The 65,989-nt window shown below is 38.0% G+C and overlaps 2 protein-coding genes across 3 annotated transcripts; both read right to left on the bottom strand.

Annotated features, from left to right (window-relative positions):
* Nucleotides 1–21,639: 21,639 nt before the first annotated feature.
* STEAP1 (STEAP family member 1) lies at nucleotides 21,640–31,602 on the bottom strand. Of its 2 annotated transcripts, none has more exons than XM_049641409.1 (5): nucleotides 31,521–31,602; nucleotides 27,638–27,749; nucleotides 24,873–25,385; nucleotides 24,123–24,287; nucleotides 21,640–22,001 (listed from the first exon to the last, which is right to left on the bottom strand). In XM_049641409.1, the coding sequence occupies exons 2-5, from the start codon at nucleotides 27,716–27,718 to the stop codon at nucleotides 21,744–21,746; spliced, it is 1,017 nt and encodes a 338-aa protein (XP_049497366.1). In that variant the 5' UTR covers nucleotides 27,719–27,749; nucleotides 31,521–31,602; the 3' UTR covers nucleotides 21,640–21,743. The 2 variants fall into 2 exon arrangements, with proteins under 2 accessions (XP_049497366.1, XP_049497365.1); XM_049641408.1 differs by having other exon boundaries at nucleotides 27,638–27,723; nucleotides 31,521–31,594.
* A 10,144-nt stretch (nucleotides 31,603–41,746) lies between these two features.
* On the bottom strand, nucleotides 41,747–42,082 carry LOC125930989 (60S ribosomal protein L30-like). Its single transcript, XM_049643140.1, has one exon. The coding sequence runs from the start codon at nucleotides 42,080–42,082 to the stop codon at nucleotides 41,747–41,749; it is 336 nt and encodes a 111-aa protein (XP_049499097.1).
* Between the last annotated feature and the right edge of the window lie 23,907 nt (nucleotides 42,083–65,989).

Genomic DNA, 65,989 nt, shown 5'->3' with positions numbered 1-65,989 from the left:
TTTTAAAAGTAGTTTTGTACAGGGATTTATACATAGGAGCTAAAATGATAAAGGAAAGCAAGGGAATGATTAACCAAAAATTCAGGTTGCTGTCTATCTCTGGGGGTGGGAGTGAGGAGCAAGCTACAATAAGGAGGGGCACTTGGGGCCTTCTGAGACACTAATATTTTATTTCTTAAGCTGGATGTCTGTCACATGAGTGTTAATTTCATTATTATTTTAACTGTGCATTCATGTACATATTTCATACACACATACAAATATATAATTAAAAACATTTTTATAATGTGACAAAAATCTATTCAAAATGACTACAACAATAAAAGAAATATACTGACTTTCATAATTGAAAATCCAATAGGAGAGAGTTTCAGGTATGGTTTGATCCAGAGTGCACTCCTGTAGCTTGGGGAACAGGTCATGTTCCTTCAGAGCCAAAGAGCTTTGGGAAAGGCTGAATGCCAGAATGATGAAATTACTGAAAGAGGAAAAATGTAGGCAGGAAAAATTAGTAAATGTTCAGAGCCACAAAACATAAAATAGGTATGATAGGTATTTCAGTTAGCACTTCTTATCTTATACCCAACTATTAAAATCCTTGTTTTTCCTGTTTGACTTTTGCTAACCTGAATTTCTAGCTATAATGAACCTATTAAGAGGCATAATGATTTTATTAAATCCTTCTATTAGTCTATAACCATAACATTCCAACTTTGTGCTTTAAATTTAAAGAATTCCAAATTTATGCTTTAAATTTTTGCTAGAAAGAGATTTTGATTCAATAAGAAAAGCTCCTTTTAAGTGTGTTGGCATTTGGACCAAGAAATAGTGTTAAAAACTTGTTGAAATAGTGACTTCTATGCCTGTGTCCTTGTGTTCCAGATGTTTCTATAGGTCATTCTTAGAGTCATATTGACTTTTGATATAATTGCAACTTTCATTCTCTTCTTATTTATTTATTTATTTATTTTTTAATGCTTATTTATTTTTGACAGAGAGAGAGACAGAGCATGAGCGGGGGAGGAGCAGAGAGAGAGGGAGACACAGAATCCGAAGCAGGCTCCAGGCTCTGGGCTGTCAGCACAGAGCCCGACGCGGGGCTCGAAATCACAGACAGTGAGATCATGACCTGAGCTGAAGTCGGACACTCAACCGACTGAGCCACCCAGGCTCCCCTCTTCTTCTTTAAAATTTTAATATTATTCTAATTGTTAAAATGTTGTAATAGACAACTTTCCCAAACTCTTATTGTCACAGCTTATTATTTTGAATAATTATGAAATTATTTAAATAATTGAAAATTTCTCTTTGAAGTCTGAAGGTTTTTTTAAAAATGTTTATTTTGTTTTATTTTTAAGAGAGAGAGAGAGAGAGAGAGCGCACAGGCAGAGGAAGGGCAGAGAGAGAGGGGGAGACACAGAATCTGAAGCAGGCTCCAGGCTCCAAGCTGTCAGCACAGAGCCCCACGCGGGTCTTAAATTCATGAACCGTTAGATCATGACCTGATCCAAAGTCCTACGCTAAACCGACTGAGCCACCCAGGTGCCCCTTAAGTCTGAAAACTTTTTAAAAAAATATTATTGATAGTAATCTCTCAAGCCATACTAGACATATTAAATGCTATGTAATTTTATGTTTTCTTTATGATGCAAGGTCATTAGGAATGTAAATTACTTTGTTATAATTACAATGATTTTAGATGCAAGTAGCTGTTTGTTTTATATGTAAGGGGATGACTCTAACAACGAGTGTACATTTTTCATACTTTTTAGGACTGTTCTCACCATGAGCTTTAACTTTCTGATATTAATATGCCAGCACCTAGCAGTAAAACTCCTCTAAGTCCTTGTATCCAAAGTGCAATAAACTGATAAACTAGATAAAAGTTTGATATAACCACGTCAAAAGTATCTGTAAATGGGTTTTGAATGACATTCTCCCTAAAAACAATGTAATTTTAGAGCAAAGATTTTTGATACATTCCTTTTATATCACAAGAGTTTTTACATTTTTATTTATAAATTTTCCTTCTTACCAAGTTCCCAGTTATATTTTACACATTTAAATTTCTAAGAGATTTTTCTAGGCAATGAATATGCATTGTTTTATAATCAGGAAAATGCACTAAATGTGAATAAAAGTGCTAAATTATTTCAGTTATATAATATTATTACTTTTTATGGTCTAACCACTATACTGTTAGAATCTATGCTTTCTCCTCATCATGCTGACTCTGACCTTTATTACTTCCTTTCTAAGCTATCTGTGATTTTGTTTAAAAAGATTATTTTTAATTGTCTCTTTTTCTCCAAAAATTAGTTTAGTGACTTAATTATTTCTCATTTTGATATGAAAACACTATTTCACAGATGCTCCAAATTTTAAAAAAAATCTCCATTGTCTATAGGATAAAACACAGACTATTAGAACTCTTCTCTAGTGTACTTCCAAATTACTTAGCTTCTTTCACTTACTATGCCCTTGTGTAATCTCTTTTTACATCTTTTTGGCCTACAATATGTCATTTGCAGTCCTATCCCCTGATGAGACTCGACCCACCTCTACTAATGATCTACTGTTTTGATCTCTTTCCTTTAGGAAGCCTCTCTTGTGTTTTCCCAGCCCACACAAAACTCTCTCTCTAATTACGTATGGCACTTATTATCCTATTATTGATGTAGAGCATGCTTATTATTTTGTATTGCTTCTCTTTCTAGAATAACCTTTGGATGATTTTGTATATCTGCAACACCTCGTACAGTGTTTATCATAATACCTAGAACAGTGTTGTGTTTTATTAGACACTTGGTAAGAAGAATGAAATGATGGCTGGGTTGATTTCATTTAGAGTACATGCCAGTTGTCTATCTGTTATCATCCTTTCATGATGAAGAAGTGTGGGTTTTCTTTTGGCGAGGCATCCTTGCAGTGAGTATAATGTGAGTAGATGTTTCCATCAGGAAAGCAAAATAGAGACTGTAAGCCAAACTCAAATCATTCTGGCCAAAGACATAAACAGCCAAATTCTTTCAGAAATGGTTTCCTGGAAGCAATTTGCATTGACTGTGCTTTTGTCCAAAGAGCCTCCTTTAAAAGTGACATAGCAGTATTGGGACGCCTGGGTGGCTCAGTCGGTTAAGCATCCAACTTTGGTTCAGGTCATGATCTCACAGTTTGTGAGTTCGAGCCCTGTGCCAGGCTCTGTGCTGACAGATCAGAGCCTGGAGCTTGCTTTGCATTCTGTGTCTCCCTCTCTCTACCCCTCCCCTGCTCACACTCTGTCTCTCTATCTCTCTGTCTCTGTCTCTCTCTCAAAAATGAATAAACATTTAAAAAAGTGACATAGCAGTATGTAGTAAATCTAATCATTGTAGATAACTAGATTGGAGTAGCAGTATTTATCTCTTGGTTAAAATCATCTAGATTATTGTGTCAACAATTCACTTCATTTTAGAAAGTTGCAATTCATTTTATGCAGATATGTAAGAGAAATTATACATATTTTTTAAAGTTTATTTATTTTGAGAGAGAGAGAGACAGAGAGAAAGAGAGAGAGAGTATTAGTGGGGTTGGGGCAGAGAGAGAGGGAGAGAGAGAGAATCTCAACCAGGCTCCACACTGGCAGCACAGAGCCCAGTGTGGGGCTTGAACTCACCAACTGTGAGATCATAACCTGAACTGAAACCAAGAGTTGGATGTCTAACCGACTGAGCCTCACAGGCACCCCAAAAGTACACAGATTTTTAGAACTGCAGTACTTTCCTAATTACTGAACAGCTCTTTCTCTGGTTGAAGCAAATGTGTTGAATGGATTAAAAAAAATACATGTGAGTGTCATTGTACAGTGACTAAAGACTCAATAGAAACTTGGTATTTTTTTCCTTATAGTACATTGATCAGAGTCAGATTCCCAAACTGGGTTAAAGACATTCATACCTATACATATACAGGGTTGTATGATCAAAATCAAATAAACACCTGTTTATTAATTGTAAGCTAAGCCTTACTTGCACTGAAAAGAAATACAAGCCATGATCCTTGCCTTTAAGAAGTTTGCAATCTGGATAGGTAGATATAGGTAGATAGTATGTGTTATTTATTGAAATATGAATTCATGATAGAATAAAGCAATGCATCATATTGGTCATATAATAATACAACAAAAATGTTATTCTGAGGAAGAAGGGGAGAGGAGTTCCTTTGGGATGAATAGGATGACTTTAGAAAATTAAATGGAAGTAGACTTTGAGTTGTACTTTAGGATGAGTGGATTTTGAATAATGAAAGAAAGGTGAGAAAGACTTTCTTGGAGAATAAAGGATGTGAACAGTGTGAGCAAGACCATGGAGACAAAGACATTTTTGGAGGAGAGTGAGTAAATCAGTTTTTCAGAAACGTGAAAAATTGCAGATTAGGCTAGAAAAGCATTTTGGGCAAGATTGTTGAAGAATGTGAATGCCAGATTAAGGACTAAGTATTTTGTAAGCAGTGAGGAGGTATTTGGGGAAGATCTTGATAAAAGAAAAAGCTTGATCCAAGTTGGGTTTCAGAAAGAGTAGTTTGTCAGCTATGTGCCACTTGAAAAGGAGGGCAAAATTTGCAGCAACGTGGATGGAACTGAAGGGTATTATGCTAAGTGAAGTAAGTCAGTCAGAGAAAGACAGATCATGTTTTCACTCATATGTGGAACTTGAGAAACTTAACAGAAGACCATGGGGGAAGAGAAGGGGAGAAATAGTTACAAACAGAGAGGGAGGGAGGCAAACCATAAGGACTCTTAAATACAAAGAACAAACTGAGGGTTGATAGGGGAGTGGGGGAGAGGGGAAAATGGGTGATGGGCATTGAGGAGGGCACCTGTTGGGATGAGCACTGGGTGTTGTATGTAAGCGATGAATCATGGGAATCTACCCCCCAAACCAAGAGCACACTGTATACACTGCATGTTAGCCAACTTGACAATAAATTATATTTAAAAAAATAAAGCAAGCATAATTCCTTTGATAATTAGAATATGCAGAAAATAAACTGAACTTCAGTTATTAAAAAAAAGAAAAGAAAAGGAGGGCTAAGAGACAGGGTAATATGAGGCTGTTCGAGAGAAGCAGTTGAAGTGCGAGGTAGAGCAGCAAACATAATGATATTTTTCTGTTTGGTATTCCTTCCTTTCTGATTCAGTGGTTCAGCTGGAGAGGGCACAATTTCCCCTCAAGAGCCACTGGTAGGCACATGACCCTGATCTACTCAACTAGGAGAGTCCATTCCTAGGTTATAATTGTTGGTTCACAGATGGGCACATGATCTAAATTGAGCCAATTAGTTTTAACTCTAGAATTTTTTTCTGCTAGACCTATTAGGAAAGATACCTTCTTCCTCGGGGACCCTAACATCGTCAGTGCTCATCTTTCCTGTCACATTGTTTGCTAGCTAGACCCCAGCATTGTCCTAAAGTTCCCTCCTGACATTCACATGCTTGTATAGTCTCCTTCGTGTTGTATTAGGGTTGGTCTTTATGATACATGAGTATACAGCAGAAGTGGTGGTATTTTATATGTGAAACTGGAAGCTACAGATTCCAAAATGGAATCAACAACACTTGGTAATTGATTGGATTTTTAGACGTAGGAAAATGCAAAGTTTTCAACTTTGACAAAATGGTTATATCATTAGCAGATGTAACAATGTCTGGAAGGAGGATTTGTTATATTGTGCTAGATGAATAGGAGGTAAGAAATTTATCATCAGGTTGAGGCTCTAGGTAGCAGTTTTAGGAACAATGGCTGGTATTTAGAAAAACGAGGTAGACTCACAAAATAGTGAGTTCTCTGTCACTGTTCGATTCCTTATTGCGGATGTTGGAGACGACTTATTATAATAATACAGCATCTAAAATCACTTCTGAGTGAGTGATTTGATTGCTACTAGTTGTTACACACACACACACTCACACTCACACTAAAGGTAAAGGTAAATGGAGGCAATAGCCATAATCTCTCCAATCATAGAGCTCTTAGCAGTTTTCTCCTTGTTTCTCACTGTTGCTTCAGGTGAATTATAATCTCTGTTGGAGCACCTACCCCAGTTTACTAGACAGGCTGGAACCAGGATCAGGGGACTCCTGGTCACATCCATCCCTTAACTTTGCAAACTACTTTAGCTCCATTCCTACTTGATTCCATGCTGTATAAAATTGGCATTCTCACAAAATACTCAGAAAAACAGGGGAAACCAACAGGCACTCCAGCAAACGGACAAACTGTGTTGTTTATATGTGTTTTTACCACTATGAGTTTATGACCTGTAAACATTTTTCTGATAGTGCCCAATACACTTCAATTCCCTTCTCCTTGAAGCTTCTTTTCCCTTAAAAAAATGTTATCCTCTGGGCCATTTTTCTAAAAACATTTCTCCTTTTCTCTAACATGATCCTGAAGCAAACACAATACATGGCTTGGGGAAAATAAAACAGAAATGTAAAACAAGGAAGTTAGACTAGATAATTGCTAAGATTCCTCTTAGCTCATAAATTTAAATAGCAAGTCCTAAGGATTTTGTATGTAGCATCACTGAACCCCTTTAGTAATAGTTTCAAGTACTTGTAGTGATACAATTATGCAAGCTATATTTTTAAATGCTTTTTCATCAAATTGTTGTAAAATTCTGTGAACACTTAAAAGGCATTTATGGGCTTGAAAGGGCTAACATGGTTCTTTATTAAGTGTCTTATTCATGGGAAGCCAAATCTTGATATTCAATAGCGTTTGTGCAACACAGAAAACAAGGAAGTGCAACAATGCAAAGAAAGCAGGTCCATCAGAGTCTTGCCTCATTCTCTTGTCTCCCTTAATCCATGCCTTGGATTCACTGAATGCTTTTTTCTTTCAATTCTGGAAAAATCTCTTCCACTTGCAAGATTTGGTAGATGCCTGCCTTAGAGATTTATTATGTACTTTCCCTACATCCACTTGAATATTTTAATGAAAAATAGAGGCTATCTTTAAAAATATTTGTTTTGGCAAGTGTAAAAGGATTAGCAAAAGCAGTGATACTTTTAATGATTTGTAAAATCACACAAGAGACTTGTTCATCGTTGGTGATACACTTAGCATTTTAAGGTTTTCTTATGCCACCTAGGAACGTTCAAAACACCAGGCTGATGCAATAGTCACTCATCAGTTGTTTAAAGAAAGTAGGGAGTTTCCCAATCAGCCGTTTCTAACTACACGGTACCTGGCTAACAGGGCTATTTGACTTTTTAATTCTGTTTGTATAAATAAAATGCAAACCAAGAGAGTATTGTGACTCAGTTGACTTCATAATTTTCCTTTCCCTCTGCCTCTCCAGCCTCCCTCCTTTTTGTTGACAGTTTGTTTTACCATAAGCTATTATAACATAAAGATATTATCTTTCAGGATAAAGGCAGAATGCCAAATTTGGAGGCAGAATTTTGGCAGCATTCTGGATGTTCTTAAAGACGATGTGCATTCTTCTTTCTTTATCCCCTTAGAGGTGAGAAATAAATCTCACCAGCTCTTGTGGAACAAATTTAGCTGAGCCCTCAACAGACAAAATGTTCCTTTGTCTATAGTTACCTCAGGGAGAAGATTCCTAAGCGTTCATTGTATAAGACTGTTTTGGAAATATTTTGCTGTTTCTTTTGGTATGATTTGTGCAGTATACTTGTGTAATTTAATAATAAAATTCCAGTTTTCATGTTGCAAATCTGGTTGCCCTAGTTTAAAATTATATGTTGAATTATGAAAATCAAGCCTTTGGTTTCCAGGGAGAAAAGTGATTTCTATCTTGGAATTGTTTAACTATACAGGCCTGGTGTATTTCCCACTCATATTTTCCTTCCAGAAAGTTGTCTGGAAAGCCATTCCTTCCCTACTGGTGACATTGCACAAATGTAGTGAAAACTTGAAATGATTTTGGTTTTCACTGACTTCTTATGCATTAGTCACACTTTCTGTGTTAGTCTCTGAAAAGAACAAAATGATAGATGTTTTTCAAAGGACTATTATGAAGAAAGAAACGTGGTTTGGGTTGACTAACAGAGATAGGAAAAGTGGGTAGTGTGCTGGTCTATATTAAAACAATTGCCCTCAAAGAAAATTCAGAAAAACTAAATTTGCCTTATTTAGGTAAAGACAATATTTCATTTTATAATCACTGTAATATAGATTTAGGAAACTCCAGTAAGTATTGAAAAGTTAGACATTAATAGGTTATTTTGCATTTGAATTTCAGGTTTTTAAAACAATATTTAATAAATTTCACATTATATTTGCTTTTTAGAAGATTTAAATTTTTTAAAAACTTTTTTATTTATTAAAAAAATTTTTTTAGTGTTTATTTTTGAGAGAGAGAGAGAGAGAGAGAGAGAGAGAGAGAGAGAGTGGCAGGGTGAGAGTGAGGGAAAGGCAAAGAGAGAGGGAGACACAGAATCTGAAGCAGGGTCCAGGCTCTGAGCTGTCAGCACAGAATGACCCAAACCGAACTTGCACATTTACCTAACTGAGCCACCCAGGAGTCCACCCAAAATATTTTCTTTAAAGGAAGACATGGTACCGTTTGTTTATTATTTTTTTTTAATTTTTTAATTTTATTTAAATCCAAGTTAGTTAACATATAGTGTAATAATGGTTTCAGGAGTTGAATTTAGTGACTCATCACTTATGTATAATATCCAGTGTTCATCCCAACAAGTGCCCTCCTCAATGCCCTTCACCCATTTAGCCTATCCCCCCACCCAACACCCCACCAGCAGCTCTCCGTTTGTTCTCTGTGTTTAAGATTCTCTTATGGTTTGCCTCTCTCTCAAAACGCAGTGCCTTTTAATTTAAAAGCATACCTCACTATTTTGACGAGTCCACGGGATTTTGCTGATTATTCTAGGGTTGCTCTGAGGAGGAACGATTGCTAGAGTTACTGTTTAAATTTTACCTATGAGGCCCAGGGATCTGAAAACCAAGATGAATCAGGAAATCATGGTGGTGATTAATGGGGGTGTGAAACTGCTTCTAGCCTTCTGTCCCAACAGAAAGAAGAATTTTGCCACAAAGTATTTATTAGTAGTCATTGAATAATTCCTGGCCCTGGGTTTTCAGGTAGCCCTTTTCCCGGCACTATTATGCCCCTCACCCATCTGAAGCAAATTCAGATTTCCTGCCTCTGAGTGGTAAGCTTTGGTGAGGATTTCTGCAAAATACAGGGAAATGTGCTTGTTTTAAGTCTCTGGACTCTTTGCTGACACTTGCAATGACACAAATGCCCATCCTTCATCACAGAGGAGACCAAACACAAGCACGTAGAAGGATCAGTGCTAAGCTCTCAGCATGGCACAGTGGCTACAAAGTCAGGGGCCCTGGGTCTCAGGCCTCTTTCTGACACCTGCAACTGTGTGATTCCGGAAGAGTCTCCTCTTTTTGGCCTCTGTGTCATTTGTAAAACGGGACTTCATGGAGGATTTACGATACAAAATTATGCTACTTATTAGAATTTACAGAAATTATTTTGGATTACAGATATGTAGACATTAGGAGGTGATTTTATAAACTCTGCTTCTTATGTGAGATGGATGTTAGACTGATCTTATATGAAAAGTTGGGCAACAGTGCATTGATATTTTAGCACCGGTTCATTTACAGCAGAGACCAGAATTATGATGGCCTCATTCCTGTCAGAACATGAAGCTTTAAGAGGAAAGTAATAATTTTAGAATCCTTAGCTCATTATTAATGACACCCCTTCGAGTTATACCATCTACTACCCAGCTTTTTTCTAAAGCCAAATTTTAGCACTGCATAACCACCTACTCTCTGCTCAATTGCTTGAACCTTAGATACTTTTTTCTCTAAAGTAAATAATCTGTTTTTTCCCTATAGAAGTTTTTGGTTTTTCTCCCCCTTATCCTTGGTGGCCTGAGAGGTGGCAGGAATCCACACCTATACAGTCTCTAGCTTCAGAAAATTTCTTTTATTATTTATTTTCTCTTTTTATTTTTTTCATTCCATCCTGCTAAAGCTTACATGAGAGGTATTTGAAATCACCCAGATGCTTTTCCATGTCTCTTAAATTTTCTTTAACATTTTCCATTTCATGAATTTTTTCTTTTGCACTGCCTTCTGGAAACCTGTAAATTAATCTTCAACTATATCTATTCTGGAATTCCATTCTTCCATTAATATTTAATTTTTTTTCCTTTTTGAATCCCGAGTATAAAGAGTTGGCTTAATTGTAACACCTCAGTTCACAGCACAATGTTGTTATCATTTGTCTGTGTAAGAGTCTTATTTCATTCTCTTGTTTTTCAAACCTTCCTCCCTGATTTGCATTCCCATTCTTCCTACCATTGTTTTTATTTAAGATGTTTGATGTATGTTCTTAAATGTGCATGTAATTCTGCATGCCAAAATATGTTGTGTTGTCTTCTCTGCATGCTTTTTTCCTGAACTGATAGACAGTATTGTGCTATGCAGCATGGCTTTAAAAAAATTTTGCAGTGAAGATCTAATTCCAAAGAACTCCAATTGCTTCTTTTTCTTTTCTTTCTTTTTGCTTTAGAGAGAGAGAGAGAGAGAGAGAGAGAGAGAAAGCACAAAGCAGGTGAGTGGGGAAGAGAGGGAGAAGGGCAGAGGGAGAGAGAGAGAGAATCTTAAGCCGGCTCCATGCTCAGCACGGAGCCTAATGTGGGGCTTGATCCTATGACTGTGGGATCATGACCTGAGCCAAAATCAAAAGTCAACCAATTGAGCTCAACCAACTGAACCACCCAGGCACCCAATTGTTTCTGTTTTTTATAGCAATCCTGTTTTTGCTAATGAATGTAGTATCTTCTAAGATCTCTCCAAATAAATTACTTATACTTATTTACATAAGTCTTATTCTGTTGCCTCCATTATTTTCTGTAGGGTTTAGTTGTTCTGTTATTTGAATAAGATGATCCTTTCTTTCTTTCTTGTTTTTAATGTTTATTTATTTTTGAGAGAGAGAGAGAGAGAGACAGAAGAGTGCGAGCTGGTCAGGGGCAGAGAGAGAGGGAGACAGAATTCTAAGCAGGCTTTAGGCTCTGAGCAGGCAGCACAGAGCCTGGCGTGAGGTTCGAACTCACAAGCCATGAAATCATGCCCTGAGCCGACAATGGATGACTAACTAAGCCACCCAGGCACCTTTCTAATGGTGTTAATTTTCCTCAAATATTAGGTGATGCTTGACTGTTCTTATTGTTGGTGTGGATCTATTTCCTTGGCCACATGAGAATCTCTGTTTACTTGTCTATGAAGGCAGGTTCCACTTTTGGTGATAAAGGGGAACACAGTGGAATATGTGGTCCAGAGGGCTGGTGTACTAGTTTTCTAAGCCTGCCCTAACAAAATACCCCAAATTGAGTGGCTTTAAAAAAGTAGAAATTTATCCTCCCACAGCTTTGGAGACTAAACATCTAAAATCAAGGTGTTGGCAAGGCCATGCAACCTCCAGAGCCCCTAGGAGGGCATCCTTCTTTACCTCTTCCATCTTCTGGTAGCAGCATCAGGAGTGTTTTGGCTTATAGCAAAGTAACCCCACCTCTGCCTCTGTCTTCACTGTGATGGTCTGTGTGTCTCTTTGTCTTCATGTGGCCTTCTCATTTCTGTGTCTCTCTCCTTTTCTTAAAAGGACACTAATCATATTGGATTAAGGGCCCATTATACTCCAGTATAACTTCATCTTCACTAATTATATCTGCCATCATCTATCTCCAAATAAGGTCACATTCCGAGCTACCAGGGTTTAGGACTTTAACATATCTTTTTGAGGCACACAATTTTACCTACAACAGCGGGTAAGTAGCTTGTCCACTTAGTAAAAGTGGGCTTCCCATCCCTTTCCTTGTGACATAGTCCTGCTTCTGCAGTACCAGAAACTACTCTGGGAGTCTCTAATTCCGGAACTCAGTTTGGAGACCTGTGCATGCCAGTTTATCATGGTGCAAATGTTTGAGTCAGGATGACCTTCTATTTCTGTCCTCTGCTGCCATTGTGGAAGTCTTGCTGGACTCTGCTTCTCAGGCCCCAGCACTGAAGCCAGGAGCCTTTCCCAAAGTTTTTTAGCTTTGTTTATAAATGAGGTTTATGGCCAGCTGTTCAGATCTTTGGAAGAAAGGGTCACTGGCCAGATTCTCTGATTGGTCCTTTAATGACTCATCCAATGATTTCTCCAGGACTGCTTTGGTTTGGTTAGCTTAGAGCATAAAACTCATTCAGGGTTTTCTTAAGAACTTTTGCTTCCTTTTGCAATAGCTTGTATTTGAATCTTGTGTTGCAGCTTCTCCCACTTGTTTCTCTGTTAATCTGATCTCATCTGTTTCCCCTTACCTCCCCAAAATGTTTTTTTTTTTTTGTATTAGAAATTTCTAAAGTTTTCTGGTCCACTGAGACCACCCTTTCTTGTTTTCTGTTATGTATCCTTCTTTAACCACAGGTTTTCTTTAATTTCAGTGGCATTTAGTGGGGAAGGAGATAGATGTATGAGTTTATGCTACCATCATGACACAGCGTAAGGTGCTGATCTAAACTAGAAGTCATCGAAGGGCCAGATAGTAAATATTATAGGCGTTTGGAGCTATGAGGGCTCTGTTGCAATTTTTGACAATGCTGTTTTAGTGCAAAAATATATAGACAAGATGTAAATGTATGCAAGTGACTGTGTTTCAATAAAACTTTACTTAGAAAAACAGGCAGTGGGCCAGGTTTGGCCTATCCCTGAAATCAGTGGTTCTCAAAGTTATCTTGCAACAGAATCTATGGAAAGACTTGATAAAATACAGACTGCCTCCTCACCTCCAGTTTTTGACTCAGTGGGTCAGGGGTTAGAGGGGGTGTCCCAGAATTTGCAATTTTAATAAGCTCTCAAGTGATGTGATACTATTGGTCTATGGACCATACTTTGAGAACCACTCATCTAAATAATTTTTATTTCCTAAACACCACCATCTCAACCATTTTTTGACAATACAACTGTGTTCCTTATTCAACCATTCATTTGTTGGTTCATTCAAGTATTTATTCATTTATTTTTAAGTGTTTATTTCTTTTTGAGAGAGAGAGAGAGAAAGAGAGAGAGAGAGCACAAATGGGGGAGGTGCAGAGACAGAGGGAGACACAGAATCCGAAGCAGGCTCCAGGCTCTCAGCTGTCAGCACAGAGTCTGATGGGAGGTTTGAACTCACAAACCACGAGATCATGACCTGAGCCAAAGTCGGATGCTTAACCAACAGAGCCACCCAAGTGCCCCTCAACTAGTATTTATTGAGCTTTTAATATGTGCCAGGCTCTGTTCTAGGTCACGAGAACCTTGTCATGAACTAGACACAGTGTCTGTTCCCATGAGTGGGGGAACCAGATGACCAGACAAACACAAGTTATATCTAAACAAGATACAATATTGGATAGTAATAAGAACTACACAAATGAAACCAAGGAAAAGGAGACAGTGATACAGAAGAGAACGATGTTAGACAGGACAGTCAGGGAAGGTCATTATGAAGAGATGACATCTTAACATAGATGTAATGATGTAAAAGAGTTAATCATGGGAAAGGTAGAGATTTCCAGGAAGAGGGAATAGCAAGTATGACTACAGTGGCTTGGACTGATATGGGTTTTAGTAATGAGACACAGCTGGATACAAATTATATTGTGATGGTCGAGCCAGCAGAATTTGCTGATAAATTGGATGTGGAATGTGAGGGAAGAGCAGTATTAAAGAAACTCCTGAGTGTCCATCTTGGATAACTGGGTGGAGATGGGAAGGAGCTTAAGATTTTATTTTTAGCACTTTATGCTTGAGATGCATTTTAGACATTCAAATAAAGTTGTCAAGAAGGTAGTTAGATGTAATATGCTGGAGATCAGGTGAAAGGTCAAGGCTAGAAATAAAATAGAAATTTGGGACACATCAATATGCTTCCAGTGTTTTATATTTAAAGGCACAAGTCTAAAGGAGATCACCCACATTGTGGGTGTAGATAGAGAAGGGGGCCAAGGAGTTGACCTTGCTAACTGAGATGATGGGAAGACGAGGAACCAGCAAAAGACACAGAGAAAGCATGGAGGAGAGAGTATGATTTCTCAGACGCCAAGTAATGAAAATGTTTCCAGAAAGAGAGAGTCTCCAATTTGTCAAATGGTACTTGGTGAGCAAATGAGATGAGGGCTGACACTTGATCACTTGGTGATCTTGACAAAAGAGCATACAGTGGAACAGTGAGAGAGAAAGCTGTTCAGAATAGAAGCCAGAAAATGGAAGAAGAGGACCGATGACAATAAACAGTCAATTCTCTCCAGTGACTTCTGCTTCTGGTAATGCTTGCTGAGTTATATGTACCAATACTGAGAACCACTAGAAAAACAAGCCTAATTATAAAAACTATTTGCCTGAAGGTATTGGATAGCTAACAAAAGGGTGAAGGATAATAAGTTTTGGAAGAAGAAAGAGACCCGGAGAGACAAACCCAGCACCAAAGTCTATTTTTTAATTAGATGAGGTAGCTGAGACGTTGAGAAACTCAACAGGATTTTTAACAGCCTCAAGAGACTGTTAGGACAAAATATGTAATCCAGAGTATGCCAGGGGAGAGAGCTAGGTAGTCACCTTCTACCAGGTTTTGCATTTGAATCCCAAGGAACTGACTCTAAGTAATAAATATAAATCAAAAGTAGTTCAAGTCTGGCAGCGACTGTAGCCCAGCTTCGAATAATCTCAATTCTTAAAATGAAATTAAGGAAATCTTACATTGCTAGTGCTCTTAACTACCTGCCAGAAGAAAACATAACTTTGTTATGGAGTAAGACAACGTAATTTAAAGCCTCAAATTATTTTTACAATGTTGTAATATACAGTGTCTGGCAATCAGTAAAATAACATGTCGTATGAGGAGATAAAATGACAGGAGTGAAAACCAAGGGTGGGGGAAACTCCTAATAGTAGAAATAGACTCATAGGAGCATCATGAACTTATCTTTAGGATTCTTAATTCATTCAAGGAGATTAAGGACAGATTAGGGAATTTGACAGGAAATTGTAAACCATGAAAACAAACAAACTGAAATTCTAAAACTGAATTTACGTGGTTATGGAAATTAAAAACGCAATGGATGGGGGGCACCCGGCTGGCTCAGTCAGAAGAGCATGTGACTCTCAATGTCGGGATCATAAGTTTGAGCCCCACACTGAGTGTAGAGATTACTTAAAATAAATAAATAAACCTAAAAAACCCCTCAGTGAATGGATTTAATAACTGATTAGACAGATTAGTGAATTATGAGATTGGCAAAAGTGATTGCCAGAATAAAGTATAGAGATGAAAGGTATGGAAAATACAAAAAGAATGTCATAAAATAGGAGCTATAGTGAGAATATTGGCGTGAATAATTAGGGACCTGGAAGAAGCAGAGGAGAGAGAAAATGGGACATAAGCAGTATTTGAAAAGACAATGAGAGTTTTCCAAGTCTGTTGATGAATATCAAACCACAGATGCAAGAAGCACTAAAAACCTCAACTAGGATAAGTAGAATGAAAACCACACTTAGCCCAATTATAGTAAAATTACCTAAAACTAAGACAAAAAGAAAAAAAAATCATAAAATAGCTGTAGGAAACGCATGAAGCAACAGAATGAGATTTCTCTTCTTTCATGACAACAGTGGAACTTTCTACAAAGTTCTAAAAAAAATAACTCCCAGACTAGATTTCTTTCTTTCTTTCTTTCTTTCTTTCTTGCTTTCTTGCTTTCTTTCTTTCCTTTTAGTATTTTATTTATTTATTTATTTATTTATTTATTTTGAGAAAGAGAGAGAGAGAGAGGGAGTGGCAGGGAGAGAGGGAGAGAGAGAACATCCCAAGCAGGGATTCTGGCAGCATGGAGCCCAGTGTGAGGACTGATCTCACCAATCATGAGATCATGACCTGAGCCCAAATCAAGAGTTGGACACTTAACTGACTGAGCCACCCAGGCACCCCTAAATGCTATCATTAAAAGCAAAGGTTACCAGATTGGATAAAAAATAATAACTGTGTGTTGCTCTCAAGAGACACACCTAAAAATATGGGAAAACAGAAAAGGTAGAAATAATAGGATGAGAAAATATATGACATACAAATATTAATCAAAAGAAAGCTGAATAGATTATTAATATCAAAGTAGGCAAGTCTTTGGAGGAATTTTAAGTTTTCTGAGGAATGGGTCAAGAACTAGAGGGGGTTCAAACTATTTTATTTATTTATTTTGTAATGCTCGCATACTGACGGGAAGACTACAGCAGAGATGTGGAGACTGATGACACAGGAAAGATGTGTATAAGCTGTTCGAGTAGAAAAAGGGATGAGATTGGTGCTGAAACAGAAGAGTTGGCCTTAGAGACAGGGACAATGTTTTACCAAGCAGGTGCCAGGTACCAGGTGCAGGTACATTGGTAGACAGATCTTTTTAGAAGATGAGACAGTTCTCTTTTGAGTACATCTATTTCCTAACAAAACAAAACAAAACAAACAAACAAACAAACAAAAGTACCAGTTAAGTGTAGGAGGAGAGGTTATTAGGTTATTATTGTCGGAGCAGAGAGAGAGCATGATACAGTTTTAACAAGAGGAAAAACAAACTGACTATGGAAATACACAAAGGCTGTAGGCTGAGGGTTGAGAGTTCATGTATCATTTGTTATCATCAATTTAAAGCAAAGCTTGTCAGTGTGGTAGTTGTATGTGTTTTCCAGACAAGCCCATCTGGAGTGAGGATGAAGAGTAGGTGAAGAGTTTAATCTGTGCTCAGGTAAAGTGAGGTAAGACGTCTGCATAGTTTCTTTTTATAAACCTACATCTTCCAGACCAAAGGAGGCCTTCGCCCCTCCCTCTGTCCTCTTACAGGTATTGGCAGTGTTGAGAAGTTTTAGTGTTGGTTCTGCTGAAAAGCACCTCTCGGCAAACCCCATCTGATCCACAGCTGCTTGTTCTCTGAAATTAGAAGGAGGACTACTTAGCGCTTTTGGTTCTCAGCTGTGGGCCTAGTTGCCAAACTTGAGAAAAGGGGAAGAACCCATTTTGAACTTCACATCATGGTTACATCTGTCTGCAGAGATGGAACAAGCAGATGCACTTAGATCCTGTCTTGTGGGATCCAGCCCTAGGGCCTGGAAGGATAAATCATTCCCTTTACCTGTGGGTCCTATCAGCGTTTCCCTTTTATTTATTTTTTTAAGTTTATTTTTTGTGGGGGAGATAGGGCAGAGAGAGAGACAGAGAGAGAGAGAGAGAGAGAGAGAGAGAGAGAGAGAGAGAATCCCAAGCAGGCTCTGCATTGTCAGTGCAGAGCCTGATGCAGGGCTCAAACTCATGAACCTCAAGATCATGAGTTGAGCTGAAGTCAGAGGCTTCACTGACTGAGCCACCCAGGTGCCCCTCAGTGCCCCGTTTATGTTATCAAGATTTCCCTCCCTTACCTGAGAGACTTTGAGTAGGTTTCTGTGTTTGCGAATAAGTCATCTTTGACAAAAAGGTTAGTTTCCTCTTCTGTGTAAAAAGAAGTGGTTTTCAAACTGTGGGCCTGCAGCCCGAGTTGTCACAGGGGCTTGGGAACAGGATGCAAGAAGTAACAAGGCACTTCTGGTTCTACAAGCCCACTCCAACACTGACCTCTCTTACACGCTGGGCTTTTGTTAGGGATTTTGCTTAAAAAGGTTGTATTAACAAAATGAAATAGAACCTACTCTTCCAACTCTTACACTATATAATTCCACGGTGTAAGTCCATTTATATTTATCTTTTGTGGTAATAGCTTCAAGTTACAAGACAGGGGAGGTCTGAAATCATTTCCCAGGTCATGGGCCAAGGCATCAGTAATCCCTGAGCTTAGCTTCCTGTTTCTCTGACTCTCAGATCTTGTCCAACCAGCCACTCCCTGATCTGGCTGATGTGCAGGGGAGTATGGGTTCTGGAAGATCAGCAGCTTCCTCACATTACAATACCGGCACTTGTGTTTTCTTTTCCTTTTTCTCTCTCTTTAGTATTGTCCAGAAATACAAACATTTTGCTGAGGGAGCCTCATTTCAGTGAGGTCATGCCTCCGGGCAAGGGATTAGCAGCTCAGGTGATCTCATTGGTCTCTTCCAGGTCAATAACTTTACAGCTGCATGAACTGGCAACTTGTTCTTGGCACAGTTAAAGTGGGCATCCATTAATAGTTCTGGGAATGTCACATACTCACTAACAATAAACGTGAGGACCCCCTGACCAGCTGAAGAAGTAGAATTAGCTGAGAAGGGACTGAACTTTAGCCTCGGGTCATGTGTAATGGTCACAAATCAGTGATTCATTAATTTACTCAAGCACAGGATTATTTTCCACAAATGGATCAAATAATTTATTACCTCTTCAAAGGGCATCTTGAAAACACCTGGAAAAATTGGCATGAAGAAAGAGGACTTCTAATTAACCGAGTAAAATTTAACATTAAGTCCAAACTGGAAAATTTCTAACACTTGTGCTTTGAAGACCAGTTTTAGAAAAAGGAGCTACTAAAACGTGTTCATTTTCTTGGAAGACAATTCCAGAGTTAATGTTACCAATGAAAACCACATATTTTTGTTACTAATTTATATGTTTAATTTTACAGATCCTGTGCTTAATAGGCCATAATTCTTTACAGGCTTCCTCAGACATGTGGTCTATGGTCTGAAAATCAGATCAGAATCATAAATTTCTTTCGTATTATCTTAAAACAGCATTAAATGAATTTATTATTAAAATAATAAAAATACATCATTTTAACAGTTTTTTTTTTTAATGAAAGACTGTAAAATTCCTAAAGAAAAAATGCTCACAGAAAATAAACCCTAGGTAGACTTCATTTTAAGTAGAAAGGAGAGCTGTGAGGAGAAAGACTTTGGGCTCCTGGCCTGCAGCTTTTCTAGGTACTGTTCTTTGTGCTTTGGCGAGACCCTGTATAACTATGCTCCACAACCATATTAATTGTATCAGAAGTTTCAAAAAAGAAAATCAGCTTATCAAAGGAACAGGGAAATACCTTCGTTTCCCCCCTCCCCCATTGTCCAAAACGGTATGCCTTTCATAGTTACATGTGTATATGCTGAAACTGAAACACCACACCGCATGCCTTGGCAACTGAGATGATTGTAAACAGCATACAACATACGGAACACACTCACAGTTTTTGTTTTGTTTAAAAAATCTTCTCTTGTAGAATTCCCTGTTCTGTTTCATGGCATCATCCATCCATCCATTCATTCATTTATATTTATTTTTAAAATTCTAGTATAACATACAGTGTTATGTTAGTTTCAGGTGTACAATATAGTGATTCAATTCTATACATTACTCAGGGCTCATCACGCTAAGTGTACACTTAATTCCCTTCACCTATTTCACCCAACTCCCCTTTGGCAACCACGTTTGTTCTCCATATTTAAGAGTCTGTTTTTATGTATGACTCTTTTTCTTTGTTCATTTGCTTTCTTAATTTCCACATGTGAGTGAAATTATATGGTATTTCTCTTTGACTTATTTCACTTAGCAGTATACCCTCCAGATTGCATCCACTGCAAATTGTTTTAAGTGGCAAGATTTCATTCTTTTTTATGGCTGAGTAATATGTCCTTGTATATATGTATGCCACATCTTTATTTATCATCTGTGGATGGACACTTGGGTTGCTTCTACACCTTGGCTATTGTAAATAATACCATGGCATCATTCTTTTTTTTTTTTTTTAAATGTTTTATTTATTTTTGAGACAGAGAGAGACAGAGCATGAACGGGGGAGGGTCAGAGAGAGGGAGACACAGAATCTGAAACAGGCTCCAGGCTCTGAGCTGTCAGCACAGAGCCCGACGCGGGGCTCGAACTCACGGACCGCGAGATCATGACCCGAGCTGAAGTCGGCTGCTTAACCGACTGAGCCACCCAGGCGCCCCGCATGGCATCATTCTTTAAGTCATCCATGCTAACCAAATCCTAGAATTCCCATTCTAAATACCTTCTCCTCCCTCGCTCCTCATATTCTATTGGTAATAAATTCCTGCAAATTCTGTCTTCCTATCATATGTCATTAACTCTCCTATCTATCCTCTCAGTAACAATCTTCATTTAAAAAAATTACTATCTTTGTAATATTGTGGATTGTTTCCTAAGCTGCAGCCGCCATGATGTCTTGTTGCTCAAGTTCTTCCTCTCAGTCCTGGAGATGCTGCCACTATGCCATCACGAAATGCAGATGAGAGGGCAAGCACTTGATTGCTGCATCCCAGGGCTGCTTGGTAAGGGTATGACATGTATCACATGCTTAGTTAAGTGGACCATTGTTATATCCCCCTGAAGGATCTGCTTTGCAATTCTAGAGCCCTAAATTCCTTCTTCTCTAATGGTGAATTATTTCTCAAGGGCACTACTTTCTGCTGTTTCCAATTGTGCCACTCTGAAGTCTTCTTCACTATCTGCAGACATAGATCTGTTTCTGTAAGTCTGAATCTCAATAGTGCATAGAACTCAAATTTATATTCCAGAAGCCTCCTTGGTCCCCATGTAATAATACAGAATAGTCCTTTGTAACAGAATCAAAATTTTTTTTAAAATGAACACTCAGTGAATGTACTATTTTTCCTAATTTGTATCTTTAGCATTAGTTCTATTGTTTTTAATCATAACAAATCGTTTACCTACATAAAAGATATGGTTGGTGGTTAGTTTTGCTAATTTTAAAAAACCTGTGAAGTACAGTCAATTGGGTTGCAGAGTCCTGACAGCAGATGTCTACGTTGCTCTCTGAGGAACAGGTTCAAGGTTTTACCAGTGTATTATGTTCAACTGAGTTCTACATAACTCATATAGAGAAGAGTGAATTTACTTTTTCTCCTGGAGAGCCTGAGCTTTATTTTGCCTGGACATATATCTGATATTATTCTGTTTCTTTACTTGTATAGACAGAATCTGTGTTTTTTTGTGTTTGTTGTTTCATGAATAACACCCAGTTACAGGAAAAGAAACTTCTTTTTGAATTTTTTTTTACTTTTGAGAGAAAGAGGAGAGAGAAAGCATGCACATGAGTGGGGTGGGAAAGGGGAGAGAGAGGGAGAGGGAGAGGGAGAGGGAGAGGGAGAGGGAGAGAGGGAGAGAGGGAGAGAGGGAGAGAGGGAGAGAGAGAGAGAGAGAGAGAGAGAGAGAGAATCTCAAGCAGGTTCCATGTTCAGTGCAGAGCCCCACATGGGACTTGATTCCATGACCCTGGGATCATGACCTGAGCTGCATTCAAGAGTCACATACTTAACTGATGAGCCACTCAGACACTACAGGAAAATGAAACTTCTTTAACAACAGTCATAAATACTAGATATACTTGCATGGTAGATTCAGATAATACATTTTTTAATGGCTCATGATATCTTTTAGTGAGTAGTAAGGACTTGTACTTCATGGCCTTTTGTTATTTATAAATATGCTATACATTCTGACAAATCAGATGCGATTGTTTTATTATGGTTAGTTCTACTGAACATAGAGAATGTGCTGAAGATTATTTTATTTATTGCTTTGAATCAAACTACAAAGAACTACACATATTTCAAACTCATGACTCATAACCAAAGAGATACATGAAGACCCTCAAGTGGTCATTTTATTAAACAAACACAAATTTGAAATGTTTATGGTAAAATACATCAGTATCGAACAAAAATGTTTGTAAACAGTAGTTCTACAACTGGGAAGACATCTTCGTTTTATTAATTTTGGTGACATCTTCCCAACCATGTCTAATCTTTAGTATCTTCTTCCTCAAGCATGGCAGGAATAGTATGGCTTTACAAATCAGGACAACGATTGGAAGGAAAACAGCGATCATAAAAGTTGGAGGTGTATACCATATAAATTGTTTTATATCTACCCATTTATTCCAGGCGAAAATCAATGCATGTATAGTGCCCAGCAGAAGGCAAACAATTCCTAGCTTGCTCTGCAAAAGAAAAAAAAAGATTATGTTGGTGGGATTGGTTCAGTAAGAGTTTATTTTTTCTGACCTTTTCTGGATATATTCTGCTGCTTGGCAATTCTTTCATTCACCTGTGTTTATTTCCCTATCATATTTCTCAATAATGTCCACTCACATCTTTCCATTCTTTTCACATATCCCCGCCTTACTTTGGGTAATGTCTTTGTCCCCAGGTTATTTAAGAGAATCCACAATCAATCTCCTCTCAGTCTCAGCCAATCAATAACACTGTCTTCCTTTTCTCCACATTTTGTTCATTTGTCTTATGACATTTATTTGATGGCGCTTTGTCTCTTGAGCATTTGCCTTCATTCTATCAAGAGACATCTACGATCAGGGACTCTTACTCATCACAGGGTCCCTGCAGAATCAACACAATGATTTGTGCATTTTGGGTGCTCAGTAAATACTAATGGGTTGACTGAAGATTAGTGCAAAAATCAATTTGGTATTAGTGATCTTTACCAATTATGAAAGCAACTAAAGTAAGTGACTCTGATTTTGGTACATGGATACTAAAGTGAATAAACTTGGCCCATGTTAAAAATCAAACATCCTGATAAAGTAGAAAAACACCAACAATTATTTCCACTGTTTGAACAGCACATAGAGACATGAAGATGTGAAGAAAATTTTCAACTTGCACTGGGATACCCGGCACTATCCAGAAAAAGTTGCTTAAAAACAGTTGTTCACCTACGTAATTTTATGGCATTCTGACAATAGCTTTTCCAGATAAGTTTTGACTTTGATTCATTTTACTGGAAATGGTCATTAGCCTGCCAGAATGAATCCAACTCACAATTATTCAGCAGTAAGCACTCTTAAGCCCCAACGAATACAATCAAATAGCTAAGTTTATATTTTCAAATATAAATCTCCAAGGTAAATCATGCAGTAACTAGTTCTTGAATTGTAAGTGAAAAGTTTCTAGGTTATTAATTGAAAAATACATGTGATTGGCTGAAGATCAAGTTAACCAAGTGTGTACTGTATTCTTATTATGGGTTAGGTATTGTGTACATAGTGGGAATGGGCTGGAATGTCAAGATGCAGTGTGTGAATTCCTAATTAAATCTGAGAAGCGATGCTCAGCATATGTGTGACAGGCAGAGCAAATGTAAGAAGAAAGTTATTTAATGAGGAATGGAGAACTCTAATGCCTATCATGCTGAGCCTACAAAATCAGCAAATACTGTGCTTGGAAAATGTGGTGCCATTTCTAAGCTCCACTGGAAAAATTCAGATGGAGACATATTTTCCAACCTCATCAGATGTCCTGATAAAGTGTCTGTAGAAGTATATGTATAGACCTGTAGAAGAGATAGTGGGGAATGTCTGACTTTGTGGGAATTTCCAAAAATGCCCACCCATAAAAGCTAAAGCAATATACTTTAAAAAATCTTGGCAATGCCTGTGACTAAATTAAATGTAGTCCCTTGACTCTGGTCAGACATGAATCCCCCATGTGAATTCTGGCACATTGCTCTTCTTAGGGTGTAATCTACCACTAGCAGATTAACCTCAGTAAATCTGAGACAGTTTTGAATTCCAAGAATACAGCAACTTCCAGTGAGAGAGCTACATGAAATGGAAGTTGGAAAAAGCAGCCTTTAAAATTAGATATTAGAATATCTTCGGTAGATAAAACTCCGTATTTCAAGGAGAGATGCTTTTTTATGGATAGTACCAAGCTGTGTAACTTAAAAGGCATAAATAAAATCAGGGGACAGGCAAAAGAATATTTTCATTTTGGGGGAACTTAAAAACTGTGGATATTAAATTCCTAAAATATCACCTTTGTAGTTAGTAGGTGAATAGAAAATTGTCTAACAAGTTTCAAGTGTTAGAATATTTTTCTTCGAGTAATGCCTTTTTATTTATGTCTAGAAGACACTTCTATTTAGAAGCAACAGGGAAAAATGATTGGAGAGCACGTTATTGATTGGAACAAGTGTGGGATTTTTGCTATTGGAAAACCATCTGTCATTTCTTTATGGTGTAAAGTCAATATACTTGATGATATTATAAGTACAAAAAGATTTGCCTCTCTGAGGGGCCAGAGTTCTTTTGTATATAATTTACCTGGATATAGTGAAATTCTCTCCACGTCAGAGAGTCGCTCACAGATGGAATAGATGTCACAGCTAACAGAGCCAGTATTGCGAGTGCCACAATTCCCAGAGACACATAAATTTCCATTCTCCAAACATCATGCTCAATCCAGGCATCTTCTTTATTTTGTTGGACCTACCAGAGGGTAAAAAGAGGAAAGGCATGCAAACAACATTGGTTTCTGGCAGATGAGCCTCCTTCTTTCTACATTCCGTCTATGACGGGAGGGCCTACTAACTTGGAGCTTCCACAAATCTGTGACTTTTTTTTGCATTCCTCTAAGCCAAGTGACATAGGAGACATCAGTCTCTTTCCTTGAATGCAACATTTACATATCTGTTTTATTAATTTATGTAATAGTTATTTGATGCTTAGAATTGTAATGTGCATGCTTGTGTGGTAAAGAACAATTAGAGTTACAAAGTAATCTCATGAGGGTGGCAGAAGGTTGCTGTGTGGCTCTGTCCATGAACAAAACACGTATTTATGTTGTTCAAATTGTAGTTTACTATTTTCAACTGAAAAAAAAAATCCTCAGCGTAAAACTATTTATAACAAGCCCCAATGAAGAGTTACACTAAAACATTTAAAAATGCAGATTACATTCCCAGCACAGCATTTCAAGACAGGTTTGGGGTATTGATATTAAAATAAGATAGAGTTAATCTGTAGATGACTTAGACTTTTTAGTTTAGTGATATTATCAATATTGTCACCTACCTGTTGATATGCCCAGTTTAGCAACTTGTATCTGTAGGATCGCCTCATTGGATAGGATAAACTATAGATTGCATGCAGTACAGCAAAAAAGAAACTGAGAAGCCCAAATTGTTTTCTTGTTAACATCCATCTATCCAACCAATGTGGAAATTTCTTATATTTGGTTCCATTATGAAGCTGTACAATTGCCGCTATCACACCTGGCAAATAAACCAGTGCCAAGAGGGTGATGGAAACCATTGGCAAGACTTTGTTGATGACCAGGATTGGAATTTTATAAAAATAATGTTGATGGGAAGTTACAAAAGGGTGAATTATTTCCCTCAGAAGAGTGTAAAGAAAAGTCAGAGATGATACGATAGCAGCAATTTTAATTGGCAAGCGCCACTTTGGAAAGAGTTCCTGTTTGTGTTGAAGCTCCGCGGGGCAATCAAATTCATCAAAATGGGTTGTTTGGTGCGTGTGCAAAGGCACAGGTCTTTTTAGCATGCTGGTCTCGCCTGAGTCCTTATTCTACAATGGAAAGAAAATAAACACTTAAAAATTAAACAAAATAATGGGATTTCTCTTCAACTAATTACTTATTTTGCTCATTGTGCTTATTAGTAAAAAAGGACATTCAGAACCTTGCTTTTGGATACTGGTTAGCTGAAGATGTCATAGTCCTATGTAGCACTGATCAAAGGTAGACTTAGCTATGTTAGGATTCTCCGTTATAAATTTTTAAAAAATTTTTATTTATTTATTTTTTGAAAGAAAGAGAGAGAGAGAGAGAGAGTGAGCATAAGTGGGGAAGGGCAGAGAGGGGGGGAGAGAATCCCAAGCAGGCTCTGCACTGCCAGCATAGAACCCAACACGGGGCTCGATCTCACGAACTGTGAGGTCATGACCCAAGGCGAAACCAAGAGTTGGATTCTTAACCTACTGAGCCACCCACATGCCTCTAGGATTCTCCATTAGTTTCTGTTACTCATTTTTCTGTAAGACAGAAGGATACATGCTTTGTTAAGACCGAAGATATCTCCATTAAAGCTCACACCATTGTGTTTCTATGTTGAAGGCACCAAAGAATAGAATAATGTAAGTGGGAAACTAAAATTGAAAAACTTAAAAAAAAATTCAGGAATCCTCGGTAAAAATAATACTTGTAGGTTACATAGATAGTTGTATTTGTTTTATAATATTTTTATTGGTTACTGGGCAACTCTCCACAAAGAATTAAAGAGTGAATTCTTCATTAAGTCAAGTACAAAGGATCAAGAAGAATATAGTCATTACAATTATGAAAATATCTAATTTCCATCATGATATACTTTGATTTTATATTTCTAAAATATCTCATTTGTGTAATTAGTGATTGACAACTACTCTATCAGAAGGTGCAAAGTTTATATAAGTAGTTAAATCCCATAGGGATGATCTATTTCCTAAGAAAGTTATACTTCTTTACCCAGTTGCATTTCTAAGCAGTCAACAACTCAAAAGAAGAATGCTTTGAATATTTGGTCATTTCCCCAACTGACTGATATACCAGCAAGGTAAAACAAAACAAAACAAAACAAAACAAAACAAAACAAAACAAAACAACACTTCTAAATAAGAACTTAGAATGTTTCATATTGTATTGCTTTAATTAATAAATTTGCTTTTTCACCCAGTATGTTATTTCTCATTTCTTAGAGCTCTATATGTAGAACCATAAAATTTTAGTGCTCAAAATATTAGTCATGATCTTGTTCATTTCCTCATTTTATGCAGAATAACCTTAATTCACATAGTTCTCTATCATTTTTAGTGTTTAAAAGTAGCCTCTTGCCATTTCACTTTTACTTTCAGTGATAAATCACTGTTACATCCAATGCTTTTTCCAGGTGCTCCATTTAGAAGGGAGTTGAGCATGATACAGCTTCTGTCATCTCTGCATGTTAAAACAATCTAAGTACAATCGACTGAGATCAATTTTCTGGTTAATGATGAAGATTTATAGAACAGCAGGTAAGATGGTTAACTTGAAAAATGAAGATGATTTTATTTTATGCACACTTATTTTATAGAATGTGTGCTAGTACTATCTTATTATTCCCATTAAAATAATTAACAAAAATAATATAAATAAGTAACACTAATATAATTATTATATATACTATTTTTCCTATTAAAATAATTAAGGTAAAATAATTTCTGTAACAACTGCAGGCAATACCATTTAGAAAGGTGAAAAGGGTTTGGAACAAAAAATTTCCAACACTTTTTCAGTCGAGTAATGTAAGGTGGCACAAAAGTGGGACAAATGATTCTTATTCCAAAATGGAATTTATTTGTTTAAATGGTGAATCATCAATTAACTTGATGATCTCTTGGTAAGCTGCCATAATACCTATGGAAAAAAAAATGCATGCTCACAAAATTACTGTTATATGGGCACTGGTGACTCTTTCTACAAATTTAGACCCACAGTATGTTAGAAGGAATTGGAAGGGCCTTGGAGATGAACTAGTCCAACTCTCTCATTTTATTGAAAAACCAAGACCCAGGATTTTCAGTGACTTATTTGAGGTTATTCAACTAAGTCCATGACAAGTCAATCAAGGTAGACTTTCTCTTACATACCACACTATACCTTCACCCATCACAATATCAGTGACAGGAATCAGAGTCAAGATATCAGGCAGCTAGGGTGAAAATCACTTTTACAACCCTAGGAGATGGAGGACAGCATTAAAATCATGTTTCTAGATTTTAATTAATTATTATTATTATATTACCAAATAATCATCTTCTTCTAGATTTCTCCTAGGTTTCATTGTCCAAGGTTCTTGGTTTGTAATGTCTTGTCTGTTCTCCATTAATTCTGTAAAATAGAATTGCTTCAGCCACCTATGAAAACACAATTATCTTCTTTAAGTCTAACGTTGGATAGATAGGGCAATATGAAAAATTTACTCACATTAGGACGTGAGTGGCCTAGAAAGTATAATTAAAATACAGATAGTGACTGATTTACTATTTAACCTCACATAATCTGTAAGAATCTCAAACTAGTGCCCTTGTGTCAACAGTAACTGCTTTTCTTTGTTGACTATTGGTGCAATGAGTGACAAACATGTCTATAGGGAATTCAAAGAGTCAGATGTCACCTTTTATTTTAGAAGAAGTTGACTCCTGGTGCTCATTTAGAGGAAAGCCAACTCTGCTCAAAGGTAAATAGAATTAGGAATGTTTTTTTTTTTTTTTTTGTTTTTTTTGTTTTGTTTTTTTTGAGGCACAATGCTATCAGTAGAGGTTGGAATTGGCTGATGTAAGATTATCCTTTAGGAAGTTGTGTTGAATAGACTTTTGGGGTTGATACTGGAATCTGAAATAATTAAATGACTTTATGGGGACAATGTATTCTGAGGTTCAGACAGTAAACAGAACAGACACTTTTGGAAAGGTGGACCCTGATAGTGGCATAAAGGACCAAAAGCTGTATGTTCAGAGTGTCATTTTCTCATTGGAGTAACAGGTTGGTTTTTGTAGGTAAGACATGAACTGTTAGTATATTTCCACAGGGGTTGTTGAATCGTGTTCAATCATTGACATGCCAATTCTCCAAACTTCCTGCCTGACAAAAGAATCTCTTTCTTAACACCCTTCACAGGTCCTCCTCAGGCTTGGGGTGGCATTATTATTATTTTTTTTTTTTAAGGAAGAGAAACATTACAATATTATTCACTGTTTTTTATTAGTTCTAAATTTATTTCTGAGGATTACCTCACCAATTTGCACTTCAATGAGAAAAACAGATTAGATATACAACAACTTGACTGACAGAAACATTCCAAGTGTTCCTGAATTTTAGACCACCTATAATACTTTATTAAGTGCAAAGTTGTTTCCAGGAGTAGCTTAAAATACTTTAAACATTCTCCAACTTTTATTTATTAAAAAAAATTTCTTTTAATGTTTTTATTTATTTTTGAAGGAGAGAGAGACAGAGCATGAGCGGGGGAGGAGCAGGAAGAGAGGGAGACATAGAATTTGAAGCAGGCTCCAGGCTCTAAGCTGTCAGCACAGAGCCTGAAGTGGGGCTCAAACTCACGAACTGTGAGATCATGACCTGAGCTGAAGTCAGATGCTTAACCGACTGAGCCACCCAGGCGCCCACATTCTCCAACTTTTAAAGGTTTGCTTTTCTCAAAAAATAAAGAGGAGCCATCTTTATATAATGCCAACCATTTGCCTTTGTTGAAGTGCTCTGAGAACATTTTCCATATATTATCTATCTTGAAAATTTGCAGTGTTCATGCTGAGGATATTTGTTTTGTTCTGCCCACATTTTCTCCATTTGGAGAAATGGCCCTCCTTTGGCATATGACTCAGTCTTGGCTAATCACAGTTCTCTGTTTCCTTGATGGCACTGATTGGCTTACAGATGGCATACAACCGTAGTTGAATTATTAGAGTCCCTCTCTGATATTTATATATGGAAGTGGAAGATAAAGAGATGTCTTTAACATGTTTTTAAGTTGGGATGATTGGAGCCTTCTATGCTTTCTTCTACATGCCATAAGGAGGAAGATATCTTCAACAGAACAGGAGAAAGCCAACACACGAAAGTACAAGCAAGAAATGGGGAAAGACACAGAAGAGTCCTGGTGATATATTTTAAGTATTTAGAGTTCTGGAGACCAGATAATGAATTTTTCAGTCACACAAGCCAATACATTTCCTTTTTTGCTTTAGTTTCAATAGGGTATCTATCACTGGCATTTTAAAGACTCCTGAGTAAAGCATATGCCAATCATCAGATATTTATGGAACTCAACTTTATAATAGACACTGAGGAAAAAGAAATGAGACTTTATGTCTGTTCTGGAGGAGCTCACGGTTTATTTCCTTAATAAATATTATTCCAAATCATTTAGTGATTTAACCAACATTATAGAGTACTCTGGGAGGTGGGTGTGTGTCTACGAATAAGAATAGAAGTTTTATCTACTGTAATCGAACAAAATATAATGCACTACGTTTAGATGTTTTAACTCTGAGTTGTAGGATGGCAAAGATGTTAACACACAAATCTACACTCATTCAATATAAACTCATTAATTCTATTGTGAACAATAATATTAGGCAGTGGGAATGTGAAGTTAAATGAGATGGAGCCTCTGCTCTCAAAACCTCAAAGTCTAGGGGAGAGGGCAGAAATTTCAACAACTAACCGCATGGTAATGCAATGAATTCTAAAGGAAGGCAGTTTTATAGACAGATTGTGGCACGGAAAGGGTGAGGGCTCTCTTGCAGACCTGGTCCTGGGGCGTCAAGCAAGTTGGCAGCATTTGCTGAGTGAGGGCCACTTCATACAGAATCTGGGTGAAAAGGCAAAGTGGCCTTGGAGAAGTATCCACCCATTCATCTGCACTGTAGGAAGACCATACTGAAGAGCAAGGCCAAGGAAAAGTCCAGGGCAGTGAGGGAGCCTGTTGGCTCTGTGGTCCACAGTTAGATTTGTGCCAGAAACCAAGAAAATAAAATACCAGTCAAATCAAATATGTTGGTTTCCATCAGACATTAACCAAATGTATAATTTAAATTCTACAGTAAAATCTTTTCATGAAAGAAAAAAAAAACCAGGAAACTACATAGTGTTCAGATGTTTGGAACTCCAGATTTGACCCAAAGTTCTCTAACTTTCATCCCATTTAAAAAGCAAAACATATTTTTGATGCGACTGTTCTGTTTTGCTGTACCAGGATGGCTGCTGACCTGACGTTCCTGCTAAATATTGACACAGCCCAACTGACTCATGTTTTTGTCAAAGAGTTTAGAATATGAAGAAACTGGATGACTAGAATACAATATGAATTGCTTTGCATTTCCAAACCTTCTAAACTTTCAAGCATATACTTGTTTCACCACATTTAACTATGTAAAGAGATGTTTTTTTTCACTGGGCTGTTTTTTTTTCTTTTTTTTTTAAAGCATTGCTTAATATCTGTGTTAAATAAATCTTAGTCAATGTCAGGATATTGTGGGATTTTTTTTTTTTTAATACAGGGAAAGAAATTTAGAAGTGTTTGTAAATGTTTATGTCTATAAATCCCTTCTGGTGGGTTTGACCCATGACATATATAAAGCCTTGATCCACTATTTGGAGAGAACTTGAATCTCAAACCAGATCCTGAAAGAGTAGGACTAATGTTCCCAGAACTTAAAATGAAAACTTCCTGTTACTAGGAAACCTGAAGTCAAGTCACACGATTTTAAGCACCATGTACCATTCATCAATGCTATGCAAACCCGCCGCGATTTTGCCAAGCTGGAAAACTTGCCATCAGAACCCAACCGAAGGACAAACTTAATAACCCATCATACTCCCCAAGCCCCTAGCGAAAAGACTTCTTGTGAGTCCCTGGCTCCCAGCCCCTGGACCGGCCACAACGGAGCAGTGTGCTCCGGGGAGAGCTAGGCAGGAGGGCAGCGCGTCCTGGAGCCGCGCATAAGGGGAGAATTGAGCTACACTCGCCCCGGAGCGCCTCCGCCCCAGGGCTGGGAGACTTGCAACCCGCTACACCCTTCCCGAGACTTGAGAGCCCGCGCCCGCCCTCCCAGGGGCACCCGGAGACGGGGAGCAAGCGGCGAGCTGGGACGATTCTAGGGACTCACCCGCTTCTAGGCGCAACCGTCCGGACGGTAAGTTGCGGCGCAACTGCTGCGGGGAAGTGCCAGCCCCACGCGGCGTCCGAGCCCTGGGAGTCCAAAGCCTGCACTCTGGCTGCAGACCCCGCCTCCGTGTCAGTGGCCCGTCCAGCGCCACCTGCAGGTGCCTGGAGTCCGCGCGGCTCCTTGGAGTGGCATTCCTTGGAGGTCCCAGAGACCCAATCAAGGGTATCCCCACATTGCAACCTGGCTGCTCCCAATTTTCTTTCAAATGGCCCTGTCTCCTGCCTCAGGTCTGCTCCTCGGCCTCCCACTTTGGTTAATCTAAGTAACGAACACTGGTGTAATTCTTTGGAGCAGTGGTGTTCAAACTTTAATGCGTATCACCTGCAGGCCTTGCTAACACACTGATTGGGGCCTCCCTCAGGGTTTCCTGATCCTCAAGCCTGGGATGGGACCCGAGTTTCCTCATTTCTAACAAGTTCCCAGGTGATGCTGGAGCACTCTCAGATCACACTATGACATGGACTGCTTTAGAGCTTAGCTAGTCCATTTAAAACTTCGCAGCAAGTGACTGCTATTTACAGTTGAGGAATCCGAATCTGAATCTCTGAGAGTGACTTGCCCACTAAATTGTGCAAATCTTGCACGCTAAACTGCACAAACTCTGTCATAAGCCCTTCAACTCCATGCTAGCTCCTCTTCCTCGCCTCTGATATATTAAAGCCAACTTCCCATACCTAACCCAATCAGGTACTCCAAACTGAAATTAAAGCTACTGTCACTATTTAAAAGTGTTGGGGTGTTTTTAAAAAAAATGAGGGTTGTGGAGAAAGAGAATGTGTGCGGGGGATTTAACTCTGAGTTGGAACCAGCCTCAGGGTTAGCGTGTCTGAAACCTGAATTGCAACATTTGGGGAGTTAGTGCACAACATCCCCAGAGCTAACCTGATTAGAAAAACAAAGGAAGATAAACTCTCAACTGCGATTTCATGATTGTAATCAACTAAGGGCTGTGCCTGTTTTAATATGTATTTTTTTTGTACTCATTGACTTTCCACAGGGTAATATTAAAGCCCTTTGAAGATTAAATTACCATGGACTGACGCCTTGTGGTAGAAATAGAATCTTACACTTTATTTCTAGTGAAACTAGAAAATAATCACTTAAAAAAGTTTTGGAAAAAAAAAATCTCTCTGTATTTATTGCACAAACCACAAAGAATTAAGAATGAGTTTAAGCATTGTTGAATTTTTCAAATGATCTTGGGTTTTAAATGATTGAGCAAAGCAATATTGCTTTCATTTTTTAAGCTTTGGTAGAACAAAGGTCATTCTCTTTTTAATAATATGTTTTGCACATGAAGAGAATAAGGAAGTTATTATTATATTAATATAAGTTGGCTAATTATAGAAAATTCCAACTAAAACTGTTTTTCTTCTTCTAATTAAAACCTGTAAAATCAAGCCCAAATGTTTTGTTTTATACTTAAACTAAAATTTTTAAAATTAAATTAAGCTTAATTTAATTTAGTTTAAATTCAAGTTAGCTAACATATAGTGTAGTATTGGTTTCAGGAGTAGAATTTAGTGATTCATCACTTACATATAACACCCATGTATACATGGTGTACATATAACACCCATATAAGTGCCCCTCTTAATGCCCATCACCCATCTAGCCCATCTGCCCCACCCACCTCCTCTCCAGCAACCCTATGTTTCAAAGTGAAAAGATTGAAAATATGAGGTTGTTTACAAATTAGTTTGTAGATATTATAAAGGCAACACAATGTTGGATTAAAAAACCATGGTATTAAAGAACTTCTACTGAGTCATCAGGGGTTAATATTACAAATGAAATTTCTGCAATTTTTGCATACAAATGACCTGTGATTTGGGTATGAGATAAAGAAAAAGTGTTTTGTTTTTGTTTTGTTTTTTTTTGAGAAACACAAAGCCAAAGCATGTAAAATGTTCTGAGTCAACCTCTATATAGCACAAACTTTTTAAAACCAGTATGATTTGTGGAAAACAGTATTACCGGTTTGAATTTTGAAAATTTTGAAAATCAGACTACCGGTTTTGGCATGACACATAAGCACTAGAGAATTTTAAAATAGGAATTCAACTGTGAGCTACAATCGAATATGGATGATTCAGAATATTTTGTGATGAACTTAAACTATAGCAAGAGAGTATACTAACAAAACAGTTCTTCAGTGTTATTTGAACTAAACTAGTGATTTCACACGAACATGTCATGGGGAAAGTAACAATAATTTAGTATCTATGAATACTTCTCTCTGACCAATAAGCAACTTAATCTTAGAACTTGATGGGATGACTGCCATTTAAGAAGAATGGAGTATGATGGTGTAAAAGATAAAATAAAAATGATCGCACCATTAAAAATAATCACAAGAGCAATACACAGTAAATTGTAAGTTGATGATAAGAACTTTATTTAGTTTATCTCCTTGGGAAATCAAACTAACTCCTAAGGGCACAGTAATTCAAATTATGATCAACATACTTCCAAGTCTACTTACTAAGAATGGTCAGATATATCTTAAGACAAGGCAAAAATTACCTGAAATTCATGAAGAAATATTTTGTCAAAATGATCATTTTAATGCACACATGGTAAAGGTCTACTGGCCTAATTTTCTAATTCTGCTACCCTTCTATGATAAATTCTCTTCACTCTCTCAAGATTTCCTGTTAATGATCAAAGTACTGTGTGTGATTAGTTTGTCCCCAAGTCTGTTTGTGAAGGTGGTTGGGAGTAGACAGAAGTTCTACTGTTGGGTTTGGGATTAAAAAATTCTTCCACGTAATTTACCCCAACCCAATTTATTGTTCTTTTACCAACACTGTTAACATTCAACATCTATTCTGGATAGATTTTAAGAATAGCTGGTTTATTTTGGTGCTCACAGATCTATCTCTGCCCAAATACTGTTTAATGATGCTCAGAATTCCATGACGAAATATATTCTATTCTCTTTGGATCTTTTTTAAAAAATTTATTTTGAGAGAGAGAGAGAGAGAGAGAGAGAGAGAGAGAGAGAGAATCCCAAGCAGGCTCCACACCATCGTGTAGAGCCTGAGAATCTGATGCAGGGCTCAATCCCACCAACCAAGAGATTATGACCTGAGCTGACATCAAGAGTCAGATGCTTAGCCGACTGAGCCACCCAGGCACCCCTATTGTCTTTGTATCTGTTGTAATTCATCAAAGGGCTAAAGTCCCTGGAAATGGTACCATATTAAGCCTCACCAGTTATTTACATCCTACTATAAATAAATATTTCAGTGCTTTTTTTGAAAATATGTTCTAGTATAGGGAGTGAAATGTCAGTAACTTGAAGATTTACACTGGGGAGCTGTAAAAGGGTTGTATCTTAGAAGAAAAAGAAGCACTAGGACCAAGGGGATAGATTTCACAATTTCCATAATATTACTTAAACTAGGCAATTTCTCCTTTCACCACATGTGTATATCAGACGTTATGTGATAGTGAAATACACTCTTGTTTAAACCATGCCATCTGGGTCCTCTTTGTTATAGTAGCTAAGCCCATACCCTAGCTTGTTTGATATAGCACTTTTTAGAGTCTGTCTATATTAAAGATTTTTATATGTGTTTCTGTTATCCTCATTAAAATGTGAACTTTAAGCGAGTAGAGACCTTGCCAACTTTAATCCTTGTATCTCTTGTAACATAGGGATTGATGGAATAGACTCATTGTAAATGTTTGTGGACGGTGATTTTAGCCCTTGGTCTCAGAAAAGTTGTATTGGGCACATATATATGGAGCCTATGAATGTCTAGACATCATTTAGAGAAAAACTATGGCAAATATCCATTGTTACTTATTTCTTTCACACAGGACACACTCTTACCCACCTTCCTTAGTCTGTATCCTTCTTGTTTTCTACTATAGGAACATGTAGGTCCAGAGTTGTCATTGTCACAGAAATCACAGCCTTACCTGTTTTGGGTTGCAGGAAATGGGGAGCTGGAGAGTGTTGGATAGGGGGAGCTGGTTCAATAGATAGTTCAAGAACGCTGATTGGTAGAGTTAGACCTAAAGTCTCTTGTAATGGACTCTGGCTTATAAAAAGTCCTTGGCATAAAGAACCATGCCTACTGATTCCTGGATTTGAGCTTCCAGAAGAAAGGACGCTCTCAGTTCTGAAATTCCTACTCTTTCCCAGGACTGTGTTTGGTTCTCTCAGTATCCCCACTGTATTGCTATAATCCTCTGTTTACAGGTGAACTGAAGCTTGGAAAGTTCAAGTAACTCAATCAAAGTTGTATAGTTTTTAGAGGTCAAGCTGGGACTTCAGCCAAAGTCTGCTTGATGCCAGTTCTCTTGTTTAACACTACCTCTATAACCACAAATACGCAGCCAAAGTTTCCTCAGGCTGTACTTGGTTGGGGTGGGGGGAGGGTGGATTCAAGAGAGTAACAGTTAACAGAAACCATCCAGTAATCCATTCAGTTTCCCCTCGGTATCCGTTAGAGTGTTGGCTAAGCTACTCTGACAAAGAAGACCAAATAGGGCATTTAAACAAGTGGTTTCACTGTCCTGTAATAGTCCTGCAGCGGGTATTCCATGTTGGTGAGGTTGTTCTGCTCCACGACGTCATTTAGGCACACCATACTGACCCCTTCCATCTGGCAGCTCTGCCGTCTCCTAGGGCACTGTTCTTGGCATCATGGTTGAAGCGTGGCATAGGCAGATCCATGGTCTAGCTGGCAGGAAAAGGAGAGAGTACAAGTCCAAAGCAATTATCGAGGCAGAAATTGCACTTTCTCTCACATTCTATTGGTGATAATTTAGTCATGTGTCAAGGTAGGCAGAGAAATGTAGTCTCTGGCCCAGTGGCCAGCTTTTAAGGTCTGTTAGCGTGGAAATGGGTAGCAAATTTTGGCAAACAGCTAGAAGTCTCCGCCACATTCTCCATTCACCTCCAACTCTGATCCTTGTGTTCATACCAAGCTTGGGAACTTTGATTTCTTCCTTCATTGGGCTTAATGTCTTCCTCATTCTGAAGCCTGTTTGAAGGTTCAGGGTAAACTTGTGACTCACAGCTTAGTCTTACACTGGAGGGTGTTAGAACCAAAGCAAGCCCTTATATGTCTTGACCATGAGCATCCTTGTGTGGAGGATCTCTCACACGGTCTTCCTGCTGGCTTGCCAGGTACGGCTGGACGTGGTGAATACTCAGTGGGAACACTGCTTGGTTCCACTATGAAGCTCCTTGCTACCATAGGATTAATTTTTCCTTTTAATTAGAAAAAATAGCCAGATGCCATAACTGAAAAGCAATACTAGGGGTACCAAGAAGGTAAATCTATATGACATGTTATTTATATTCCCGAGAGAGGAGTATTTATGCAAAGTGACCCAGAGCCCCTTCTTAGCAGCTTTTCCAGTTTCAGCACCTTGGGTTTCTAAAGTCTTCCTAAGGACCCGAAACATATTTTTTTCTTAGCACAGAAAATACCAAAGCCCTAATGCATATTACTTTGTTAATAAATACTCATTAAGTGCAGTGTGTGTGTGTGTGTGTGTGTGTGTGTGTGTATCTATCATTATGCTGAATTCTATAAGTCAACTTAAACAGTCATTTAAAAGACTCTTGCAAAGAAATTGCAGTTTGAAGATAAATATCTATAATGAAAGCATAAGCCAACAAAAAGAAGGTGAAAGAACTGGCATGTTTTGTTGCTGCTGTCTTTTGTTTTTATTTTTTGTCAGCTTCATTGAGATATAATTGACATGTAACATGTGGTTAGTTAACAAATTCATGACCTTACATTGTTAACAATTTTCTTTTTGTGGTGAGGACTTTTAAGCACTACTCCCTTAGCAATTTTCAAATATACAATGCAGTATTAAGTATGGTCACCATGCTATACATTCCATCACCAGGACTTACTCACCTTATAACTGGAAGTTTGTATTTTCACCACTTTCGCCCATTCCACACCTCCCCACCCCTGCCCTGGCTTCTGGAATCCACCAGTCTGTTCTGTTTCTATGAGTTCATTTTTTAGGTTCCACATGTAAGTGATATCTTTCTCTGTGTTTGTCTTTCTCTTCCTTATTTCACTTAGCATAATGTGCTCAAGTTTCATATATGTTGTCACAAATGGCAGAATTTTCTTCTTTTTTATGTCTGAACAATATTCCAATGTGTGTGTATGTGTTTGCATTTGAGTATATATAATATATCAAATGCATAATATATATCTCCTCAAGAGATCTCTTCAATATGGTGATTTTATTTCCTTCATATATATATATATATATATACACACACATATATATACATATATATGTGTGTGTGTGTGTATGTGTGTGTGTGTGTATATATATATATATATATATATATATATATATATATATATGTATATATCCAGAAGTGGGCTTGCTGGATGATATGGTAGTTCTATTTTTAATTTGTTTAGGAACTTGCCATACTGTTTTTTTTTCTTTTTCTTTTTTATAGTGGCTGTACCGGTTAAAATTCCCACCAACAGTGTATAAATATCCTTGAGCTGGCATTTTTTCTTACTTCAAGTTAAACCTCTTTGTCAGTTTCATTACAAAGTAATTTTTGGGAAAGCCATCCAGAAGACCATTTGAAATGTGGATTTATATCTAACATAGATAGTGACAAATCTTACCTTATTATGTTCAGATTTTAGCCTATGATTGTATATATGTGCTTATATTTATAAGTATATTAGGGATGTATACATAGATAGGGTATATGATAAAAAAATTGAAGAGACCTTTGTTGTAGGGAAAGGGGAACATGGAAAAGTTCAGTAGGAGAACCAGAAGACTCAGAGACTTCTGCACTTTCCTTTCTTTGTACTCAGTGTTCTCTGCTAAACTGTCAACTGTTCAGAGGCAGGGGCCATTTCTTTTCATTTGATTTCTCAGGCTTAGTAAAGAACATAGTATATCGCAAAGAGCTGATAAATTGCTTCTTCTTGGGGAGAATTTAAGGAGCAAGTGGTCGACAGTGTGAAGTGTTATGAAAAGTCAAATAAGGTAAGAAGTAAAAAAGACTGTTGGATTCAACCTTTGAGATGACTCAGTTAACTGTATGCAAACATTGAGGGAGGAAGCCATACTGAGTGCAGCAATGGAGAAGTGGGGAACAGACCCCGATAGGTTGGATACAAAAGGAAGGAGAGCTGGAGCAGCAGCTAGAGAACATTCTTTCAAGGTTGAGAGAGATTAGATTCTTCTTATAGGCTGAGAAGAAGAGAGCTCCATGTAGAGAGAGATTGAAGATCTATGAAAAAAAGAGATTAGTTGATGGAATTAGGTACTGGAGAAAAGTGAACAGAGAGGAGAAGCAGAACATGGCAGAAAAATTATCTTTGGGCAGAAGCAGGGGCCCCCTTTTTCTCAGAGATTAGGAGAAAGAAGAGAAATGTGAGATGCCCACAGTCTTGTGGGGAGGGGTGAAGGACAGTGAGTGAGCCTTGGTCTGATGGGAGTCAAGACCAGCTGAACGGGATGGAGGGTATGACTCTGAAACTGCAAAAATTGATGAGGCGCCTGGGTCGCTTAGCCAGTTAAGCGTCCAACTCTTGACTTCGGCTCAGGTCGTGATCTCACAGTTCATGGGATCAAGCCCCGTGTGGGACTCTGCACTGACAGTGCTGAGCCTGCTTGGAATTCTCTGTCTCCTCTCTCTCTCTGCCCCTCCCCTGCTCACATGCTCTCTCTCTCTCTAAATAAATAAAAAAAAAAACTGCAAAAATTGATGAATTGTTCTTTGTCTTCAGAATGTATGCCCTTTGAGTAAAATGGGATGATAAGATATATGAATAACTGAGTTCACTAGTGAAAAAATTGCAGAAGCACTTAGAACCAAGAACTGGGTAATAAAATACAGACAGAGGTGCCTAAAATTCATGGAAGTGATGGAGCAATAATTTGGCATTTAGTTTGTTATGGAAAATATAGTGGAGAAGTGGATGTTTCTTGAACTTGGCCTCTGAAGAGTGAAAGTTTTTTCATGGGGAAAAAGAAAGATTTTGTTTTCTCTCCAAAACCAGAAGTGGCATATATCGATTGAAGTTTACTCTTGTCTAGCAACATGTTTATGTCTAGAAATTAGCTTTATAAACTTGGTAGGGTTCTTCCCCCAAAGCACTGCTTCGTTGGGTTAACCAGAGGTTTTCTAAGTGTATTGGTTTTGATTCCTTAGGACTTCCTGAAGATTTCTCGTTCCTCAGTGAGCTTGTTAAAGTGTTAGCTTTTTTCATATCTCTAGCCCTGAGCAGAGAGCATGACTCATAGTAACTGCAGCTAAAAAAAAAAAAAAAAAAAAAAAAAAAAAAAAAAAAAAATTGAGTTGAATTCTCTCACTCAGCCCTTGCTGTCGGCCTGTCTTTAGTTCTGCTTTTGTATTCAAGTTAGCCTCCCCCAACGCCCTCATTTTTGTCTACACACCTCTATTATAGCTCTTTCCTGATCATGTTCTAGTCCATCATGCAACATGCTTATCTCTCCTGATAAGGGCAGCTACAGAATCCTTAAGAACATCATGAACTTCACAGGGAGAGTGGTCAGTTGGGATAATTCAACACAAAACACAGAAATAAGTTGGTGGACAATTAAAGCGAACTTTATGCACTGTTACCGTCTGAGGCGGGATAGGGTTCTTACCAAGGAAACCATATTCATTTTCTCAGTGTGGAAAGGGGGCCTTTGCAAAGTCCAGACTTCACAGCTTCTGCAGAGTTGATTCAGTGGTGGGCTGCTGTGCTATGTGGACACACGGTGGCGCCAGAGCCCTTTGTGGTGAACATGAAGAGCCCAGGGCATCTGCCTCTGCTGCTTTCTGCATACATTGTTTCACCAGATTTTTTCAAACTCACTGTAAGAGAGAAGGATGGCATTTTTTGTGATTGTGTTGGTATTATGATAGCTGCGCATATTCCAAGGTCTAAAGAATTTCCATGAGGCTTAGCCCCTGGATGGCTCAGTTAAGCGACCGACTTAGGGTCAGGTCATGATCTCATGGTGTCTGAGTTCGAGCCCTGTGCCCCGCTCTGCGCGGACAGCTCAGAGCCTGGAGCCTGCTTCAGATTCTGTGTCTCCCTCTCTTTCTGTCCCTCCCTGGCTCTCTCTCTCTCTCTCTCTCTCTCTCTCAAGAATACATAGAGATTAAAAAAATTTTTAAGAATTTCCATGAGGCTTATAGTAGGCATCAGATTCGGTATGTTCATTCCTGTGTGTGTCTGAACATCATCTATGTTTGCTTATGTGTATATACATATACATATATATGCGTATCGTTACATACTATCCTTTACTATCTACATGTAATATTCACTGATTTTATTGGTACCAAATTCTTACCATTTCAAGCATTTCCATAAGTTATTATTTTTTATTGAGGTATAATTGGCCTATAAAATTATGCTACGTTCAGGTGTACAACATAATGTTTCGATATTCGGATATATTGAAAAATGATCAGCATAGTCAGTGTAGTTAACATCTGTCACCATACATAGTTACAAAAAGTGTTTTTTCTTGTGATGAGAACTTTTAAAATCTATTAACAACTTTCGAGTATGCAATGCAGTATTATTAACTATAGTAACCACACTACACACTACATCCTGTGGCTTATGTATTTTATAACTGGAAATTTGTACCTTTTGTCCCTCTTCACCTGTTCTCCATCCCTTCCTCCCACCTGTGGCAACCACCAATCTGTTCCCTATATCTATGAGCTCAGTTTTTAAATTTTTTTTCAGATTCCACATATAAGTGAGCTTATACAGTATTTGTCTTTTTCTGTCTAACTTACTTCACTTAGCATAATGCCGTCAAGATCCATTCATGTTGTTGTAAATGGCAGGATTTCATTCCTTTTCTTTTTCTTTCTTTTCTCTTCTTTTTTTTTTACATTTTATTTATTTTTGATAGAGAGAGACAGAGTGTGAGTAGGGGAGGGGCAGAGAGAGAGGGAGACACAGAATCCGAAGCAGGCTCCAGGCTCTGAGCTGTCAGCACAGAGCCCAATGCGGGCCCAAACTCACAAACCGTGAGATCATGACCTGAGCCAAAGTCGGACGCTCAACCCATTGAGCCACCCAGGTGCCCCACTTTTTTTTTTTTTAAACAAGCTCTGGCTAGTTTTATTAAAGAAAAATTTTGCATGATTTACTTTTCACCAGTCAGTTATGACATGCTTCTAATGAGATGTCAGAATCATATGGATCAGTGATACCTGGAGTGCACACTCTGTAGTATTTCCCACGTGCTGTTCCCGATTCAGTGTTATTGCCCCTGTAGTGATGGACACTAGTTTTGGCCAACATGGCATAGTATTCTGTTTCAAATTTCCTCAAGGATGGGCAGTAGTTGGCAAGGGTGACCAGTTTCACTTTGCCATGTCTGATCATTTTCAGAGTCTGCTTGAATCCCAGCATGTGCTTTCCACTTTTTGTAATGAGTGGCTGCCTAGAGTTGATCAACTCCAGTGACTTTTTTGTCTTCCTAGCAGCCACCATCTTCCTGCCTTAGGTGCGGGATGGACCCAGCCAAGAGCAGCTGCCAAGATGGCTGGAGCAAGAAAGGAACAATTCCCACCAAGATTTCATTCCTTTTCATGGCTGAATAATTTTCCATTGTGCGCGAGTGTGCACACACACATGCATGTGCACACATACATTCCACACTCTAGTTATTGAGTCATCCTTCAGCAGACACTTAGGTTGTTTCCATGTCTTGACTGTTGTAAATAATGCTGCAATAAGCAGGGGGGTTGTATATCTTTTTGAATGAGTATTTTTGTTTTCTTCAAACGCACACCCAGAAGTGGAATTACTGCATCCTATGGTACTTCTTTTTTTAAAGTTTTGAGGATCCTCCATATTGTTTTCCACAGTGGCTGCACCAATTTACATTCCCACCAACAGTGCACAAGGGTTCCTTTTTCCTCCACATCTTTACCAGCACTTGCTATTTCTTGACTTTTTGGTGATAGCCATTCTAACAGCTAAGAGGTGATAGAAGTTATTTTATTTAATGTGCATAAAACTCTTTGAAAATAGGTACTTTTTTCATTTTATAAATCAGGAAATTGATGCTTAGAGAGGATAATGTGCTCAAGCGCACAAAGCTTTTCTTTGCAACAACAATGTGATGCATCTGATAGTTCCCCTTAACTTTCATAACATCTTAGTGAGTCTAAAATATATGCATAGAAAAATTGGAGCAGTTTATAGTCAATTGGTTAAAAAGGGAACAAAGTCTTCGTGACCAAAGTGTTTTTCTCTGGTTCCTAACCTGTTGAATATTAGCTTCTGTGAGTATGGGGATCTTGTCCTTGGTCAAAGTAGACACATCACACCCAAGCTTCTGCTACAGCTGAAGCACAACCGTGATCTATGCAGGTTACTGTAGGAGGGAAGAAATCACCCCATTCCCCAAGCAGCTTTCACAACCCCACTTTAACCTCAGGCATTACTTAAAAGATTTGTTTAAGAATCATGAACAGCAGCTGTGAGCTGAGACATTGCTAAACTGATATATGTACAAACTCATAATATGGCTATTTTAATTTTAATTTTTTTTCTCTAATTACCTGCAAGTTCTGCAAGTTCAAGTATATCTTCATAGATCACAGGTTATTTCTTCACTGATTTTGTTAGAGCATCTTTTGCCCACATAACAATTTGTTTCTATAAAGTCAAGTAAATCTACCTTCTTAAAAAAATCTTACTTATAGTTATTTTCCTAAATTTTCAATCCCTTATTATATATTTAAGTCTTTAATGTGTCTTAGGGTTATTTTTATATGTTGTGGTAAGTAAGGGTATGATTTTATTTTCTTTCAGATGAGTGGTGGTTTGTGCCAAGCTATGCTTTCCCTACAGAATATCACCTTTTTCATAATTAAGTTACTATGTATAGCAGGACCTATTTGGGTTTAGCTTTTTTGTGTGTTTTACTAACTATTCACCCTTCACCATGTGATCCTTTTATTCTGGTCACTGTGGCCAAGGACTTCATACCAGGTGTTTAATAATTGCTTCATTACTTTATTGTATATACTGGAATGTGGCGATCAGAGGTAGAGTGAAGGAAAAACCATCTTTCTAAGACTCAGATTCATGGTCTATATGAGAAAATAATTTACCCTATTTCATGAGGTAGTTTTCAGGATTAAATGAGAAAATGAATGTGAACTGTGTGGTGCATAGAAAGTATTCAATGAATGTTACCATTATTACTGGAGAATAATGGAGGGCAGTGTTGAATGAAGGCAGGGAATTGGCAGTAGGAGGAAGGAAAGGGCAGTGTAAAGCAAGAAAGATCAGATACATGAGGGAATGAAGGGCAGAGGAAGGGCGGCCCTCAGTTGCATTTGGAGGCTGAAGAAGCTGTTAAGTTCCTCAGTCCTGATTACAACCTGCCCCAAAGTTGTAGACTTTCTGGCAGGAGACTTAGAGATCATCTAATTTAACCACGTTGCATGAAAGAAAAATGAATTCTGGGACTTACTCAAGGTCAGTCTGTGAGAGCTCCCAGCCTGGAATCCAGGACTCCTGACTCTGCTTCTTGTGTTGTTTTACCACTGCTCACATCGCTTGATGTTAATTGGGATATTTGCAAGCATGAGATTGAGGTAGATTTTGCCTGTATTATATGAGCTCACTTCAGAGCCTTGAGTTGCTGAAATATAATGCCATATGGAATTGAGGGAGGGCAAGGTATTATAACTTTAAATCAAAAGGACAACTTACATGGAGGCTTTGTTCTCCTTGGCATAGTATCCTCAAGTTCATGGTGCATTCAATACATCTCTTCCTACAAAGGCTACCTGTAATGTGATTGTTCCCTATTATGAGAGAATTATGGCTTCTTTTGTGTGTGACCTCTTCAAGATGCTTTCTATTATCTTTACTTATGATATAACCTTATAGAGACTTATTTCTCAGTAAGATCCCAAATATGAATAGCAGTAACTTGATTTTATGGGCTAATATATTTTTGATAGAGTTATGCTTTCTGAGTATTCCTTAGAGAAAAATCTTACTTATGTAGGTATATTAGCATCTATCTTTTATATACATGGCTACTGGACAAAGGCAAGTGGGGAGTTGTTCTTTGAATGGTTTCTGAAGTTTTAGAGACTGTTAAAATGGAAGGACCATTTCCTTTAAAATTTCATTGCAAAATTTTATTTGTGGGCCCAGACAGAGTCACTGTACCCTTTTATAGGTCATTTTTATATGTTGCTAATGAGATTTTTCATTTCACTATTCCAGTAAGTATCTTTTAGAAACAATTATGCCTTTCTTCCCACTCTCAGATATATACATCAATATGGGTGAAGACAAAAGTTGGAACTGTGATAACATTATGTTTATTGTGGTTGCTGCTGACAAAAGTACGTATTTATTGAATGAAATGTGGAAGTGGTAGAACAGAAAGAAGGAAGTAAGAATGAGTGGTACTTTCATGAAGCAAGTGGAGTTATTCTTCTGTTGAGAATTTGGTGGTGCCTTTCTAGAGAAAGACAATATTTTCACATGTGAGTAGGACTACACCAGATACGGATGCTTTTTAGCCATATAATCATTACTCAGTTTCCTGGACTCTCAAAGCAATATATTATTAAAGGAGGCATGGTCTAAAGGGAAACAGTGGTTAGTGCAGAAAACAGAAATGGAGTGGTTGCTTTCTGATGAAAAGCTTTGGGCATGTGACCGTTTTTGTGGGTTCCAGGGATTTTGCTGACATGGGGTCCAGAGATTTGAAAGTGTGTGAATGATTGAAACCAAGAGACAGGGTGTAAAAAAGGAAATACTAGCTTTCTTGATAAGTCAGAGATGGTGTTTAAATGGAACTGAGTCTGTTGATTCAGTTTTTGTGGTTTAACCTATTGAAACAGCTGTTTTCATCAGTGGTGCCATTAAAAAACCCTGTAAGAGGTTGACAGTTTTTGCCTCTTCAAACAATGCTACAATAAACATCTTTGTACTGATATTCTTACTCACTGGCACTTTATTTCTATGTGGTAGCTATCCATGCAGGAGATTTCTGAGTCTGAGGCTACATGAATTTTAAGTGTATCTGGTAATGGCAGATTGTTTCTTAAAAACACTCTTATAATGACTCACATTTCTGCTAGCAGTGCCTTCTCCTGGCAATGCCATCAAAGTAGGCTTCACTAAAGAAAATGGCTAATCTGGTATATGTACAGACTCATAATATGGCTACTTTAATGTGTTTTTCTTGGGGCGCCTGGGTGGCTCAGTCGGTTAAGCATCCAACTTCATCTCAGGTCATGATCCCATGGTTCGTGGGTTCGACCCCCACATTAGGCTCTGTGCTGACAGCTCAGAGCCTGGAGCCAGCTTCCGATTCTGTGTCTCCCTCTCTGTCTGCCCCTCTCCTGCTCATGCTCTGTCTCTCTGTCTCTCTCCATCTCTCAAAAATAAATAAATGTTAAAAAAAATTAATTTGCTTTTCTCTAATTGCCTGCAAGTTCAAGCATATATTCATAGATCACATGTTATTTCTTCACTGATTTTGTTATAGTGTCTTTTGCCCACATAACAATTTGTTTTTGTAAAGTCAAATGAATCTTACCTTCTTTAAAAAACCTTACTTACAGTTATTTTTCCTAAAAATTTAAATCCCTTATTGTATATTTAAGTCTTTAAGGTGTCTTAAGGTTGTTTTTATATGTTGTGGTAGGTAGGGGTATGATTTTATTTTCTTTCAGACGAGTGGTGGTTTGTGCCAAGCTATGTTTTCCCTATAGAATTCAAATATCACCTTTTTCATAATTAAGTTACCATATATAGTGGAATCTAGTTGGGTTTAGCTTTTTTGTGTTTTATTAACTATTCATCCTTTACCATGCCAGCAACAAATTGATTTGACTACAATGGCTTAATAGCATGCTTTACTCTCTGGTGAGGAAAATACTCTCTTACTCTTTTATTCTGTTTTATTTATTCTATTTTTGTTTTGGATTTATCAAACTATACATGCTTACAGTTTAAAAGTATAATAATTTCGGGGCGCCTGGGTGTCTCAGTCGGTTAAGCGGCCGACTTCGGCTCAGGTCATGATCTCGCGGTCCGTGAGTTCGAGCCCTGCGTCGGGCTCTGTGCTGACAGCTCGGAGCCTGGAGCCTGTTTCAGATTCTGTGTCTCCCTCTCTCTGACCCTCCCCTGTTCATGCTCTGTGTCTCCCTGTCTCAAAAATAAATACAACGTTAAAAAAAATTTTTTTAAATAAAAGTATAATAATTTCATAAGACTTTTGTCTCTTCGAAAACCAGCTGTCCATTGTTGGCTCTGTTGTCCCCTTTCCCTCTGTTAGAGGCAATAATTAAATAACTTACAGATTCCTACTTTACATTGAATTTCATGTTGATATCCCATTATGTTAGATGAGGACTTAGCTCTCTTATGTTCCCCATCCCTGCAGCACATGGACCCTGCCTATCTCCTCATCCACTCAATGTACATGTATATTGTACTTTTGGTTAGAGAAATATTCACTGATTATATTATTATAACTCTATAACTGTATTCACAATGGAAATATTTAGTGTACTGTGATAACTTTTCTTTTCTTATACAACTTTTTAGTCTTCCAAGGGTTAACAGTGATTTTTGTGACTTGCTCAGTTTTTAATATATTCACTATCAATTCATTTCCAAATTGGCACCAATTGCCTAAATCTCCTCCGAGAGGTTCTTTTTTTTTTAATGTTTATTTATTTTTGAGAGAGAAAGAGCGTCAGTGGGCGGGGGGGGACAGCTCTGAGCTGTCAGCACAGAGCCTGATGCGGGGCTTCAATACGTTGAATGTGAGATCATGACCTGAGCAGAAGTCTGATGCTCGGCTGACTCAGCCACCCAGGTGCCCCTCCTCCCAAGATGTTCTGATGCATCAGATATTCTATTCAGTGTTTTCTGATTGCTTCACTCTGGAATGGTGGCCCCCTCAGCCTGAGGCATGCTTCTTTTCTGGAGATCTCCTTTCACTAGCACCTAGAGATTCTTTTTTTCTTTCTCTCTTTTCTATGCAATCTCCTCTTTTCTCCTCTTTTCTCCTCTGTTCCTTCTTTTTTGGTTAACTATTTCACTGACATTGAACTATAGATCCTCAGGGAGAAGGCATGAGAAACAAATCGACACTTTGTATGAAAGTCTTAATTCTACCCTTACACTTGCTTGATGGCTTGGCTCTGTATGGAAGTCTAGGTTGGATGTTATTTCCCCTCAGAAATTTGAAAGCATTGCTCCATTGTTTTCTAGCTTCTAGCATTACTTTGAGAAATTCAAAGTCATCTGTGTTTCTGTTTTGTATGTGACCTGCTTTTTCTCTGTAGGAACTTGTTGATCTTTGATTACTCTCACTATTCTGAAATTTCACAATCACATGCCTTCTTGTGGGTCTGTTTTCATCCACTGTCCTAAGACTTTGTTGGACATTTGCAATAAGGACTTCATGCTCCTCTCAGCTTGACTAAACTTTAGTTAGACAGACTTCTTCCTCCAGGCCTCTTCCCTCCTTTTCTTAGGTAATTTAGTTTAGAAAACTTGGAATTGTAAATTCTTTTGATGTCCTTTGAGTCTCAGTGTAAAATTTTAAAAAGGCCTCTTGCCAGTTTTACATCCCTGATTGTCTTTCTCAAGGACCTGGGAACCCTCCCTTTGAAATGTAATCATTGAGGAAGATCAGGCCCCCATTTCTCCTTCTCTGTGGGAGAGTAGAAGTCTAACTTTGGTAAACAACTTTGCTTCAAGTTATAAAACTAACTCCTATCATAAAGATACAAGCAAATTTACTTACTTTGGGTAAGGCAATTAGCAAACACAGGTGGTCTATAAACCCCCACCTTAGGTCTTAAAGCCTCTCCTAAAGGTTATTTTGGTGGAGGAGTTGAACTAGACTTGGTTCTGGCCTCTCTTCTCTGTTGCAGTAGCCTTGAATAAAGTCTTCTTTACCTATTCACCTTTATCTGGTACAATTTTTGCTTTGATAGAGCTTATACTCTTTTGTTCTGGAAACAATTTTCTCAACTCTCTGATGATGGTCCCCTCTTCACCGTCCTTGTTCTTTCCTGGTTCTACAGTGACCCAAGTTTTTTGTTGTCTGTTTGTGTTTGTTTGACCTTGTGGCTGTGCCATCCCCGAGGTCCTTGGGATCCTCATCCAGATCTCTGAATGTAGCCAGCAGATAGGAAAGGAGAGGGAGGATCACCTCGGGAGGTTTTAATGGGCCAGACCTAGAACTGGTATACATCATCACACTTATATCCTACTGGTCAAACTCTGTTAGTCACACCTAAATGTAAGCAAGTTGGGAACATGTAGTCTATCATGTGCCCAGGAGGAGAAAACGAGGGTTTTGTGAACATAAAGAGACTTCTGCGATCATTTGCTCTGCTGGCCACTTAGGATCTGTCTTATTTTCCTCTCACACATAGAACATATCACCCTCCAGCCCTCCCCAAGGCAGACAACCCATCTGGTCATGGCATCCAGTTCCTACTTTGGGATTTCTGAGTGATATGCAGTCCCCCTACAAGGGCTGGACGTGGTTACTTGTGAAGCACTGACAGGTGAACAAGGGAACTACTCTTCTTCCACCCCAGTAATGGTAGAGCAGGGACAGGATAAACACAAAGAAAATTCTATTCAGGAAAGAAAAGGTAGGAGATACACAACAATCTCTGGTGTATAGATTCTGAAATTTTGTTAAGCAAGCATTATAGAAGTGTCCTAGCCTGAAGATACAGACATTTCTTGTGTGGCTCTGATTCTGCTTTTGGAGAGGAATTTCCCTGACTCTGTTCCTCATGGCCCCTGGCTCTCCTTCTAGGAGGTTCTTTCTCCTCCATTACCTTTTATATTCACATCAGACATAGACTTTGATGAGTATGTCTTCTCTGGCATACTGGCAGAGAATGTGTAACTCTCTGGCAGTATGTGTAAATCTCATTGTCCTTTCCTTCTGGAGGGCTGTAGTAAGACTTTTCCAAATCAGGTTTCTTTAAACCAGAGTCATGATTTCTTTGGCAATTCTATCAAAATTTTGATAGTTTTTAAACTATTACTTTGAATAAGTTCCAAATACTGGTTACCACTCACATAGAAGTTCCCTGGACATACTTCTTAAGCTTTCCCTGTTTATTTCTTTACTCTCACATTGCTCAACTTAAGAATGACTACTTTGAGTTGTGTCTTGGTTGGAAGGTGGCACCCTTATTGGCATCTGCTGCAAGGCTGAATTTCCTTGCTTAGCCAAAAAGACTCTTGTTTCTTAAGGTGTTTTAAAATCTTATCTTTTAGTATTTGGTGAACCAAGAGACGGATTTTCCAACCCTGAAAAGCATTCTGACTTTGGACTCTCTGTTCTTTTCTGTCATTACTTGAAAACCAGACGAATTCTTACCTGAGCTCATCTTTTACATGCAATACTTTGCCGACGGCAGGCAATAGTACCCATTATGTATGATCTCTCTAACACTTTCCAACCACTTCCCCTGGAGCTCCAGACTCATAGGCAGTCGCCTGTCTTTCAAGTTATTGCAGACAGCAGTTTTATCAAATGTTTTGCCTGGTATTACAAGGGTCTCTGGCCATTCATACCCTCATGTTTGTTTACTTGAACCCCATGTCAACCTCACATAATTTAGGTTTTGTTGTTTTGTTATGAAAGCTCCTCACTTTGGGGTGATAGGTTCTAAGTTGGTATAAAGAATATTAGCTGTTAAAACAAATTCCCAAATCATAATGGTTTAATACAGTAAAAGTTCACACTTTGCTTACCCAAAATCTAATGTAATGTTCAGTATGTTTTCTATATGCTTTCTATATGGTTATTCAGGCAGCCAGAGGATTCACTTTTTTAAGGCCAAAATTTATCCACCTGACACACTACATGGATACGTCTTTGATCTTTCAGAAAATAGTCGCTTGAGAAAAACCTGGACTCTCCCCACATTGCTCTTTCCCTCATCATGTGTCCTCATTGCTGAAAAGCAAAGGGACATCCTTCTCCCTGTTATCTTCTTCTCTTTACCCTTGAGGAATTGAGTGAGGAAAACTGGCCTATCAACAGAGAAATTGCAATACCATGTGATGAGGACAATGGGAATGGAGCACTGGGGAGCAGAGATTTTGAGCACTAATTCACCCAAATGGCACTGTCCTTGAGAACTCTGCCATTTATTTTAAATGCAGAAAAGTCTAAATCAACTTATTGCCATTTAAAACAGAGATAGTTGAACAGGAATTCAGGCCGCCATATTGCATAAATCCAGGGGACATCATTCACAATTATCCATGTGAATAGTGTCCCCTAGAGTTGTGTGACAGAATGATGCTGTCAGGAGAATATAGCGCAGTCAACAATAAGTTCCTTTTGTAACTTCGAGCCCAGTTCTACCTACTCTATTAGAAAGTTATACCCATTTGGGGGAGTTAGTGAACATCCTTTTCAACTTAAGAAACTTTTATAGATTTCTTTTTCCCCCCAGGTTTACTGAGATATAATTGACACCTAACATTGTGTAAATTTAAGGGGTACAGCATGTTGATTTGATTCACTTACCTCCTGGGCAATGATTACCACTGTGGTTCTAGCTGACACCTTCAATCATGCTATGTAATTACTATTTCTTTTTTTGTGGTGAGAACATTTCACTTCTACTCTTTTAGCAACTTTCAAGTATACAATACAGTGTTATTAATTATAATTACCATGCTACACATTAGGCCCCAGAACTTATTAATCTTTTAATTAGAGGTTTGTGCTCTTGACCAGCATCTCCCCATTTCCTGACTCTCCAGCCATGGCAACCACCCTCTAGTCTCTGTACATATGAGTTTGGCTTTTTTAGATTCCACATGTAAGTTATATCATACCATATTTGTCTTTTTCTGGTCTGACTTATTTCACATTAGGGAACCAGTTTATTTCAATTTTATGGCCTTGTAATTTATGCTAGATCCATTGCATCTGGTTGGCCAAAAGGGGAAAAATGTGTGGGAAGTTTTGATGAGAGGCACACATCACTCCCACTCATATATTCTAGTGGCTGGAATTCAGTCCATGGTTGCCTCTCATTGCAGGCGAGACCGGCAAATGTTGTCTCGCTGTGTTCCTGGAAGGAAAAGGAAACTGATTTTGGTGAATACATAGCAGTAACTGCCACATCTTCTATTTTACCTTCTTTAAAAACTAAACCTCTAGTTTTCTGCCAGGGTGGGAGAAAGGCAATCTTCTGCCTGTTCTGATTGGAGGTGAGATCTGTTTCTTTCCCTCTCCACCCAGTTCTATTGTGATGTAATGGACATATAACATTGTGTAAGTTTAAGGTATAGAAGGTGATGATTTGATATACATATATATTGCAAAATGATAAGCACAATAAGGTTAGATAACATACCTAACACTTCACATAGTTACCTGTGTGTGTGTGTGTGTGTGTGTGATGAGAACTTTTAGGATGTACTTTCTTATCCACTTCAAAATAAACACTATGGTATTGTTAAATGTAGTCACCATGCTATATATTAATCTCCAAAACATACTGCTGGGGAAGATCACTGAAAAGACCTGACCAGCAGTTGCCCCATGAGCTGGACCCTAGCAATTGGAGGCTCTTCACCTTTCTCCTATCCTTGGAATGTGAGTTGCACTTGCTTTCTCTGCTCCTGAAGGCTGCTCCAAGGACACAGCCTTAAGATAGTGATATGGTACTGAAGCCATCTGGCCTGTATGTGTGACTGAACCCAGTTAAGGCCTCTATATAAACTTTTAAGATTTGGTAGACAGGTGCAGAGATCTACTTGTCTTGCCACCCAAATTAAGCCTTGTATGTAAGTTCCCTTTGCTTAGTGAAACTGCCATCTACCAACCTGGAGGGGCCTGCCTATTTCTTTAGTGTCTCTTTACCCTCTCTGTAGGGGGGCTAGTTTTAGATTACACCTGGGAAGCTTCTGAGGAGCTTGTGATCCAAAAAATTTTCATCCTATAACTGAAAGTTTGTACTCTTTGAATATCTTCATCCATTTCCCCTACCTCTCCCTGCCCGTGAGAACTACCAATCTACTCTTTCTGTGAATTCAGTTTTCTTAGATTCCACAAAAGTGGGATCATACAGTATTTGTTTTTCTCTTTTTTCACTTAGCATAATGTCCTCAAAGTCCATCTATGTTGTTGTGAGTGGCAGGATTTCTGTCTTTTTTATGGCTGAATAATAGTTCTGTGTGTGTGTGTGTGTGTGTGTGTGTGTGTGTGTGTATTATCACATTTTCTTTACCATTCATCCATTGATGGACACTTAGGTTGTTTCCATATCTTGGCTACTATAAATAATGATGCAATAAATATGGGAGTGCAGACATCTCCTTGAGATAGTGATTTCATTTCATTCAGCTACATACCCAGAAGTGGAATTATTGGATCACATGGTAGGCTGGGCTTTGTGATCAGGTAGGATTGGAGGCTATGCTCTGCCATTGGATAGAACTGAGAATTTGCTTCCCTGACTGGATGGGGCCATAGAACAGTCTCCATGGCAGGTAGAGCCCATTGGCTGGGGATCCAAATTGGACAGAATTGCCCACCAAGCTCCCTGGCCAGACCAGGCCACTGGTTTGGCTCTGCAGGTGGGCAGAGCTGCTGGATGAAATCTCTGTTCAGGCATAGCTGTGAGAAAGAATGTGATCCTTCAAGCTCTAAGCACTAGTTGCTATAAACTCTGCCCCCTTTCTCTATCTGATCCGTGGTGGTCTAGCCTGGAGATTCTCTCAGTGATCCTCCTGATGAAAGATCTGAGCGGGTCTCCTGAAAAGTGTCCTGCAATGCTGGGGCAACTGATGTCCACTTTGGACTCTGTTTTCCCACTGGTGAGGCCACAAGGCCACATCCTTGTGATGCTGTGCTGGCCTGGGGGATGGGCAATGAAGTCAAAGTGAAACTGCTCCTTTTACCCTTCTAATATGGTCCTCCTTGATCCTGTCACCCAGGGATGTGCCTCAGGCTCACTACAGGTTCTGGGATTTTCACAATGGTGTCTTATCTGTGGATAGTTGGTAACTGTTCTTCTTGAGAGGAGAACGGAAGCCAGAAATGGCCCATGTTGTGATCTTGATGATGTCATATCTCCTGTTTCTTAAATAGGCTTACAATCAATACACCTTAGTTTCCCATTCAACCCTTCCTCCAGAGATATTCCAATCACCAATTGTGATATTTGGTGATTTTACAGTATAAATTGGTTGGTTCTTGGCTTTGCTTACTACTGACAGGAATTCATTTTCTCGGGTCTGAAACATGATTGACCAAACATCATCAGCTTTCTAGCTTCTAAGATTTTGTTGCTGTTATACACTCTCCCTGTCATTGTAGGTTTGAGATTACAGTAAGTTCTCTGTGAATGCATTTCAGTAAACCTTTAGGAAGGGGTAGGAGTAGACACCTTTGTTTAATCCACCATCTTTTTCTGCATCAGCACTTTATTTCCATAATTTTCATGAATATCACTTTCTATCTTTAAAGGGAATGGTTGAATGCATTTTGCTATATTAATAACATAGATATATATCCAATAAAAATAATGTTAACTCTTTTCCATGTACATTGGAGAGAGGTATTATGTTAAAGAAAAACCAGAACTGTAAAGCAGTAAAACCAGATTTTATTCAGGAACTGTTGTAATAGGGGAAAAAAGACCTCCATGTGAACAGAGCTCAATTCCTAATACAGCATGAACAAGTGGGAATTTATAGCCAAAGAGCAGCATGGGGGCCAAGGGGTGAAATATGACTAAGAGGAAACATTAAGAGTAAGGGAGGATTCTGGCTACGCCAACTTGACAGGACTCTTGCCGAAGGCAGGCCAAGGTGATCAGATATCTGATGTAGGGGATGAGGACTTTTATTGTATACTGTGGGATCAGATATCAGGTATGGATTTGCTGTACACTGACTTAGGATTCTTGCTACAACTGGGCTATGAAACAGACACACACTGAAGCTCAATGTTGAAGCCTAGCTGAAAAGAGGGCTTTAGAGGAGCTTAACTAAAGTTTGATCAAGCAGAGTCTTCATCAACTGTTTTATTTTTTATTTTAATTTTTTAAAAACATTTTTTTCATTTTTTGAGAGAGAGAGAGAGAGACAGAGACAGAGACAGAGACAGAGTGTGCATGGAGAAGGGGCAGAGAGAGGGAGACACAGAATCTGAAGCAGGCTCCAGGCTCTGAGTTGTCAGCACAGAGTCCTATGTGGGGCTTCACCTCGTGAACCATGAGATCATGACCTGAGCCAAAGTTGGATGCTCAACTGACTGAGCCACTCAGGCGCCCCTGTCAGCTGTTTAGTGACTACATAAAGACGTGTGTGTGTGTGTGTGTGTGTGTGTGTGTGTGTGTAAAACATATGATTATATGACTGCAGAAAAGGATTTTAACATTGGTTACCAGGCTGGGGAAAGTAGGCATGTATTCGGGAGGAGAAAAGTCAACTACTTAAAGAGAGGAGTCCACAAAAATAGCATTTGTCTCATAATTCCATTTATTTCAAATTTATAGTATATGTGGCTATGTGTCTGAAGACGCACTTGAAAGCCGGATTAAAATATATTAATTGTGTTGTGCCAGACAAAAGATGGCCAAGAATTTCTTGATGTTCCTCCTATCAAGGTGTGGCCATCCATGAACTCTGCTCAGATTTGGACAGACTCTGTGACTGCTCTGACTGGCAGAACATAGCAGAAGTGAAGCCCCACCACTTTCCAGGATTAGGCCCAAAGAGAGTGGCAGCTTCTACTTTCTTCTCTTGGAGCCCTGAGCCACAATGAAAGAAGTGTGACAACCCTGAGTCCTTAAAAGATGAGTTTCCATGTGGAGAGAGAAATCAAGGTGCCAGGCATATGAGTGAAGAAGCCATCTTGGGAGTGAAAATGTATCTAAAGACCTGAAAGAATACTTAAAATATTAATTTTAGTATCTCTCAATATGGGGACTTCAAATGATTGACTTTTTTGCTCACTATTTCAAAAGAGGTACTATAGTGTAGTAATTGAAAGCATTTATTCTGGAGCTAGATTACTTGAGTTCAGATACCATGGCTGTCACTAACTGTTTAATCTGGGTCACATTAACTAACCTTATGTGCCTCAATTTTCTCATCTATAGAATGAGGATAATAATTGTACCTGCCTGATGAGATGGTTGTGAAGATTGAATGAACTAATCCATGCAAAGAACTTAATAAATGTGAACTACCATTAGCAATAAATGTGTTGTTCAAATTATTTTCCCCAAGCCTGTGTAAAAAAAGATATCAAGGATGGTAATATGGATATACACTTCCCTTCATTCTTAATAAATTATTTATTAATGAACTTAATATATAGGCTTAAGGAAGTAGGGATAAAATCTCACACTTAAGGAATTTTGAGATTTACATGTTCTCTAAGTTTAAAGTACAGAATTGGCACTACAGGAGAGTAGAATACAGCTCAATTTTAGTGTATTCGGTAAGAACTTAGACTGAAGCAAGACGGAGCCACGATTTTAGGAGCTGCAAGAGGGAAATTAGGTCATCCTCATGGACTGGAGAACTTGTTGAGACTAGGAGTATGACAAACAATAAAAGGGAATTTAAAAAAGTCTTCGAGAAGTTAGGAGAACTCTCCAGTTCCCAGAATTTATGTCTGTTGGAGGACTATAGAATTTAAGAAGCTCTTTGGCTAGATCCCGTCTCATCCAAGTTTTAACTCTAGTTTATTGGGGAATATTTTTCTTATGAAATGGAAGTTAAGACAATGCAGGAAATAAATGAGAAATATAGGATTTCCTCCATGGCTTGATTTAAAGTAAAGCATTATCTGTAGATTCATTTCCCTAAAGCTGTGCCAATGCAAATAAACTAAGTGGAGAGGAAATTCTCCTGATGATACAGGCCAATAAAACCCCTCTTAATGTATTTTGGATTTGAATAATGCGCACTGACTTTTTACATTTATTTGAATGCATTTGTTAGCTGTACTATAATCTTCACTCTGACTGTATGGAAATGCCCAAATTATGTGGTAATAAGATGCATATGACCTAGTTCTCAGAAATCATTAAACTACAGATGGATCTTTCTCTATGACATTTTAATGTCAGAGGGTAAAATATGTTGTTTTATCTTCTTGTCTTAAGAAGTGTAGTCTAGTAAATGTGGGTCTAGATGGAACATGGATGGAATGTTGGAAACAAACTCAATTTCCTCCTTCCTCAAGTAGCTTCAAATAATGTTGCAATTCTGGGTCATCAAATGGGACATATATTTGGATGTCTATGTAAAGCATTCTGGAGAATTTCATGGAAGAGTTAAGGATTTGAGAGGACTTTAAACCTAGTTTTGGTAGTATTATGTGCAATTGTGATACAAAGCAGTGTGGGTAAGAGCTAGGTTATTTTATTTAATACATATATGTATGATCTAATTCTGAAAAGACAATTTCAGAGGTCAAATAAAGTCCATAATTGAGTTAAAACTTCACAACACTGAAGATGGATAATGGGGCCCCAAGTGGGATAGATTTCTGGGAACTCAGGTATTTATAGAGAAGTGGCCCTAGGTTTTCAGATGTATGCAATGATTAGCTCAGATCAGAAGTCTTCAAATGCTCTTATTTTGGAAGCTAGTTCAACATAGTGTTTAGAGGTATTCCAAGGGAAAAAGGGGTCCATAACTACAGAAGCTTGGGAAATCCTAAGCTAAAACATTGTGGAAAATTTTCTTTATTGTAGGACTTTTTGGAAGCTTTGCTATGGTAGTATAAAGAATAAATCTTCTAGTGTGAGAAGAATTTTCCAATTGTGTGTACTTTTTAAGAAACTGATTCTAAAAATATTGATGAAAATAAGTATTATCTACTGTCAAAATTCTATCATCTCAGTTCTTACACTGTCATCCTTCTGACAGTGGGTTACGTGTCCTTATACTCTTGATACATAAAAGTAGTTCTTTCTAAATGGGGAAGAATACCTTTATGTTTTTCTTTTTAGTTTTAGCCTAGAATGCAGCTTCTGAGTGGTGAGGAAAAAATGGGATAATTGTTTGCCAGCCAGATCGGCTGAATCATTCTGGGTGATTGCACGGACAGGTCTCAGCCAAATGGGTGACAGGTCTCAGCCAAATACCCCAAAACTACTTTTTAATTGCTATCAGGCTTGCTATAGGCCATTCACCGGAAATGTAGCATTGTTCTCATTGTCATTCAATTTGTCTAAGAGGTAGAACTAGAATTAGAAATTAGGTAGCTCTGATTTCAAATTCATTACATTTTATTGTCTGCGGCTATGTAAATTAGAATTTCTCAGTAAAATCACCAAAGGGGGCGCCTGGGTGACTCAGTCAGTTGAGCTTCTGCCTCTTGATTTTGGCTCATGTTATGATCCCAGGGTTGTGGGATTGAGCCCCAGGTTGGGCACTGTGCTGAGCATGGAGCCTGCTTAAGATTCTGTCTCTCTCTCTCTCTCTCTCTCTCTCTTTCTCTCTCTCTCTCCCTCTGCCCCCTCCCCCATTTGTGCTCCCTGTCTTTCAAAAAAAAAAAAAAAAAAAAGAAAAAAAAAGAATAAAATCACCAAAGGAAGCCTACCATTCTTCTTTTAATTAAAAATTTTTAAAAAATTTTTGTTAGTTGACAAACAATATTATATTAGTTTTAGGTGTATAACATAGTGAATCAGCATTTATATGTATTATGAAGTGATCACCACAATAAATTTAGCTACTATCACCATATAAAATTGTTACAATATTATTAAGTATATTCCATATGCTATATTTACATACTGTCTTATTTTATTTTATTTACTATTATTTTTTATTTAAAAATAGAGAGAGAGAGAGAAAGAGAGAGATAGAGCTCGAGCTGGGGAGAGGCAGAGAGAGTGGGAGACACAGAATCCAAAGCAGGCTCCAGGCTTGAAGCTGTCAGCACAGAGCCCAATGCAGGGCTCGAATTCACAGACTGCGAGATCATGACCTGAGCTGAAGTTGGACGCTTAACCCACTGAGCCACCCAGGCACCCCTGTTTTGTTTATTTTATGAGTTGAAGTTTGTATCTTTTAATACTTTTCACCTATTTCATCTTTTCCCTCCTTGCCTCCCCACCAAATTGTTCTCTTTATCTTTAAGTCTGTTTCTGTTTTGTTTGTTCATTTGTTTTGTGTTTTAGATTCCATATATAAATGAAATCATATAGTATTTGTTTTTCTGTCTGACTTGTTTCATTTAGCATAAAAACCTCTAGGTCTATCCATGTTGTTGCAAATGGCAGGATCTCAATTTCCTTTATGGCTGAGTAGTATTCCACTATTTATATATACCACATTTTCTTTATCCATTCATTTATTGATGGATACTCAAGTTCCTTCCATATCTTGGCTGGTAAATGATGCTACAATGAACATGAGGTGTATATATGTTTCTGAATTAATGTATTTTTTTTCTTTAGATAAATACCCAGAAGTGAATTGCTAGATCACGTGGTAGTTCTATTTTTTGAAGAACTTCCATAGTGGTTTCCACAGTGACTGTACCATTTTGCATTCCCACTAATAGTGCATGAAGTTTCCCTTTCCTCCACATCATTTCCAACACTTAGTTTTTTTCTTTTTGAGAGTAGCCATTCTGATAGGTGTGAGGTGATACCTCATTGTAGTTTTGATTTGTATTTCCCTGATGATGAGTGATGTTGAGCATCTTTTCATGTGTTTGTTGGCCATCTGTATGTCTTCTTTGGAGAAATATCTATTCAAGTCCTCTACCCATTTTTTAATTGGATGGGAAGCTACCATTCTTTATGTTTATACAGGAAACATTGGATTATGGACAGAAAGACACCCATCCTGCATTTTAAATTCATTTGTTTGGTAAAGGTGGAAATTAACATACAAACAAACAAGCAAACAGAAAACACAGAAACAAAACAAAGTAATGGAAAAACATAGCTTTTAAATATTGTAAATAAGTAGATTATATCTTTTGAGATCCAATAATAATGACATTATTTTGCATATGAATGACAGAGATATAAACACTGTAAAATTTCAATTTCATATTTGGATTAAATAAAGCCCTTTTTAGATTAATACATCCAGCAAAACATGTGGGAGAATAAATTGTTTATTGACTGTGGCTAATTTAAAGACTATTTGGTAGAGAACATTATGAAATTTAGAGGACATTTTTTAGAAATGAATATTGTAGAATCTAATTAAGTATAAAATAGCAAAATTAAAACTAGAAATGAATAACATTCATTTGTGAGAGGAGGAGAACACACAAAATATAATATAGTGTAACAACAAAGATAAATCTTTAACCAGAGTGCTGGGAGACATTAAATCCTCTTTGACGAAAGTTCAGTGGAGACCAGTGACCGCTAAGTGCACACTCCTCAGGCTGGACCAGAACTGGAAGTATGAATAAGCAAGCAGCTGACGTGTGGAATTGGTTTTTTAAAAAATGTAAAAAAGCTTGAGGTTGACATTTGTTAAGGTCTATTCCACTAAACCGGTACACTTTTTAATAAGTACACAAGAAACCAAAATGTCAAAAGATGAATCAATCTTTTAAGATTTTTTGGAGCTGTACTTAGTCTCATCCCTACTGTGACTCCTTCACTTGGATATTATTCACAGCAAAAGAACAAGTCTCTCATTTTGTGGTCAGAGGGGATAAGAGAGATGCTATGTGAATGGTAAAAGTCCTTTTTTAAAATGCTTACTTTATAATAAAGATGGCACTTTCATCTGGAGAACAATTCTTTTTCACATTTGTGACCTAATACACTGCACACTTTCAATTGATCATCATGATGACTTTAATTATTAAATATGAAATAAATTCCCTTTTTCTCCATTAGGCTATTTAACTTTAATTTTCATCATGTAATGGAGTAGGAAAGGTCAAGGGCTCCCCTCTCGTAGGAAATTTCATTCATCTTCTAGGGAAGAATGGCTTTGACAAAAGATCAAGGTACACAGGTGCTCAAGGAAGTAGGTTCTAAGGGGCAGCACAGGACCTGAGACCCTTTGGAAAAGACTTTTTTTTTTTTCAACGTTTTTTATTTATTTTTGGGACAGAGAGAGACAGAGCATGAACGGGGGGAGGGGCAGAGAGAGAGGAAGACACAGAATCGGAAACAGGCTCCAGGCTCCGAGCCATCAGCCCAGAGCCCGACGCGGGGCTCGAACTCACTGACCGCGAGATCGTGACCTGGCGGAAGTCAGACGCTCAACCGACTGCGCCACCCAGGCGCCCCTGGAAAAGACTTTTAAGAATCAAGTATTTTCTAGGGGCACCTGGGGTAGCTCAGTCGGTTGTGTCTGACTTTGGCTCAGGTCATGATCTCACAGTCTGTGCGTTTGATCCCTGTGTCGTGCTCTGTGCTGACAGCTCAGAGTCTGGAGCCTGCTTCGGATTCTGTGTCTCCCTCTCTCTCTGCCCTCCCCCTCCTCACGCTCTGCCTCCCTTTCTTTCAAAAAAGTGAATAAACATTAAAAAAAATTTTTTTTAAAGAATCAAGTATTTTCCAGTTGCATTGTATTTTATTTCCCTCTCTGCAAATACTAAACCTCCATATCTTGAAGGGACACTTTGCTGCTGGGCTGTAGAAGGGACAGAGCTCTGTCACTGGTCTTGAAAATGCCATGCTTTATGTGGAGAAAGATACTCTGAGAGTGGGCCCTTAATCAGAGTCCACTCAGGGTCCCATGTATCACTAAAAAGGCCAGATTTTTTAAAAAATGAGAACATTCAATAAAATGGAAAGTGTTGTTATTTAAGAACTTCAGAGAGCTGTATAGGGCATACACAGTTCTCAAGCTTCAGTGTGCATCAGAATCTCTTGCAGGGTTTATTAAAACAAATTGTGGAACAGTAATCCCAGAGTTTTTGATTCTGTACAAGTTGGATGGTGAAGAGACTGCATTTCTAACAGGTTTCTGTTGGTCTAGGAACCACACTTGGAGAACCATTTTAGAGTTCTAATACGTGATCCATGCCTCACTTGTGTGCCTCAAATGGGTCATGGAAGAGCCTGTTACCTCTGGCTGTAATCAGTCTTGATGTTTAATCCCAGTGTACCATACAAATAGTATTTCTTTCTAAATGTGTGAAGACATGAAAAAGTTGGGGGGTGCAATCAATTCTATAGAACTATAAGGTTTCAAGTGATTTGATGCTTTTGGGAAAAACTCAGTAGGCATAACTTGTCTTGGGAATAGAATATTTTAAATGAGGCAAGGGATCCCCCAAACATTCCCCAAACAGATACACTTTGTAGGAAGGAGAGAAAGGAATGAGAACATTTGTTGAGTGACTTTCCGTGGTAGGCACATGCCAGGTACTCAGTATGTTATTGTGTTTGATTCTCACTACAACCTAATGAAGGAGGTATTATTTTGCTCTTTTGCTTCATCTAACCAGGATTTAGAAGACATAAAAAATTTGCTCACAGTCACAGAGCTGCAGATGAACCAGACTTAAACCTAGTTATCTATGACTTGAAGTTCCAAGCTCCATCACATGACCTCAGGAGTGAAGCAAATTAGGGCAGCCCTTTTTTACGTCACCTGGAATTGGATCTGCCTCATGAAAAGTTAAGATTGAGGATATATCTTAAGTTCCCAATGAAAAGGCTACCCAATTTATATACTTTAGGCTTGCATGGGATTATCACTCTCCTTGTGTGTGTGTATGTTTCCCTTCTGATGTTTATTTGAAGCTGGCACCTGTCATCATAACTTCTGGCTGCATTATGTAGGCACAATGAGGTGATGAATTAATTGGGCAGTTATATGATAGAGGGTTGGAGGACCCAAGTTTTTTTAGGTAGTTTTCCTGTGTCCTCCATATCATTTTGTGAAGATTCAGTCTAGAGACCTTTGTCTAGAAGCCATCTCTCACTGCCCCTGCAGACAGCTTTCTCTGGGTTTCAGACTCTTCCACTTTTTCATTCTTGCCTACCTTGTTGTTGTACCTCCTAATTTCAAACTTACAACACTCTTCACACCTAATTTGCATTGCTATTTTACTTGAATTTCAGTTTATCACTTGTTATGTTAAAAGGGGTTATTAATTTCTTTTATTGGGGCTCCCCTCACATTTATTTCTTGTTTCAAATGTGCCCGTTCACAATGGGGTGCCTAAGTGTTTTAACTGGATGCTTTATTAATTACTTTAGCTGATTTTCTTAAATTACTTTAGTGCTCTGTTGTATTATTTTTATCTTTTGACTTCTCAAATTAAAAGTTTACCTTATGATATATTGAACACACTTGAAATCACTTGAATGGATGAAGGCTTGTATCTGGGAAAGGTACAGAAATTAAAAACTTGTGGGAGGGGCGCCTGGGTGGATCAGTCGGTTAAGCAGCCGACTTCGGCTCAGGTCATGATCTCACAGTCTGTGAGTTCGAGCCCCACGTCAGGCTCTGTGCTGGCAGCTCGGAGCCTGGAGCCTGTTTCAGATTCTGTGTCTCCCTCTCTCTGACCCTCCCCTGTTCATGCTCTGTCTCTCTCTGTCTCAAAAATAAAATAAACGTTAAAAAAAAATTAAAAACTTGTGGGAAATGTTGCCATTAGGTAACAGGGGAAAGACTAACATCCAGAGAGATTACGAGGTTGTCTGGCAGCACCGCTAGTGGAAATAGGTTTGAAATCAGCCAGATCCGCACTTGATTCCTGGATTTCAATTTACCAATTCTGTTATCCTGAGCAACATAATGGTTTTGAACATGTTTCTTCACCTAAAAAATGGGTATCGTAAAAATGCAGGGTCATTGGAAAAATGACTAAAATATTGGTGTCAGCATAGTATTGGTACTATTTATTAAAAGCCTAATAAAGAGTAGTTACTATTATGATTGCTATCACATAATCAAATTCAATTAAAATATATTTCTGATTCATTGTCTTTTATTTACATAAGTACTAGGTTCATGGTAATAAAGTGTAATTTTTAAAAAGGCGAAGTCATGGTTCTCATACAAATATAAAATGAATATCTGCCAAAGATTTAAATTAACTCTTTAATTAATGAGGGAACCAGTAAAGTGTTAAAACTGATTCAAAGATAATTTGATTTATAGAGATATATATTCTCTATCAGATGAAATTTATTTGCATCTCTATGAGAAGGAATAATTTAAATTCCTATGGGCTAGAAACATTTGTATTACTGTTCAGTTTTCTACAAGTTAACTTCTATCCCTGAAGAGTTTGTTAAATAGATTAGGCAATCAAAGACTATCAAAGGTGCACCACCCCATGGAATCAGATATTACTGGAGAATTTATTAGACAAATGACCAAAATTCCACTGGAAGGGCGTTATGTTCTTTTATAGACTTGCTTTTTTATAAATGACAGGTAAATAGTTTAATAGTTTTCTTACCTTCTAGAATGCATATATGGTGGTTTTTTTTGTCCAGTATATTTGTTTCTGTATATGACTCTGTGTTTTTGAACACATATCTCTCCTCTGTAGTATTTTTTAAATAAATTTTTATAACATTTACAGAACATTAGAACTCTTGGGTGGGGTGAATAAGGACACCCAGTAATCTCTTCTGCTATATTTCTAAGTCTTTGGCAACTTTGGGGATTGAAAGGCTAAAAAAAAGAAAAGGAGTTGATGTAAAACAGACACAGAAGGAAAAGAAATAAAATGTACACTTGTATTATCTGTAACTCTGATACATTAGAGAAAAGACATAGCTTATTTAAAAAAATATTAAACCCATATAACTAAACCTTAATTATGTGATCTTGGGTTCTTAAAAGATTTCTGAGCTAACAGTTTCCATAACAGGATTTTTTCCCTTAAATGTCCAGTACATTTAGAAGTTTAATTTCCTTAGAAGTTCAATTTTCTTATTGTTTTGTGAATTATGGGAATGCTACAGATGATGGTTGCTTAGACAATCTTGATATCAATCTCTATAAACTAATTAGAATGGAACTCCTTCAGTTTCAGAGATATTATAATCTAATATCTTAATACTATTTGGAGATAGGAAAACATTTTGCAATCACATAACAAGAGGTCAAGACATTTGTCAATTATAGACATATAGATACTCAGACACATGGATAGCTCATCCTAAGTTGTATAACTTTAGCTACTGGTCAAAAATAAACAGAGAAAAACAAGTCTCTGGTTCATATCTCAGAGAACTTTCTTCTTCTCAGTGGGTATGAAATCCTAACTGATTTGTGTTCACAAATAGACAAGCAAACAAAAAGGACTAACAAATCAGATTTCTCTTATCTTTCGCTTCACAGAAAATGCATCTTCATCATCCACCAAGAAGTTCACCAAATGGTTAGACTGTAAAACAAATTCCCAGTCACTGCTGCCACCCTAATAGGGAATAACTTTACTATGTACAAACTAGAAGCAAAAACAAAACACATTCAGTAGAGAGGAAACAAAAGTCTTAGAGAAACCATTAGCAAAGTTAATGTTGCCCCTTGGCTTCATGTGGAAACTAAGAAAAGATGTGCTGGGTGTAAATAGCTAATGAAGTATGCAACCCAGGCAACCCAGTTTACCTGGCTCCATCAAGTCAGTGCAGCTGGGCATCTCAGTGGGTGATTTGCAAAAGTACTAAAGGATAATTTTCAAAAAGGTGAAAATATGACATTGATAGAAACAAAATATGAACACATTCAAATATTCTTCTTAACTCATTAATGATGAAACCAATAAGAAATAGGGAACAAAATGCATTTGCATTGCTGTGAACAGAAATCATTTGCATTACTATGGAAGAAGGTAGTTGTATTACTATTAGTTTTTCAATAAGTTAACTTCTACCCATACAGAATCTATCAAAGACAGATCAAAGGTATACACGTTTCGTGGAATCTGAAAATCCTCAGAAGGTTTACTAGAAATGTCCAGTATTCCACTGAAAAGACACTCTTGCTCTTTTCCAATACTTCTGACATTTTTTCCTGGCATTGGGAAACATTAGTGATCAAAACTGACATAGATTTATGCCTTCATGGAACTTACATTTTAGTTGGTGAAACAGACAATGCCCAATGGAACTAACAAATAAATAAAGGTTTAGGAGGCTTTAAAGGCTATAGAAAAAGGAAAAAGGAAAGCAGGGTAAGTGGGATTAGAATTCTGGGTGGGGAGAACAGGTTAGAGTAATAAGTAGAGTGGTCCAGATGATGGCCTTGATTTGGACATAAACTTGCAGGAAATGAACAAATGTTGGTTGGGCAAGAGTGTTCTGGGTGAAGAGTAGTTAAAACAGAGTCCCTAATGTGTGGCTTGTTCAATGGACAATGAGAAGCTAATGTGGCTGGAATAGAATAAGTGAGTGGGAGAAGAAGTGCCATAGACTT

Source organism: Panthera uncia, chromosome A2 (assembly GCF_023721935.1).
Source record: "Panthera uncia isolate 11264 chromosome A2, Puncia_PCG_1.0, whole genome shotgun sequence".
Taxonomy (NCBI): Eukaryota; Metazoa; Chordata; class Mammalia; order Carnivora; family Felidae; genus Panthera; species Panthera uncia.
The sequence above is the reverse complement of the archived record's forward strand: the minus strand, read 5'-3'. Positions and strand labels throughout refer to the sequence as shown.

What these genes read in the sequence shown, in the direction of transcription:
- STEAP1 (XM_049641409.1), bottom strand. Translation starts at nt 27,718, where the DNA reads ATGGAGAACAGACAAGACATTACAAACCAAGAACCTTGGACAATGAAA. An exon ending in TAAACTGGGCATATCAACAG is followed by an intron (nt 24,288 to 24,872) that starts GTAGGTGACAAT and finishes ACCCTCTGGTAG; the next exon opens with GTCCAACAAAATAAAGAAGA. An exon ending in GAGAATTTCACTATATCCAG is followed by an intron (nt 22,002 to 24,122) that starts GTAAATTATATA and finishes TTTCTTTTGCAG; the next exon opens with AGCAAGCTAGGAATTGTTTG.
- LOC125930989 (XM_049643140.1), bottom strand. Translation starts at nt 42,082, where the DNA reads ATGGTGGCTGCTAGGAAGACAAAAAAGTCACTGGAGTTGATCAACTCT.